Source organism: Perognathus longimembris, chromosome 26, assembly GCF_023159225.1.
Source record: "Perognathus longimembris pacificus isolate PPM17 chromosome 26, ASM2315922v1, whole genome shotgun sequence".
Lineage (NCBI taxonomy): Eukaryota > Metazoa > Chordata > Mammalia > Rodentia > Heteromyidae > Perognathus > Perognathus longimembris.
In genome coordinates, this window is record NC_063186.1 from 6,386,415 (window position 1) to 6,457,278 (window position 70,864).

The 70,864-nt window shown below is 44.7% G+C and overlaps 2 protein-coding genes and 1 pseudogene across 2 annotated transcripts; 1 reads left to right on the forward strand and 2 right to left on the reverse strand.

Moving 5' to 3' along the window:
* Positions 1-6,669: 6,669 nt before the first annotated feature.
* Tcaim (T cell activation inhibitor, mitochondrial) lies at positions 6,670-19,333 on the reverse strand. The gene is made up of 12 exons (XM_048334566.1): positions 19,274-19,333; positions 18,775-18,854; positions 16,600-16,673; positions 14,327-14,462; positions 13,342-13,495; positions 12,017-12,269; positions 10,938-11,060; positions 10,042-10,139; positions 9,429-9,520; positions 7,984-8,216; positions 7,426-7,557; positions 6,670-7,034 (listed from the first exon to the last, which is right to left on the reverse strand). Exons 3-12 carry the CDS (start codon positions 16,626-16,628, stop codon positions 6,794-6,796), a joined length of 1,491 nt encoding a protein of 496 aa, XP_048190523.1. The 5' UTR covers positions 16,629-16,673; positions 18,775-18,854; positions 19,274-19,333; the 3' UTR covers positions 6,670-6,793.
* A 1,923-nt stretch (positions 19,334-21,256) lies between these two features.
* Positions 21,257-53,919, reverse strand: Topaz1 (testis and ovary specific TOPAZ 1). Its single transcript, XM_048334464.1, has 21 exons — positions 53,553-53,919; positions 51,400-52,631; positions 50,165-51,369; positions 45,981-46,042; positions 44,232-44,356; positions 40,061-40,125; positions 38,686-38,825; positions 38,109-38,194; positions 36,828-36,953; positions 35,701-35,764; positions 33,587-33,738; positions 33,032-33,124; positions 32,494-32,609; positions 31,692-31,758; positions 29,470-29,644; positions 28,821-28,921; positions 27,680-27,845; positions 26,582-26,746; positions 23,364-23,567; positions 22,847-23,030; positions 21,257-21,597 (listed from the first exon to the last, which is right to left on the reverse strand). The coding sequence occupies exons 1-21, from the start codon at positions 53,917-53,919 to the stop codon at positions 21,378-21,380; spliced, it is 5,115 nt and encodes a 1,704-aa protein (XP_048190421.1). The 3' UTR covers positions 21,257-21,377.
* A 2,793-nt stretch (positions 53,920-56,712) lies between these two features.
* Positions 56,713-57,150, forward strand: LOC125342538 (annotated as a pseudogene).
* Positions 57,151-70,864: the final 13,714 nt, after the last annotated feature.

A 70,864-nucleotide genomic window follows, 5' to 3' on the forward strand; every position in this document is an offset into this window, starting at 1 on the left:
CTGAACTTTTAACAAGGTAATATGAGAGAGGTTCTTTTCAACTGTTTGCTTAAAATATATCCAAATAAAAATGTTGAAGCATGGGCTCTGACAATCTTGATTCCTTATTCCTCTCAACTGTGCCATTATCCTGCTTAAGGTGACCAGTATCTCTCTCTCTCTCTCTCTCTCTCTCTCTCTCTCTCTCTCTCTCTCTCTCTCTCTCTCCCCCTCTCTCCCTCTCCCTGTCTCCCTCCTGCCCTCCCTCCCTCACCCTCTCTCCCTCTCTCATGGTCATTTTTGGAGCTTGAACTGTCCCTGAGCTTTCCTGCTCAAGGCTAGCCCTCTCCCACTTGAGCCACAGCTCTACTTCTCGTTTTAGAGTTTCCCCCCACCTCCTACTTTTGGAAACTGTTTTCAACCCCTCCCTCACCCTGTTTCAGACCTGAGCAAGCTGATAAACCCAGGCCCTTTCCCCCCTCTCATCTCAGCTCGACTCTTGTCTCCAATGAACCACCAGAAAACCACAAGTGGCACTGTGGCTCAAAGTGGTAGAGCGCTAGCCTGGAGCAAAAGAACTCAGGGACAGCATCCAGTCCCTGAGTTCAAGGCCCACGGCTGGAGTAAAAGTAAAAAGCAACAAAAAAGCCTTCAGTGCTCATGAGATGGCAGAGGTCAACTCCAGACTCCATTCTAGATTGGGAAATCTCTTGTAGGATGACAGACAGGGCCAGAATGAAGTGGAACAGGCACAAACTGGCTGAGACCAGTCTGGAATGCTTACATAATAAAGATCAGGTTGCTAGGATCCCGCTGCCCTCTACCTCTTCCCCTCACTCCTTGTAGTTCTCCCTTCTCAGACTCTTCTGCCGTAGAACCTCCCAACAGGTGAGCTTTCAATTTCTTGTCAGTCATGAGGCCTGAACTCAGGGCCTAGAAGTTGTCATTGAGCCACAGCTCCACTTCTGCTTTTCTGGTGGTTCTTTGGCCTTAAGAGTCTCAGGGACTTTCCTGCCCAAGTTGGCTTTGAACTGCGATCCTCTAGATCTCAGCCTCCTGAGTAAGCTAGCATGACAGGTGTGAGCCACCAGTGCCTGGCTTGAGCTTTAGGTTTTTGATCCCTTTGTCCAGTTCTTAGTCAATGTCTACCTGTTCAACTCTCCTTGTTCCTTTCTAGTCACCTTGATCTTGGGAATGCTGGCTTCTGGAGGGAACTGCAGGAGGTGGTGACAAAGCTTTTCTCTGCTTGAGATGGTCAGAGAATCTATCAGGACCTTGAATGGTACTGCCTGACCTGGGGGACCCACTATGCACTTGACCTTGAAGTTTCTCAAGGGGAAAACAATCACTGTGTCCATTCTAAAGAAGGCAAAGCACACCAAGCACGGGGGCTTAGGCCTCACATCCTAGCTCCTCAGGAAGCTGAGATCTGAGATCACAGTTCAAAGCCAGCCTGGGCAGCAAAGTCTGTGAGACTCTTTATCTCCCATGAACCATCAGGAAATCAGAAGTGGTGGTGCTGTGGCTCAAAGTTGTAGAACACTATTAGCCTTGAGCAAAAAAAAACAACAACACAAAACAACAAAAAGACCCCTCAGGGACAGCCCAGGCACTGAGTTCAAGCCCCAGGACTGGCACATACAAAAAAATACATAAGGTAACAACAACAACAAAAATAAACAACTTGGAGCTCCCCAGTTAGGCTCCTTCTCATTGTGGGGTGATTTGGAGACCTTAAGACTTCCTACTGAATCGTCTCATCTTTTTCTTCTTAAGAGATGTCTAAGAGTCAGTTTGCACAGGGGAAGAAACCTTTTGACACGTTTTTCTGGATCAATGAGGTTACTGGAGAAATCACTTACCCACCAACTCCCTCACCTGCGAAGCCCCAGGAACAATCTGGATCACGGCCCGCCACCCCCGAACAGAAGCCATCCCTGCCTTGCGCTCCCAAGACACCACTGAAAGACCTGGCTTCCAGAAACTTCCTTCTGTCCACACCAGCCCCACGCAAGGCCAAAAATGTAGCAAGGCGTTCTCCTCCGTTCTGGGCCATCCCTGGCCCCCTGTCACCAGCCGTGGGCCATCATCTTCCTCAGGTCGTCCCGGCCCTCCTTCCTCAAAGCCCTTCCTCAGCAAGCTGAAAAGCAACAGTCTCACCCAGAAGAAGCCCGGTTCCTTTGGGACCCTGCGGCCTTTATGTGTCTTCCTCAGCCATCATGGGTCCAGGGAGACGTTTAACACCTGATGCTCTCTCAACCCTAATTAAATGTTGCTTAGATTTGGAGACATGTCTTTTTTTTTTGTTTGTTTGGTGGTGGTAGGATTTGAACTCAGGGTCTGGGGGGGGCGCTGTCCCTAATCGCTCTTGCTCAAGGCTGGCGCTGTACCACTTTGAGCCACGGCGCCACTTTTGGGTTGCTGGTGGTTCTGAGAGCGAGAAAAACCACAGAGGCCCAGCTAAAGGTGGGGAGCGGTTGTATTTACAGAGGGGCTTTAGTTACAACCTCAAACCCAGAACCAGAACAGCCCTCCACCTCCAAATGCTGGCCTGCGGCTACCTCGTCCTGGGCTAATTACCCAGAACCCGGGCCAGCCCTGACCTCCGAACCTCCACTCCTTAACCTCCAACAGCCTCAACCTCCCAACCTCCTCTCTGCAGGCCTCGCCTCCCCTCAGGCCCCAGGCCTCAGGCTTCAAACCTCTCCACAGGCCTCAGGCTCCAGGCTCCTCTGCAGGCCTCAGGCTTCTGACTTTGTTCCGCTTCCCTCCTCAGGCTGGCAGCCAGCTTTCCCTTCTCTGAACCGCCCAACAGGCAGCATATATATACACCGCTGGTGTGGGGGCGGGACTTCCTGGCACGGGGCGGGTCTTCCTGCCCCCCTGGTTATTACAGTTCTTTGGAGGTAATGAGACTCCTGAGACTTTCCTGGGCTTTGAACTGGGATCTTCACATCTCAGCTTCCTTAGGAGCTAGGATGGCAGGCGTGAGCCACCAGTGCCTCTTCTGTTTTACCCTTTGAGATTTTTTTTTTTTTTGCCAGTACTGGGGCTTGAACTCAGGGCCTGAGCACTGTCCCTGGCTTCTTTTTGCTCAAGGCTAGCACTCTGCACTTGGGCCACAGCGCCACTTTTGTCCATTCTCTATATATGTGGTGCTGGGGAATTGAACCCATGGCTTCATGTATGCGAGGCAAGCACTCTTGCCACTAGGCCATATTCCCAGACCCCCTTGAGATAGTTCTTAGAGAGCTGTTTGGGAATCAGGCCCAGCACCTGCTGGTCTGCTCCAGAGGTCTCAGCTCTCATCAGAGCCATGGCTTTGACTGTCCCAGAAGAGGGGGGGACATGGCTCCACAAGTCACCTCAGCATTCCCTAGGGTTCCCAAGAAGAGGAAGGGGTGACACGTCTACTGCCTCACCGTCTCTTCCTATCTGCCTACAAAGTTCTACATCCCTCTCAGATCCACAGAAATAGAGCATGTTGCCATGACGACAGAGGCAGAAATTGGAATACTGTGGCCACAAGCCAAAGGATGCTGGGTGCCAAATGTGTGCAGGTCCCATTCCAGTACTGGCCAAGCCAAAGGACCACTCTCAACTTATCAGAGGCCTGAGTATGTTTTTGTTTTTAATTTTTCTTGGGTGTATTAGTTTCCTTTGGGTGAAATGAACTGAAAACAACAGAAATGGTATTCCTTCCTCTGCCAGGGAACTCAGACATTAGATTCCAAAGGATTTCAAAGGTGAGCTGGCTTTGGGGGAGGACATGGTTTATCTTTCTCCCCCAGGGAGGCTGCCCCGAGGTGGTGGCCTTTAGAAAAGAAGGACTTGGGGAGCCTGGCTATAGGAACAGAAATATCCAGCCCAGGTTGCCTTTGAACTGTGATCCTCCTATTGTAGCTTCCCAAGTAGCTAGAACAATAGGCATCAGCTACTATGATTGGCTCCAATTCTTCTTTTTATTGTGACTCCTGAAGCTTGAACTTTGTGCCTGAGCAATTTGTGCTCAAGGCTAGTGTTCTATCACTTGATTCACACAGTGCCACTTCAGGATTTTTCTGTGATTTAATTGGAGATGAGTCTCATAGATAGCAGGGACTGTGGCTCATGCCTGGAATCCTGGCTGCTCAGAAGGCTGAGATCTGAGGACTAGAGTTAGAAGCCAACAGGGGCAGAAAAGTCCCTGTGAGACTCTTATCTCCAAAAAACTACTCAAAGTCTGTGGCTCAAGTGGTAGAGCACCAGCCTTGAGCATAAAGAGGCTAAGAGACAGTGTCCAGGCCTTGAATTCAAGCCCCAGGGCAGAAAAAAAAAATTATAGACTTTTCTGCCCGGCTGGCTTCAATCCTCAGATCTCAGTCTCCTGAATAGCTAGGATTAAGGATATTGCCACCCGGCTTGCACCAATTTCTTACTACTCTGTAGTAGTTGTAAAAGTACTGTAATTAGATAACAAGGAAAAACAGTTGCCTGGTTAATGTAGATATGATTTATTACGTGGCAGTTGAGACAAAAATTCAATTCAAATCCAATTCAAAAGTCAAGATCCTGGGCTGGGGATATGGCCTAGTGGCAAGAGTGCTCGCCTCGTATACAGGAGGTCCTAGGTTCAATTCCCCAGCACCACATATACAGAAAGTGGCCAGAAGTGGCGCTGTGGCTCAAGTGGCAGAATGCCAGCCTTGAGCAAAAACAAGCCAGGGACAGTGCTCAGGCCCTGAGTCTAAAGCCCAGGACTGGCCAAAAAAAACAAAAACAAAAGTCAAGATCCTATTAGATGATTTTAGAAATGGCACAATCCAAACTTAATTTTCTAGTAAATTTCTCTGTATAATTTTGAGGAATTTTTCCATCCTCATTACTGAAAAATCTTCACAGGCAATAACAGGTATTATAAAAGATAATTTTAAGTATATTAAATTAGTGGCTTACCATGAGTTAAATATGCATGAAGTATAAGAATTACAAATGAATGCTTCTTTGGAACACACATTTGGATTAGAACTTTTAATGCAATAGATATTTTTCCATAAATTCAAAAATACACATCAAGAACTGATTTTTCCATTTTGCTCTACTGTGGGGAAAAAATTCAGGTCTGATTTATTCAATGGGGGAGACCCCCCCAACCCTCTGTCTCAAAGCAGAATTCATCTTGTCCTCTGGAGAAACAAGCAAGAGAGATTTTGGGTCTGGTTGAGAAATCAAGAGGAGGATTTGCAGAGACAGACATAGGACTTGGAGATCTGGTCTACAGCCCTGATGTGAACTTATTTGCCAATACACTTTATTTATTTAAAGTGCTGGGATTGGGCTTAAACTCAAAGCCTGGGTGCTGTCCCTTAGATTTTTCTTTTTCTTTTCATAAAGTTGGCTAGTGCTGTATCACTTCAGCCACAGCTCCAGTTTTGGCTTCTAGGTGGTTGATTAGAGATAAGAGTCTCATGGGCTTTGCTGCCCAGGCTGGCTTTGAACCGTGATCCTCAGATCTCAGTCTCCTGAGTAGCGAGGCTGACAGACGTGAATCACCAGTGCCTGGTTGTTTTTACCCTTAAACTACTTCCCAGAGCTCTTTGGAAAGCAGGAAAAGCTTTTACTGGTTGGAACTGTTCATCAAAACAAAACATATGTAAGTGATTCAAACACATTTCCTTGTCGCTTGCTTATTTATTCTTTTGTGGCCAAGGATGGAATTTAGGGTTTGTCCCTACTAACTAAGCCTGTGTTCTGTCACTTAGCTACAATTCCAGCTCCAATAGTCACAGTGTTTTATGGCATTAAGTTCTCTGGTTGCATCATCAGACTGTTCAGGATAGTATCATTACTCGATTAGACCTTTTTTTTTTCTTTTGCCAGTCCTGGGGCTTGAACTCAGGGCCTGGGCTTCTTTTGCTCAAAGCTAGCACTCTACCACTTGAGCCACAGTGCCACTTGGGGCTTTTTCTGTGTATGTGGTGATGAGGAATGGAACCCAGGGCTTCATGCATGCTAGGCAAGCGCTCTACCACGAAGCCACATTCACAGCCCCATATTTTTGACTCTTATAGAAATTCTCACTATAACTAAAAAAATATGTTCCTGACTGTAACAGCTTTTGGCTTCATCTGGTCAATCAACACTATAAAACTAGAAGTGAAAACCTGTATTTATTTTTACTGGTACAAGGACTTGAACTCAGGTCTTCATGTTCTGTTGTTTTTGTTTTGCTCAAGGCTAGCACTTGAGCCACAACTCCATTTCTCACTTGTTTTTTTCCCCTGGTGGTCAAATTGGAGACAGAGTCTCAACCACTTTCCTGTGTGGGGTGGCTTCAAACCCTGCTTGTCAACTCTCAGCTTCCTCAGTAGCTAGGATTACAGGTGTGAGCCACTAGCACATGGCTAATAAAAGCTTTGTAAAACAAGTTTCTTCACAGAAATTCATGCATAAGAAAATGTCTACTTTTAAGACAGCAATTAGAAACTTTGTTCTTGCAATAGGTTAACAATATTCTATCAAACTGCGCATTAAGTTTTTATCAGTTTTTATATAAGTTTATCAGTTTTCTTTTCTTTCCTGCTTTTTTATTTTATTTTTGCCAGTCCTGGGGCTTGAACTCAGGGCCTGAGCACTGTCCCTGGCTTCTTTTTTGCTCAAGGCTAGCACTCTACCACCTGAGCCACAGAGACACTTCTGGCTTTTTCTATATATGTGGTGCTGAGGAATTGAACCCAGGGCTTCATGCATGCTAGGCAAGCAATCTACTGCTAAACCATATTCCAAGCCCCAGTTTATCAGTTTTCTATTCCTTAAAAAAATAGTCATTTCTCTGTTACTTGGTAGCTTCTCCATTCTTCCAATTCCAAGGAATACAGAGGTCTCCATCCTGCATGACAGAATAAAAGTGTGAGACGCACAGGTGCATTCCCTGAAGATAAGGCAGGGATTGTTCTAGTAGTCTCTTACAACAATCCACCATTTGTATACTAGAAATGCTGGGTTCCTTATATAATTTCTCCAGGGAAAATTTCTTGGTGGAGGCCTGGATCAATTCATGTTCAAGAACTTTTAACCTGTGGCATTGAGAAAAGGAAAAACAAAAGGAAATATTGCCATGAGCTACAACTAAATAAATGATCAGAGCATGTCAACATTTTTTTTCCTGCCAATCCTGGGGCTTGAACTCAGGGCCTGAGCACTGTCCCTGGCTTCTTTTTGCTCAATGCCAGCACTCTGCCACTTAAGCCCCAGCACCACTTCTGGCTTTTTCTGTGTGTGTGGTACTGAGGAATCGAACCTAGGGCTTCATGCATGCTAGGCAGGCTCTCCACCACTAAGCCATATTCCCAACCCCCAATTTTTCTTAATACAGTTTTGATGTCCTGTGTTTATGTGTTTCAAATTCCTGATCCTTTCAAAGTTAGACTGAAGGTTGTGACTTCGCAGAGAGCAGAGAGTACTTACTCTTCCTTTTTCTTCATATTCTCTCTTGCCTGCTGGGCCCTGGTGTGAATAAACCATTGCAGACTCCCTAGGTCACAGAGTGCTGGGATATTAAAATGCCCGAGTCTGTGCAAGCTTGGAGCATATCTGTCACTGAAAGGAAACACACATTAGGATGGAAAAAAAAATCACTTACTTTTCTCATTCTACTGCCACACACAACACAAAAAAAAATGCTTTGATACTCTTGGAGTAGCTAAAGAAATCCCTCAGAAAATTCAATTTAAAAATGGAGCTACTGGGCAGCCTGGGCAGGAAAGTCAATGATACTCTTATCTCTCATGAGCTAACAAGAAGCCAGAAGTGGAGCTGTGGGCTCAAGTGGTAGAGTAGTATCCTAGAGCAAACAAACAAACAAATAATAAGAGCTCAGGGATAGCACCCAGGCCTTGAGTTCAAGGGCCAGGACTGACACACATACAATTGAAAAAAAAAATCTAAGATCTCTATGCTGAGATATGACAATTTAATGGATCACATAGGAGAAGAAATTCAAGTCATCCTCTTTTAGATATTTACCTGTTAAGAATCATTTCTAAGCCACGGAGACTTTGCGGGTGAATAGAGATTCTAGTTTTCAACAGTCTATTGTAAAACACATCAAGGAGAGAATAATATTCTTCCAGGGTTAATACTGGTTGCAATTCTTCAATGTAAATGACTCGAATACTGCCTAGAAGAGAGCTGATTTGGTCTTCCAAAATCATTAGCTTCCTCTGAAGGTCAAAATAACTTGGTAATCTCTCAAAGAGCTACAGCATTAAGAAGAAAATACAAAAACAAAACAAAAAGACATTTAGTTTCATGTTACTAAGAGAATGCAACTTTAGGCTTCCCTAAAGGGAATGGAAAATAATTGTAGAAGGAAAATAACGTAGGAGAAACATTTAATATGATGTTGGCAATGTGAATATTCTGAACAAACGACTATACATCTAGAGATTTTTTTTTTGTTGGTTGTGAGACTTGAACTCAGGGCCTGGATGTTGTCCTTAAGCTTCCCCCCTCCCCCCTCCCCCAACTTTGCTCAAAGCTACAAAGCGTAGCGCTCTGCCACTTTGAGCCACAGCTCCACTTCTGGCTTTTTTGTGTGTGATTAATTACAGATGACAGTCTCATGGACTTTCCTGCCCAGGCTGGCTTCGAACCATGATCCTCAGATTTCAGCCTCCTGAATAGCTAGGATTACAGGTATGAGCCACCAGTGCCTGGCTTATATACGTAATTTATTGAGAGGAAAATCAGAAAATTAGGGGCTAGAAAAGTAGAGAGTAGAATTTGTTTTTCATAAAATGTCATGAAGTAGATTATAAACAATTTGTAGACATTATTTCTGCCGGTCCTGGGGCTTGAACTCAGGGCCTGGGTACTGTCCCTGAGCTTCTTTGTGCTCAAGGCTAGCACTCTGCCACTTGAGCCACAGCGCCACTTCTGGCTTCTTCTGTGTATGTGGTGCTGAGGAATCGAACCCAGGGCTTCACGCATGCTAGACAAGCACTCTACCCTTAAGCCACATTCCCAGCCTTGTAGACTTTTATATTACTATTGCTTTCATTATAGAATTTGTGTGTGTGTGTGTGTGTGTGTGTGTGTGTGTGTGCATGTGCGCACATGCACGCGCACCTTAGTTCTGATGCTTGAACTCCGGGCCTGGGTGCTGTCCCCGAGGTGCTTTTGCTCTAGGCTAGTGCTCTACCACTTGGGCCAGAGTTCTACTTCCAGCTGTTTTTGGCGGGAGTTTATTGGAGAGGAGAATCTCGTGGGACTTTCCCAAGCCCAGGCTGGCTTTGAACTGTGCTCCTTTGATCTCGGCCTCTTGAGTAGCTGGGATGACAGGCGTGAGCCGCCTCAGTCCAGCAGGCTACGTGATATTAAGAAGCTGATCTGGGGGCTAGGATGCAAACCCTCCCTAGCTCACTGACAACACGGGGTGGTGTGAGAGGGAAATCGTGTGGTTTCCTTACCTTGGTCCAGTGATGATGGACGTCCATGGTTCCCAGCATCACATGACCCACGGCGCTCATGCCCGAGCGGTCTGTGAACACGATGGTGCAGCCTGAGGGCAGGACACAAAGCCTTTTGTTATGGCTGGCATAGGAGCCAGTTTTCTCCCTCTGGTTTGTATTTATTTTTTTGATGCTAGTCCTGGGGGCTTGAACTCAGGGCCTGGCATGGCCCTTTAGCTTTTCACTCCAGGATAGCATTCTACCACAGCTCTACTTCTAGTTTTTTGGTAGTTCAATGGAGATTAAGAGTCTCCTGGACTGGGCTGGGAATGTGGCTTCGTGGTAGAGTGCTTATCTAGCAGGCATGAAACCCTGGGTTCAATTCCCCAGCACCACCTATGTAGAAAAAGGCCAGAAGGGGGGCTGTGGCTCAAGTGGTAGAGTGCTAGCCTTGAGCACAAAGAAGCTCAGGGACAGTGCTCTAGAGGGCCCTGAGTTCAAGCTCCAGGACTGACCAAGCTGGCCTCAAACTGGGATTCTCCAAGCTCAGCTTCCCCAGTAGCGAGCTGGATTGTGGTGTGCCCCAGCGCCTGGCCTACATGACATTTTGAAGAGCGTGGAAAATGGTTACCTTTGGCTTTCTGAAGGGTTTCCAAATTCTGCTGTACCAGGCGGCCTAGACTGTGCAGCTGGCTGCAGCGATGGGCGACACCCCAGCCTCTCTGCCACCTGCACCAACAAACACAGGTGCGTTAAGAGCAGTATCGGGCTGGGATGGTGGCTGAGCGGTAGAGCGCTTGCCTAGCATGCAGGCAGCCCCGGGTTCGAGTCCTCAGCACCACATACAAGGAAAAAGGTCAGAAGTGGTGCTGTGGCTCAAGTGGTAGAGTGCTAGCCTTGAGCACAAAGAAGCTCAGAGACAGTGCCCAGGCCCTGAGTTCAAGTCCCAGGAATGGCCAAGAAATAGTTGTTTAAAAGACTTACTAGGGGGGCTGGGGATATGGCGTAGTGGCAAGAGTGCTTGCCTTGTATACATGGGGCCCTGGGTTCAATTCCCGAGCACCACATATACAGAAAGTGGCCAGAAGTGGCACTGTGGCTCAAGTGGCAGAGTGCTAGCCTTGAGCAAAAAGAAGCCAGGGACAGTGCTCAGGCCCTGAGTCCAAGACTCAGGACTGGCCAAAAAAAAAAACTTACTATATAAATAAGGATAACAAATATATTAAGCATACAGAACACACACTAAATATAATTACGTATCTATATGTTAAGTATATATGGAAAAGGATATTTTTATTATATCCTCATTAGTATATAATTATTCAATGCCAGAACAAAAGCTACTTTGTTCCACCTGTTTGAGCCACAGCTCCACTTCCTGTTTTCTGGTGGTTCATTACAGATAAGAGTCTCACAGACTTTCCTGCCTGGGCTGGCTTTGAACCAGGATCCTTAGATGTCAATCTCCTGAGTAGCAAGGAGACAGGCGGAGCCACCAGCACCTGGCTAGGTTCTCTTTTTTATTACCTGATATCTGACAGTTGCAACACATGACAGAGTTCGTCTTTTAAACGATCTAGTTCTTCCCTGAGTGGCAAACTATTGTTCAGCTTTTTAATGGCACTTTTTCCATTGTTATCTAACCAGGATCTAGAAGGAAAAAGAAAACAAAAACAGAGATACATACTTTGCGATGCTAACTATGATGTCACATTTCTTCTGTTAAGAGACCTCCATGAGGGCTGGGAATATGGCCTAGTGGCAAGAATGTTTGCCTTGTATACATGAAGTCCTGGGTTCGATTCCTCAGTACCACACACACAGAAAAAGCCAGAAGTAGCGCTGTGGCTCAAGTGGTAGAGAGCAGCCTTGAGCAAAAAGAAGCCAGGGACAGTGCTCAGGCCCTGAGTTCAAGGACCAGGACTGGCAAAAAAAAAAAGAGACCTCCACGAATCCCAGATCTCAGGAAACCGAGATCTGAGGATCATGGTTCAAAGCCAGCCTGGATAGAAAAGTCTGCGAGACGCGTCTCTCCAATTAACCAGTAAAAAAGCTGGAAGTGGATCTGTGATCCAAGTGGCAGCCTTGCGCAAAAAAGCCTGGGGCAAACATCCAGGCTGAGTGCCAGCCCCAGCACTGACACACACACACACACACACACACACACACACACACTCACACACACACACACACCCCTTCCCTTACAGCAGCTAGCAACTTCAAAGTTAAACCGAGTTCTGAAACTTTGACCTTTTTTTTTTTCCTGTTGGTCATGGAGCTTGAACTCAGGCTTGAGCTCCTGTGCTCAAGCCTAGTGCTCTAACACACTGAGTCCCCACGTCACGTCTGGTTTTCTGTTGGTTTGCTGGAGATAAGAGTCTCACAGACTTTTTTGGCTATGAACCATGATTCTCACATCTCAGCCTCCTGAGTGTAGGATGACAGGCCTGCCCGACTCTGGCAACCTTAAGAAAGAAATCCCAAACTAAACATTGTTCCTCCCATAGTGGTTACTGGATTGACGTACATTAACTAGGGTGACATTTCCTGCAAGTTAAGCTTTGAACTACATGTAACGGTTTAGTTCAATGACACTATTTACATACGTTAGAGTTGTTTCTATTCTGGAGGCGTGTTCAAGTTCCTCCTCTGGGTCCTTGAATCCAGTGAAGGAGTAATATGACTTGTCCCATTTGATGGGCCTGTTGGTTGTCCTTTTAGCCTCTCCGATAGGCTGCGAGTATACATTAGTGTTCGAGCGTTGTATATGTTTGGCAGATAAATTGCAGGAGTTGAGAATATACAATACAGTACTTAGCAGATCTCTGGTATGCAAGGTAAACTGGACGGCTCGAAATCCTAGAATATAATCCCCACCCCAGAAACAATTCATACAGATGGTTATTTGCTTTGCCTTCCAAATAATTTACTTTTCTTTTTTTGCCGGTCCTGAGGCTTGAGCTCTGGGTCAGGGCACTGTCCCTGAGTTCCTTTTGCTCAAGGCTAGTACTCTACCACTTGAGTCACAACTCCACTTCTGGTCTTTCCTGCCCAGGCTGGCTTTGAACTGTGATCCTCAGACCCGAGCTTCCTCAGTAGATAGGATTACAAGTGTGAGCCACTGACGCCTGGCTAACAATTTTCTTTCCATGCACTATGTATAAAGCCAGCATTTTTTTTTGGGGGGGGGGGGCGGGGGGCAGGGGTCCCAGGGCTTTAATTCAGGGCCTGGATGCTGTCCCTGAGCTTTTACCCTCAAACTAACACTCTACCCCTTTAGCCATGGCTACCACTTTCAGCTTTTTGGTGTTTAACTGGAGGTAAGAATCTCAGAGTTTTCTGCCCAGGCTGGCTTTGAACTGCCATCCTCAGATCTCAGCCTCTTTAAGTAGGTAGAATTACAGGCGGTAGCCACTGGTGGTATGTCCTGCAAGACTTGGGTAAGGCAAGGTAACTTCATGACACACACAAAATTGGTCACGACACAGTCTTCCAGCTGTTTCATCTTAACAAGCAAGGACCACAAAGGTCACATGACTTGTCATCAGCAAAGCCGGAGTAGATTCCATGTGAACTTTAGGGACAGAGATGGAAATAATTCAATGTAGTTTCTTTTTCTTTTTCTTTCTTTGGCCAGTCCTGAGCCTTGAACTCAGGGCCTGAGCACTGTCCCTGGCTTCTTTTTGCTCAAGGCTAGCACTCTGCCACTTGAGCCACAGCGCCACCTCTGGCCGTTTATCTATATATGTGGTGCTGGGGAATGGAACCTAGGGCTTTATGTATAGGAAGCAAGCATTCTTGCCACTAGGCCATATTCCCAGACCTCGATGTAGTTTCTTACTGATCAATGCCTCCGTCCAAAGGCATTCCTTAAGGAACTAATTGCACATGGTGCTGGCAAGAGACACATGGTACAAATTGAAAAACGTACCGGAAGTACTGAAGGCTTCTGGGCTATCAGATGGATTCTGGTCTGTTTCTCTCACATAAAAGGTAAGCTGAGTCGGTTTCAAAGACTTGAAACCTGGTTTCTGGAGGTTTTCTAAGTAGACACTTAATCTCTTGAGAGAATTTTCATTGACTTCCTGGGGGGAAAATATATATATTAGGGTATTCACACGCAAAATAGAATGCAGAAATTATATTTGGCAAGCCAGATGTTGGTGGTGTACGCCTGTAATCCCAGCTACTCAGGATACTGAGATCTGAGGATGATGGTTCTTATCTCCCAGTAAGTACCACAGGGCTGGGAATGTGGCTTAGTCGCAGAGTGCTTGCTTGCATGCATGAAGCCCTGGGTTTGATTCCGCAGTACCACAGAAAAAGCTGGAAGTGGTGCTGTGGCTCAAGTAGTAGAGTGCTCTAGCCTTGAGCAAAAGAAGATCAGAAGTCCTAGGACTGGAAAAAAAAAGTAGTTTATTGGAAATGAGAGTCTCACTGACCTTCCTGCTTGGGCTGGCTGGCTTTGAACTGCCATCATCAGATCTCAGCCTCCTGAGTAGCTAGAATTACAAGTGTGAGCCACCAGTGTTCAACTGTATTAGTTTTCTTTTCTTTTTTTTTGTCCAGAAGTCGCCCGATTATGATTCTCTCCCCACTAATCTCCAGAGTTGGGATTATAGATATAAACCACCACATCTGCCTTGTTCTTTGCAATAGGGTCTTGCTAACTCGATGCCCATGCTTGCCTTGAACCTCAACCCTCCTGTGTGTCTGGGATTACAAGTGTGAACCACAGTACTCAGACAGGATTATTTTAAATTTCAAAGGAGTTCAAAGCTAGGGTTATATCACCATAATAGCATAATGTGGATGCAGAGAACTATGTATTTAGTTTGGGTTAAAGGAACATGAACTAAACAGAAATGCAGACAGCAAGGTTTTTTTTTTTTTGTTATTTAAAAAAGATGTCTTACCCTTTCTCTGGGGTGTTTTCCAAAGAAATCTGGGTGGACTGCAAAATACAAAGGCCTCAGGGCATTGACGGCTTCAGCTCCCGACAAAGCTCTGGAGTAATGGAACCAGTGTGGACGTATCCTTTCCACAGAGAGCCTGTCAAAGACACGAGGCCCGGTTACCCCGAGCATGGCTACACATCCCTCACATAGGAAATGTCATTCAAGTTAAAAGTACAGGGGCTGGGAATGTGGCTTAGTGGTAGAGCGCTCGCCTGGCACGCATGAAGACCCGAGTTCCATTCCTCAGCACCTCATACACAGAAAAAGCCCTAAGTGGTGTTGTGGTTCATGTGGTACAGTGCTACCCTTGAGTGAAAAGGCTAAGTGTCAGTGCCTAGGCCCTGTGTTCAAGCCCCCAAACTGTCACACACACACACACACACACACACACACACACACACACACACACTCTACTGGGAGGTTTTGAAATCTATCAGTTTTCTAAAACAGTGGGTATTAATTCCCATGATGCAATACGAGAAATACTAGAAGACAATAAAATTTCCCCTCACAGTCCACTTGAAATATTAACTGGTTCACTACATATGATGACCATTTTCTTTATAATTTTCTTTGGGACAAGAAAACTCTATTTTGGTCAGGCTTAGGTGACTCACCCCTATAATCCTAGCTACTCAGGATGCTGATATCTGAGGATCATAGTTCAAAGCCAGACCAGGTAGGTAGGAAAGTCCATGAGATTCTCCAATGAACCACCAGAAATTCAGAAGTGGTGTTGTGGCTCAAAGTGGTAGAGTGCTAGCCTTGAGGCAAAAGAGCTCAGGGACAGTGTCCAGGACCTCAGTTCAAGCCCTAATAGTCACACACACACACACACACACACACACACACACACACACACACACAGTCTGTTTTGCTTTCCTCTATATCCAGTAGTGAAAAAAAAATTTTTTTTTGAGATGGGGGTCTTGCTTATTCAATCCAGGTTGGTCTTCAATTCTCCTCAGCCTCAGCCCTCTTGACTGCTGGCATTACAGGCCTATACCACTATTCTTGGCTGTAGTGGAAAATATTTTGAGAATCATAATATATAAGAAGAGCAAGAAGATTATAATTGATTTCTTCATTATTAGCACAACAATGTTCTAGTTAGTACTTGACATTCTCATTCTTAAATTTTGGCCCAAGACCTATGGAATATTGTTATAAGTTTATTTTCCCCAATGAAATCAAAATGCAGATTGTGTGTGTATCTGTGTTTGTGTCTGTGTGTCTGTGTCAGGGCCTAGGTGCTGTCCCTAAGGTCTTATTTTTCTTTTTTCCTGAACACTAGTGCTCTACCACTTCAGGCTTTTTCTTTGTATGTGGTACTGAGGAATCAAACCCAGGGCTTCATGCATGCTAGGCAAGCACGCTGTAATAGGGAGGTCAGATCTGGCCAGATCATTAGCTGTGGAGGAACTTCAGGTTGACTCCAGCTCAGATTAGAGCAGAAGCCAACTCCATCTCCACTAAGATCTCCCCCACCCTATCCAGGGAAGTTCCCCTTTGCTGTGATAAGATTGTGTAAACTGCTTGACCACCTGAAGCATGAAAAGTTCAAGGAACGTTGAAGGTCAAGCCTGGGCCCTCCTATGAGTAGGCGTATCTACCTGCATCATGTGAGTCCCGCCAAATCCATGCACCAATTCTAACTAGGATGATAGGCTGGTTCAAATAGATACTGTGAGGCAGACTGTAACTCCAATGGCCACCTGCGTGTGACCTGGCATGCTCTGTAAGTGTTGTAACCTCATTGGCCACCTGCGTGTGGCAGGCTTGACCATGTGGTGTTTGCCTTTATAACCCAACCCTGAGTCAGCTCCCGAGTCTGGGTCGTGACCCTGGCCGGTCAGTATACTTTTTACTTCTCCAATAAATACATCTTTTTACTTGAGACTGTCTCTGAGTGGTGGACTCTTGGAGGGATGAGGGATATCCCCATCCTTGGACCCTGTTACATTGTGAGCCCCTCCCTTGGGGGGGGGTCTCCATTACACACTCTACCACTAAACCATATTCTCAGCCCCATTATCACTTTTGCAATTCCCTGCTTTGAATGGAGTCTTGGAAGATCTAGCTGCTCACATGCATTTTCTTTCCCTTTTTCTAAATTCCTGCCTTTGCTGTAAAGTAAAACACCCTTAGCATTCTAAAAATAACTGATTCAATTTGATGTATGATTGAATCCTCCACCCCCAATACTACACATAGATTGCATCATAGCTTACCTTCTCAAACGCCTCAGGAGGCAAAACATTGCTGAATATATTTATAGATCAATTTCCAGGCATCCATTAATTGCCTAAGAAATTAAGCAAGATACCACATATAAGCAGTACTATACATTTAAAAAACACATTACAATTTATATTACCACCCCACTGCAGTGAAATATTTAGGAATATGGTAAAACATGTACAAAACATATGAAGAAAATTAGAGATCTGACAGAAGAGGGGCTGGGGATATAGCCTAGCGTCAAGAGTGCCTGCCTCGGATACCCGAGGCCCTAGGTTCGATTCCCCAGCACCACATATACAGAAAACGGCCAGAAGCGGCGCTGTGGCTCAAGTGGCAGAGTGCTAGCCTTGAGCGGGAAGAAGCCAGGGACAGTGCTCAGGCCCTGAGTCCAAGCCCCAGGACTGGCCAAAAAAAAAAAAAAAAAAAAGAGAGAGATCTGACAGAAGAGACTACAGATTCAAAGAGGGAGATATCCCTTATTCATAGATAAGGAGACTCAATCTTGTCAAGATGCCATTTCTTTTCTTCCCAACTCAGTCCATAGATTCAATATAATCTTAATCAATTTGCCATAGAGTCACTTTGTGGCTATCAACAAATGGATTATTATCTGTTTTGTGTGCTGGTACTAGAGCTTGAACTCAGGACCTAGGCGCTGTCCCTTAGCTTTTTTGCTCAAAGCTAGTGCTGTTCCACTTGAGCCACAGCTCCATTTCTAACTTTTCGCTTGTTAATTGGATTACAAATATTCTCAAAGACTTTCCTGCAAGGGCTGGCTTCAAACCCTGATCCTCAGGTCTCAGCCTCCTGAGTAGCTACGATTATAGGAATGAGCTACCTACCAGCACCTGGCTTCAACAGATTTTGAAGTGTATATGGAGCTACAAAAGATCGAGGCTGGATACTGGTGGCTCATGCCTGTGCTACATTCCTTGCTCTTATGAGTTTCAATTATAGAACATAGACTGTGTAAAAGATAGTGAGCACAGACTTCAATTAAAAAGAAGGCTAAAGCCAGGTACCAGTGGCTCATACCTATAATTCTAACTACACAGTAGGCTGAGTTCTGCGGACCACAATTCAAAGCCAGCCTAGACAGAGTCTGTGAGACTCTTATCTTCAATTAAGCACCCCCAAACTGGAAATGGAAGGTCGCTCAAAGTGGCAAAGCACTAGCTGACCAAACAAAACAACAAAAAGAAGGCTAAAGCCATGCATGTGCCAGTCGCTTGCATCTGTCATCCTAGCTACTCAGGAGGCTGAGATCGGAGGATTGTCGTTCGAAGTCAGCCTGGGCAGGAAAATTTGTGAGACACTTAGCTCCAATGAACCACCACCAGAAAACTGGAAGTGGCAGGGTAGCTCAAAGTTCTAGAGCATTAGCCTTGAGTGATAAGGCTCAAGGACGGTGCTCAGGACTTAAGTTCAAGCCCCAGGGCAGTACACACACACACACAAAAGCTGTGTTGTTTCAAACCAAAAGGGGTGGGGTGGGGGAGGATTATATCTAAATAAATGACAAATCTAAGGCTGGAAGAGCATAAGAAAAACTTGTTTTGCTTTGCTTAAATTACTTCTGAGAAATCCAGGAATTGTTCTTGACAAGCAGAAGTGCCAAGATTGAGCTCTGGCCTTCTGGCACAATTTTCACTTGAAAGTAACTTATTGGAATCAGACACAATCTCAAGACTGCTTTCCTTTAATCTGTAACTTTCACTTAGTAATTATCTTACATGGTGGTTGTTTTTTAACAATTTGTTCCATTAAAGGGATGAAAGCAGGTATTTTGCAGTGTGTGTGTGTGTGAGTGAGAGAGAGAAGGAGAGAGAGAGATCTGGGTGCTGTCAGCCTTTTCTCTCAAGGCTCTACCACTTGGACCACAGCTCCACTTCCAGCTTTTTGCTGGATAATTGGAGATAAGAATCTCCTGGACTTTCCTGCCATGGGCTGGCTTTGAGCTGTGGTCCTCAGATCTCAGCTTCTCCAGTAGCTGGGATGACACGGTATGAGCCACTTGGAGAGCTTTGCTGATTTTAGATGGATGTCTTTTAGGGTAACAGGTTAAGGGGGAGGGTAGTAACCACCAAAGGAAAAAAAAAACCCCAAAACATCGACAGGTAAACAAAAGGATCAAAGGCAGAAATCGTATTCAGGAGACTCACACAAATCCTGTAGCTTCCTTTTCTTTGTAAATCTCTTGCTGGGATTTGAGTCCCGACAACTTGCTGTCACAGGTCAAAGGCTTTGGGAAAGCAACACAGTTAGAAACAACACACAACTCTACACGTTGTTACGCTGTCTCCCTTCCAAGCCCAAGCTAGGACAGGTGCGGGTGATTCTCAACATCTGGCCGGGCTTCAAAGTTAGTCGGGCAAGAGCCAGGGGTGGCTCTGAAATGTGTGTGTGTGTGTGTGTGTGTGTGTGTGTGTGTGAGGGGGTGCCCCCGGGCCCCTCTGAGGGAGCCCCAAGGCCGTGTGTTTGTGGGGGGGGGGGGAGGGCCCCTCACCCCTCCCACTCCTCCACAGTCCAGGCCTGAGTTCAAGGCCCGACGTCAAGGCTGGGGCCGACCCGTTTCACCTCCCAGCCTTTTCCAGAAGGAAAGGATGGCCGCTACCCGGGCAGGCTGCGGTCACAGGATGACCCGACAGGCCCTCACCTCACCTGACGGAAGGGCACTGACAGGCGCGTGAACCCCCAAAAGGTCTCAGCAATGTCCCCCTCACATCGACCTTCGGCGCCGCGAGCAGACAAGTGTGTGTGTGTGTGTGTGTGTGTGTGTGTGTATATATGTGTGTGTTGGGGGGGGGTGGTGCTCGAGGGGTTGGGAGGCGAGACGGGGGCGGGGCCTAAAGCTCGCACGCCGATTGGCTACAGCGTGCCGGGCCTACCGCCTGGGGCGCCTGCGCGCGCCCCGAGGGGCGGGGCTCCCCGAGGATGATGGTGGTGAGGTGGGGCGGTGCGGTGCGGGAAAAGGGTCGCGCTGACGTCACGTTCGCGCGAACGCGTCCCCCCCCCCACCTCCACCCCCCCCCCAGCCCCGCGAGTTTTTGAAGCTCTCGCCTTCCGGACTGTGAGTGTTTCCTCCCCCCCCCCCCCCGCCCGGCCCCGCCGAGGAGACGCGCCGCCGCGGTGCTGTCGTCGACTCCCGAGGCGAGCGCGTTAAAAGGAGTCGGGAGATGACTAGCTGGCAAGGTTGGCAGAGGCCTCGCTCTCCGTCCTCCCCGCCCTCCCCCCAAAAAAATGATTGACTGGGGTAAGTCGGTGAGAAGAGGACGAGCGAGGAAGGACGGACGGGGCGCCGCGGCGAGCGCGGCCTTGCGCGCATGCGCCGGGCCTGGCGCCTGCGCAGACCCATCCGCAGGCTCCGCCTGGCCCGTCGTTTGCAGACTCGGTGGTCGACCGAATGTCCTCCGTCTGATGCGCTGCCGTTCATTTTCCTCACATATATATAGGTTGGTCTTTTTTTTTTTTTTACTGTTGTGTGATAATTTTTTTTTTTAATTCGTTGGGGCTGGGACAGTGCTCAGGCCCTGAGCTGAGTTCAAGCCCCAGGACTGGCCAAAAACAAAACAAAACAACCCTCCCTCAAAAAACAAACCTATAATAATAGTCTAGGAGGGAAAACAGGAGGCAGTTTTAGTTTTTTTCCCCTTTGGTTCTGCTTTGTGGCGTGCATGTGCATGTGCTGGAGCTTCATTCAGCTCAGGGCCCCGGCGTTGTCCCTTAAGCTGTTTTGGCTTAAGGTGGGTGCTCTACCACACTAGCCACCCTACCACTTCCTTTCCGGGTTTTTGGTGGCTAAGGGTTTCGTGGGTGAGCCAGGCCTCCCCTGCCAGGGCTGGTTTTGAACTGTGAGTCTCAATCTCAGCCTGCTGAGTAATTAGGATCACAGGCATAAACCATTGGTGCCCGGCATTAAACCACACACACACACACACACACACACACACACACTCACTCACACACTCTGGAATTTCAGTACCATCTTCCCAATATTCTTTTAGTATTCTCTATTACTGGAATGAGTAGTCACTAAAACTGTCTCATAGTCTAAATGTTTTTCTGGAAATTCCAGTAATCTGCTAGTATATATTTCCATCTTATCAGCGGCATAGTAGTATATTCAGTGTGTTGAATTTTCCGTTTTAAGCTTAGAATAAGAAGGGGTTTATCAGACTTTGGTTCTCGTACGACCCAGGGCTGGGAATATGGCCTAGTGGCAAGAGCACTTGCCTTGTATACATGAAGCCCAGGGTTCAATTCCCCAGCACTACATATATAGAAAATGGCCAGAAGCGGCGCTGTGGCTCAAGTGGCCAAGTGCCAGCCTTGAGCAAAAAGAAGCCAGGGACAGTGCTCAGGCCCTGAGTCCAAGGCCCAGGACTGGCCAAAAATAAATAAATAAAAATTAAGGCCCAAAGGTAACTAGAAAGATCACTTCACTGTGGATACTCTTACAAATGACATAGATGACATATAACAGTAATTGCTTTTGAGATAAGGTCTCAACTCTATAGCCCAAACTGGCCTTCAAGTTGAGGTCTTCCTGCCTCAGCTTCCCAAGGTGCTGGGATTAGACAATGGGCAATCAACACAGCCAGCTCCAATATATTTTATTATTGCAAAACTACTTGTTACTTCATCAATAAAGAACAAACACTGAGTACTGTGAATGCTCTTTATTTTTATTGCTTTTTATTTTCAACATTGATTATTGGAACTTAAAAAAAATAAAACGAAACCCACAGAACCAACAACTTATTAATTAACTGTTAGTGAAAAGCCATACCTTCCCAGCCCATTTCATATTCTCTTTCAACCACTTCAGGGCCGAACAGTTTTCCAGACTATAAACCTGCTCCTTGTTCACATTGACAGTCATGTGCTTAATGAACAGCTTGGGATCTGATATGCGAGCAGCCATTATTAACCTTTCCACTGCAGCTTGGTAGTCATCCTTGCTTCGAGATTTGTTTTCTTTACATCTGTAAAGTAATATACTTCCCAAAGTCAGAACCTCTTCTTAAAAGGCAGCAAAATAGTTTTTTTCAGAGATTGCTTTGTAGTTACTATTTCCAGAATATTTTGATTCTTTTAGCAGTGTTTTTTTTTTAATTTAACTTACTTTTTTTTTTGCCAGTCCTGGGTCTTGAACTCAGGGCCTGAGCACTGTCCCTGGTTTCTTTTTGCTCAAGGCTAGTACTCTGCCACTTGAGCCACAGCGCCACTTCTGGCCGTTTTCTATATATGTGGTACTGGGGAATCGAACCCAGGGCTTCATGTATAGGAGGCAAGCACTCTTTTTTTTTTTTTGGCCAGTCCTGGGCCTTGGACTCAGGGCCTGAGCACTGTCCCTGGCTTCCTTTTGCTCAAGGCTAGCACTCTGCCACTTGAGCCACAGCGCCACTTCTGGCCGTTTTCTGTATATGTGGTGCTGGGGAATCGAACCCAGGGACTCATGTATATGAGGCAAGCACTCTTGCCACTAGGCCATATTCCCAGCCCCTACTTCTTAATATAAATTTAGTGTTGTTCATATGTACAGAGGGATTACCATTTTATAAGTCAGGTAGGCAGTGTTACCCTTTCTGTGGTTTTTATGCTTGATGTATGTGTACCAGTCCTTGGGCTTGAACTCTGCCCAGGTGCTGTTCCTGTGCTTTTTATGCTCAAGGTCAGTAGTGCTCTACCACTTAAGCCACAGGTTCCGCCCTTCAGACTTTTTTTTGGCAATTGATTTGGGCAATTAATCTCGGGGCCTTTACTGCTCAGGGCAGCTTTGAACCACAATCTTCAGATCTCAGCCTCCTGAGTACTGAGGATTATAGGTATGAGCCTTTAATTAATTAATTAATTTATTTTTTGCCAGTCCTGGGCCTTGGACTCAGGGCTTGAGCACTGTCCCTGGGTTCTTTTTGCTCAAGGCTAGCACTCTACCACTTGAGCCACAGCGCCACTTCTCGTTATTTGGAGATAAAGAGGCTCGGACTTTCCTGCCTGGGCTGGCTTAGAACCACAATCCTCAGATCTCAGCCTCCTGAGTAGCTAGGATTATAGGCATGAGCCACCAACGCCCAGCACCTTTCTCAATTTAAATGGAACAAAGCTTGTAACATATACAAAGTATATATACATATTTACACACACACACACACACACACACAACCTAGGGCCGACATGGGGGGCTGCTGCTCTACCTTCATAGAGTACAATTAAAAGTTATTATCAACCAACCTTTTCAAAACTATCTGCAGGATCTGTGTAGAAGTCCCAGGACTCTGAATACTACTAGCATTAGACACCAGGAAGATTTCGATAGCTAAAAGCATTTCAATTTCAGATAAATAAGATGGAATCAGTAGAAGCTTTCTGTATAAATTTCCCTCTAATGGTGGGTAACATCCTAAAGAAAGAGCACCTGAAAAATAATAGGTGAAACTTTACTAAAACCCCAGTAAGGTATAAACCTAGACTTCCAAAATAGCTACAATGACCATTTGAGTGAAAAAGCTAAGGAACAGTGCTCAAGCCCTGAGTTCAAGGCCCAAGACTGGCACACACACAAAAACACAAAAGATAGTGACTGGAAACAAAAGAGAAATAACGGATTAAAAAAAAAACAAACTCCAGCACAGTTCTATCTATCAACTGTTATTTTTACACATTTAAACATAGCTTTAAAGCTGGATCCTGGGAAATAAAATTTAAAACCAAGATAGCAAATGAAAAAAACATCTGAAATGGAACTTACTTTTGTAGTGGGTTCTAGCTTTGAGCCACAAACAACTCCTTCCTAAAGAAGTAATTAATCTTCTAAGAAAGGAGAAATCAATTGGAATACTCTTGGAAATCATGAATTCTGCCACAGAAGATGACATGCCAAGACTATTGCTTTCTATGCAGGCATCTAGAAGTTTATTAAAAAGAAGGCTGTACTGGGACACCTCCCTTGTTTCTGAAATGAAGAAAAAAAAATATGTTTGGCTTTTTGGTACTGAGGCTTGGACCTGGGCCGGGTTGCTGCATTTGCTGGGCAAATGCTTTGCAACTGAACTACATCCCACCCCCACCCCCAATTATTTTATTTTATTTTTTTTGGTGAAACTAACCTATGTGTGGTCTTTCCAATTTTTTTTATCTTTTTCTTTTCTTTTTCCTTTGGTCTTTTCTTGTGTGCCACAGAAGTTCCAGCCACTAAAATGCAATCATCTTTATGTATTTTCTAAGAAACTCTGACAAAAAGCTCTGACAAAAATCAAGTGTTTTCTTTCCTTTGGAAGGGAGGATGTGAAAAGAAGTTCCTCAGAGATTTCACAAGATGTACTGGTTGGTTGTGTCGAAGTGCAAATACATATCTGCCTGTCTTGAATGATTTCATGTTGTTTTCAGTCACTTCAGCTCAGACCTCAGCCTTGGATTTTCCCATGACTACAATTAAATCAAGTCTTTAAAAATCTCTCAATGACTATTCCTTTAATTACTCTTCTTTTTTTGTAGGTCCTAGGACTTGAACTCAGGGCCTGGGCACTGCCCCTGAGCCTCTTTGTGCTCAAGGCTAGCGCTCTACCACTTTGAGCCACAGGGCCACTTTTGGCTTTTTCTGAGTATTTTATTGACAGTAAAGAGTCTCACAGTCTTCCTGCCCCATACCCCCAGCCCTACATCCAACTTTCTTACTCCCTTTCTTCAGCTGGGTATAGATGACTAAGGTTCTAGGTCTTCATTATTACAGGATGTCTCAGTGATCCAGACCTTATTGAGAAATTCTCCCATTGGAGGAATTCTGCTAACACCACAACTTTGTTAGTTTACTCTTTATGAGTAGTCCCAAGTATACACAAAGACAATTTCTTATTTAGGGTCTTCCAAAATCTGGCATGTCTGCATGGGTCTGATCTGGTCTGTCTATGTAGTAGTCTTCAGATGTTGCCTCGGTGCTAGTGGCTCACACCTATAATCCTAAAAACTACTTAGGAAGCTGAAATATAAGAATTTCAGTTTGAAGCCAACATAGCCTGGCATCCTAAAACTCTTATCTGCAGTCAATTAGCAAAAAAGCCCAAAGTGGAGCTTTGTGGCTCAAGTGATAGAGCACTAGCCTTGAACAAAAAAGCTAAGCTGGGCCTTGAGTTCAAGCCCTGTTACTATCGCATGCGCATTTTAGGATGGTACTGCTGTTTCATTATTAATGAAGTCATTTATTAAGGTCCTACTGTGTCAAGATTAAAAATAAAACTACCGTGAAGGAACTCTATATGGAGAAGTATGCTAACCATAGTAACAGAGTCTCTATAGAAGAGGAAAGTGGAGATTTATATAGGCTATGATAGTCTTCTGACGAACATTTCCATTGTCCTACAGCCAGTTCCTGACCTGAATTTTACTCCCCATTTATGACATAAGCCTTCACCTTCAAGGCACTACACTACCACAGCCCATGGTGGTGCTCCTGCCTTTGATCCTGTCTCTCTTATTTTTCCCATGGGTTCCAAGTTCTATTGATGAATGAATAGGAGAAAACTTAGCTTCATTCTCTTAATACAATGAGTTCTTTAAGTTCTTGCTGGGACCTCCTAAGCATATCTTGAGCTGCCGATTTGCAGAGGTAGGCAAAGGAAATAAGGGAAAATGTTGACCAACAAACTGGAAGATAAAAGCATCTCTGATTTGGAAGCCATTTTGATTCAGAGAAATGCCTTCATTAAAAAAAAAAAAAAAAGCCAGGTGCTGGTGGCTCACACCTGTAATCCTAGCTACTCAGGAGGCTGAGATCTGAGAATTGCAGTTCAAAGCCAGGCCTGGCAGTGAAGTCCTGGAAGCCTTCTATTTCCAGTGAACCACCAGAAAACCAGAAGTAGCACTGTGGCTCAAGTGGTAGAGCCCAAGCCTTGAGCAAAAGAAGCTCAGGGACAGTGCCCAGGTCCAGAGTTCAAGCCCCACAACCAAAAAAAAAAAAAAAATGCTGTAGTATATAGAAAACCCAAACCAAACAGGTACAGAACCATATTCTTTTTTGTTGTTGTTTTTTTCAGAAAAACAAAGGGAAGGGGCTGGGGATATGGCCTAGTGGCAAGAGTACTTGCCTTGTATACATGAGGCCCTGGGTTCGATTCCCCAGCACCACATATACAGAAAACGGCCAGAAGTGGTGCTGTGGCTCAAGTGGCAGAGTGCTAGCCTTGAGCAAGAAGAAGCCAGGGACAGTGCTCAGGCCCTGAGTCCAAGGCCCAGGACTGGCCAAAAAAAAAATAAAATAAATAAAGTAAAATGGCAAAAAAAAAAAAAAAAAAACAAAGGGAAGGTTTATTGGCAGCAGGGGGCTCCGTTCCTCTCCTCAGGCCAAGCTAGGGCTCTCCTGTCCCCAGGCCTGGGCTCCGTCTGTCCTGTCCCCAGGCCCGGGCTCCGGCTCTTCTATTCCCAGGCCCGGGCTCAGCCTCTGTGCCCAGGCCGGGGCTCCTCCCTTGCTCCTGAAATAGCTTCATGCCACACCCCTTCCTATGTCCGAGGCCACGACACAGCAGGTTCCAGAATTTCCCTGCCTGGCCGGTTATGACAGTTCCATTGTGACGTTTTTATGCATGTATATAATAGACTTGCATTGTATCACTCATCTCTTGCCCTTCATCTCTCTTTCTCTTTCTTTCCCCTCCCAGGCAAGTACTGGAGCTTGAACTCCAGTCCTGGATGTTGTCCCTTAACTTTTTCCTTCAAGGCTAACACTGTAGCACTTGAAGCACAACTCCATTCCTGGCTTTTTGGTGGTTCATTGGAGATGAGAGTGTCAGGAACTTTGCTGCTTGGGCTGGCTTGAACTGTAATTCTCAGCCTCCAGGGTAGCTAGGATTACAGATGTGAGCCACCAAGGCCTGATAGAGTTCAGCTTTCTTTTTTTTTTTTTCTTTTCATATTCTTCTTAATAAATACCAGATGAGTAAGAAAAAAGATAATCTAGGCTTTTGAAAAACATACCTTGAGAGTTCTGAAAGCCTGGCAGGTTCTGCAAAACCTCAAATGTCTGCCTGTAAAGGCTCTTGGCTAAGATTTCATGTGCAATTGTGCAGAGCAGGTTATGTCGATTAAGCACATCTAATCTGTCACAAGGCCAGAGGGGTGTATTGATTATCCATTCTGATTCTTCGAAAAGAAAAAAAATGCTTTATACCTTGAATATTACAGTATAATTGTAACTCATGTCTTGGAAGTATCTTTGGGATAAGGGGGCAAAGCTTAAATGTGGGTCCTCAGAGAAACTATTAGTTGCTTTGCTATACTTTTGGCTTTCTTTTTTTTTTTTTTTTTTGGTTGCTCATAGGGCTTGAACTCAGGGCCTGGGTGCTGTTCCTGAGCTTTTTTTTTTTGCTCAAGGCTTAGCACCCTACCACTTTGAGCCACAGTTCTACTTCTGGTTTTCTGGTGGTTATGTTGGAGAGACTCACAGCCTTCCCCTTCCCTGCCCTGGCTGGCTTCAAACCTCTGAGTAGCTAGGATGACAGGTGTGAGCCACCGGCACTGGGCTAAGAGCCATTCCTTATCCACTTACTTTGCAACGTAGGCACATTCAGCCATTATTTGTACAGACTTTTTTTTTTTGCCTGTCTTGGGGCTTAAACTCAGGGCCTGGGCACTGTCCTTGAGCCTCTTTGTGCTTAAGGCTAGCACTCTACCACTTGAGCCACAGCACCACTTCTGGCTTTTTCTCAGTGGGTTTACTGGAGATAAGAGTCTCTAGTGCCTGATGCTGAGGCTCACGCCCATAATCCTAGCTACTCAGGAGGCTGAGATCTGAAGATTGCGGTTCAAAGCCAGCCCCAGGAAAGTCCATGAGACTCATCTCCAATTATCTACCAGAAAGCTGGAAGTGGCACTGTGGCTCAAATGGTAGAGCACCAGCCTTGAGCTGAAGATTTCAGGGACAGCACCCAGGCCCTGAGTTCAAGCCCCACGACCCCCCCAAAAAAAGCATTAAGTCTGTTATTTCAGAGTTCAACATGCACTCAAAGTGACTGCACAGATAAGGATTTCTAACAAGTTTTAACACATTTGATGCTTGCATATATCAGAACTTACCTCTCAGTACCCAAAGGGCACCGTCCAGGCTCCCAGTTTTTAGAAAAATCTCTGCTGCAATGTTCACAATTTGACATCTTGGTGCTAACTTTGCAGGTCCTGTAACTCCTTTTAAACTTGTAAAGTGTATTTTTAATTCATACAGTTTATCTAAGACCTTTCTTCCCTAGAGTAAAAAAATAGGAAGAGAAGCTGAGCAGCAGTCATTCGCCATATTAGAAACAAGAGTTGACAACTGGCACGCAGAGGGGCATCTTTCAGTCAGCATCATCAGCCCTATGCTTCTGCTGTGTCATGAAGATGGGAAGGAAGTGGGGGTTTAGTAACCATAGTAACCAGTGACTGGCGAATTTTTTTTAATTCATGTATTCTGTATATGTACAAGTGACCATGTACTTATGTTACTGTACCCAACTGTGAAATGACTTCCTTATAGAAATGAGCAGTAGTTCTAGCAGTGAACATTGACACGTTCCTGATTATTAACACTGCAATTCTGTTTCTATGTTGGATTTCCCTGCCCTCTCTCTGAATTTAATTACCGAGTCTATAACTCAGCTTACCACCTCAAGGAGATCTAAAGAACAGAAATATGGTGTGATCTGAGTTACTACCAGACCACTTTCATGATGAGCTAAATAAAAGTTACACATCAAGATACAAGGATAGCTGGGCACTGGTGGCTCACGCCTGTAATCCTAGCTATTCAGGAGGCTGAGTTCTGAGGATCATGGTTTGAAGCCAGCCCAAGCAGGAAAGTCCATGAGATTCTTATCTCCAATCTCAGAAAAAGCCAGAAGTGGCACTGTGGCTCATATGGTAGAGCGCTAGCCTGGAGAACAAAGAGGCTCAGGCATAGCACCCAGGCCCCGAGTTTAAGCCCTATAACTAACAAAAAGTAAAAATGAAAAAGACACAAGGATATTCTATCCTAGAGGTGATTCTACAGGAGTTTTGTTGATTAATCATCCTGAATTAATCTAAGACCTATATTCTATTCACAGTATTTAAGCTAACACTTTATGCCAATCCAAACATAAAATTTAACTTTTTTGGGGGGAGCTGGGGGGGTTACTGGGGATTGAACCCAGGATGTTGCACTTACTAGGGAAGTGCTTTGCCACTGAGCTATAGAACATACCTTGCACCACTGCAACAGCTGGTGGTAGAAGTACACAGCACTGATTCCAATTCTTCCCAGCAAAGTTCTGTCTACTTCACTATGCTGTGGGTCTTTGCTAACTGCAACACAATGCAGGAATATTCACATCAGTGAAAGTCACTTCAGATGATGGGAAAAACTAACATGGGACAACAACAATAAAGTCTGACACACTATGGCTTACTGGCCAAATCTAGTCTGTGGCTTGCTTTTCAAATATAGACTGTGAGCTAACTGGTTTATATCTTGAGAAAATTACTTAAAAAGTAAAGAGAAGGGCTGGGAATGTGGCTTAGTGGTGGAGTGCTTGCCTAGCATGCATGAAGCCCTGGGTTCGATTCCTCAGTACCAAATACCAGAAGGGGCGCTGTGGCTCAAGTGGTAGAGTGCTAGCCTTGAGCAAGAGAAGCTCAGGGACAGTGGCCAGGTCTTGAGCTCAAGCCCCAGGACTTGCACAGATGAAAATCTGCCCCAGTATAATTATAGTCTAAGCTAATCATAAGTAGGTAGAAAAATTCATCATGCAACCTAAACCCTCAGCAGGGAAACTGTGAAGAACTTTATACTCCTGTTAGAATAGTGCCCCTGCCAAACCAACAATACACACACCAAGACAGTGACATTTTACCTGTCTCAGCAAATTCACAAAAAGGAACATCTGATCTTTCTTCAGTATAGTCTTTTGTGAGTGTCTCGGCAATACAAGTACAAAATCTCTGGAAGTCTATGAACTTTTCACAGCTCATTTTGATGTTAAGGTATAGGTTTCCCAATTTGGTCCAGTCACCTTTTTCCTTACAATCCTATCAAAATTATTTTTGGGGGAGGGAGGAGGAAAGAAAAAAAAAGGAAGAAAGGGGAAAGCTGTCACTTCTGTCACACAGGCTCTAGGTGAGGCACATGGAGGGGTTAGCTAAGTCGACATGAAGAAAACGTGTCTAGAACAGTCTTATAAACTTTTGGACAAGCACAACACCGACAGTATAGTAATAGATATGGTAATATCTGTAATAACTTTTCCAACTAGCAAATATCTATGAACCAATATTTTTTCGGGGGGTGGGGTGGGTATCCTGGAGCTTGAACTTAGGATCTGAGCATTGTCCCTGAGCTTTTTTTTTCCTCCTACAAGGCTAGCATTTTACCACTGTGCCACAGCTCTATTTCCAGCTTTTTGGTGGTTAGAGATAAGACTCTCATGGGCTTTTTTTTTTTTTGCCCGGGTTGGCTTCAAATTGTGATCCTCAGATCTCAGCCTCCTAAGTAGCCGGGTTACAGGTGTGAGCCACCAGGGCCCAGCCAACCTTTTAGTTCCTAGGGTTCTTAATGACATTACTGATAAACCGGAACTGGACAGGACAGATGGATTTCATGGGAGACAGATGGTGAGCAGCATAATGTGAGTCTGAGTCTACCAATATATTGTCTGCCACAATATATTGTTTGATTACTTTCATACCTTGTTTTATTACTTTTAGGGCTTACATTTTACTCTTATTTGGCCATTTATGATTGGGGGGGGGAGTCAACTTATCATTTGAGGCATTACATCTCTAGAAAATGAACCACAAAGAAAATTTCAGTAAACATTTTCTCTCCTTACTACCTCCTATTTTAAATTAAGATGTAATTTTCTATAACAAAAAAAAAAGTTGTTTCAAGGACATAAAACATCCTAGTTCAGAGCAAACCAACTGTTAAACCTGAAAGGCCGCAGTTCCTTATTTCTGCCAGGAGAGGGCAGCACAGCCCGGGTTTTGTCATAGTCTCACATACCCAAGATCTACCTACATGGACAAAGCTAGCAGCCCTTTTGTGCCCAGCCACGGAATTAAAGATTCATACTAGGCTCTGTCCCTGAGTTCAAGACCCACGACGACAACCACCACCACTACCACCACCACCAAAACAACATTCATCTTGGATTCTCATTATTTTACCTTAAGTGAAATTTGAAACTTTGAACTCAGGGCTTGGGCACTGTCCCTGAACTTCTTTTGTTCAAGGCTAGTGCTCTATCACCTGAGCCACAACTCAACTCCACTTCCTGCCTTTTCTGATTAGTTTACTAGAAATGAGAGTCTTATGGATTTTTCCTGCCTGGGCTGGCTTTGAACCATAACCGTCAGAGATCAGCCTCCTGAGTAGGTAGGATTATAGGCGTGAGCCATTGACACCCAGTGGCAAACAATTATTGAATAATTTTACTTTTTTTTTTTGTAGTTCTTGGGTTTGAACTCAAGGCCTTGTGCTTGCTAGGTGGGCAATCCTCTGCTGAGCCGAGCCGTTCCATCAACCTTTAGTATTAATTTTAGACTAATGTATAACCCTAGATTTGTTTCTTGTGGTGCTGGAGATTACATTCAGGGCCTCAGACTTGCTAAATAAGTAATCAACCACCGAGCTTCATTCCCAACTCACAACTCTAGAAATTAAAATGCTTCCATTTTGAAATATGAATTCTTTTGTGCAAGTCCTGGGGCTTGAACTCAGGGTCTGTGAGCCATCCCTGAGCTTTTGTGCTCAAGGCTAGCGCTCTACTACTTGAGACCACTTGTGATTTTAATTTTTGATGGTTAACTGGAGTCTCACAGACTTTGCTGTCTGTGCTGGTTTTGAACCGCAATTCTCACATCTCTGCCTCCTGAGTACCTAGGATTACAACAGGTTGTAAGCCACTGGCACTTGGCCAAAATACTGTGATTAAAAAAAAAAATTCCTTGAAGCATTTTTTATAGTAGCCACATTTCTAAATTTTTTTCCTCAAGTGTGATTATTATTCACATCTTTTTTTGTTGTTACTCATCTTCACAAGTCCCATTGATTTATTAAAAAAAAATAATGCCATACCTCTACTTCATTCAAGGCTGACTCTAAATCATTCTTCCAGCTCATTTTAAATTGCCTCATCTGTAACCTTTAATGACAGAAAAGGGTTAATTATGTTTATTCTTTCTTCACCTCCCCCTGATCCCAGAAGTCATCAATGCTTTGAGTCAATTTGTTCTACAGTTTATACCTGAGACTTGAGAAAATTGAATGCAGAATGCCCCCAAACGTCTTAGATTTAAGGAAAATGGCAACTGTATAGGTGTTTTGCCTACACTATTTCCTCCCAACTCACCGACAGTGATAGAAGGAAGAAACTAATTCCTCAGGAAATCCTACTTCAAAATGAGCACGTACAGGGCAACGTACCACTCCCCCCTCCCTCCCACAGCCTTCCTTGTTCTACAAAGATCTGTGTGAACAAAGTCTAAATCAAAACAAGGCAAGAGGTCCAACAAGGGAGGCAACTCAAGAGGATCACTAGGAGAACCTGATAGCGATTATAAAACAAAACACTGACTTGAAGATTAAATCCACACTTAAGAAAGACTTTAAAAAATTAAGGCTGGGAGGCTGGGGATATGGCTTAGTGGTAGAGTGCTTGCCTCGAATACATGAAGCCCTGGGTTCGATTCCTCAGCACTATATAAATGGAAAAAAAGCCAGAAGTGGCACTGTGGCTGGTGCTTTACCACTTTGAGCCACAGCGCCACTTCCGGTTTCCTGGTGGTTCAATGGAGATGAGAAGGTGCTTTGTCCTCATCCTTTCTAGATCCCGGTCAAAATACATGTATTTAACCTTACTTAGAATGCTTTTTCTCACCTGGCTTTGATTTCCAGAATGGCAGTTATTTCTTGTTTGGTAGCCTGGGTTTGGTATAAAAGCTCAATAATATAGTTCAAGTGTTCTGGGTCTTGCATCATTCCAGTTTCAACAAACTAACAGAAGAGAAATTAAAAGAAAAAAGTCATTCCTATAAAAATGTGAGAGTAAGTAGGGTGTTGGTGGCTCATGCCTATAATCCAAGAGGCTAAGTTCTGATGATTGTGGTTCAAAGTTAAGTCTGGGCGGCAAAGTCCATCAGAGTCTTATCTCCAGTTAGCAAGTAAAAAGCAGAAAATGGGGCCGGAAAGGTGGCTTAGTGGTAGAGTGCTTGCCTAGCATGCGTGAAGCCCTGGGTTCGATTCCTTAGCACCACATAACATAGAAAAAAAGCCAGAAGTGGTGCTGTGGCTCAAGTTGGCAGAGTGCTAAGCCTTGAGCAAAAAGAAGCCAGGGACAGTGCTCAGGCTCTGAGTTCAAGCCCCAGGAGTGGCAGGAAACAAAAACCAAACAAGAATAAAAGAGACTAAAACCATACCTTGCAGAAGATATCAATTACAGCAGGCATAGCTTTCCTTAATTTCAAAGTTGCCACATGCTCAAATATTTTCAGTATTATACACGGGGCAGGCTGGATAAAACAAAACAAAAAAGTGACACTCATTTTTAGGTCTTTCTTGCAGTATATCTTAAGTTTCTTAAGTTCCTTTATGCTGAAAAACACAAGTGTTCACTAGGAAATGTTTAATAAGTACAGGGATTCAACTGCTAACTTCAAACAAATATTTACAACAAAACTCTTCACTTAAAAGTATTAAAAAATGTTTTCTTGCTGGGTCCTGGTGGCTCACACCTATTATGCTAGCTATTCAGGAGGCTGAGACCAAAGGATCCCAGTTCAAAGCCAGCCTAGGCAGGAAAGTCCATGAGACGCTTATCTCCAATGAACTAGCAAAAAAACAAAAGTGGTGTTGTGGTTCAAGTGGTTAGCTCTCTAGCTAACCTTGAGCAAAAGAGTTCAGGGACAGTGCTCAGGCCCTGAGTTCAAGCCCCAGGACTGACCAAAAAAAAAAAAAGTTTTCTTGTCACTTACCGGCATTTTAACCATTATGCTGAGGTTCACTACCTGAAATACTTCTTTCAATAAACAATGCTTGAGTAAAGACATTAGGAGTTCATTTAAGACTTGTAAATCAAAGTGTATACCCGGAGGAAAATTGCTGTAGTATTCCATAAATAAGTTTACTGAAAGTGAAAACATACAGTCATTGTGTTTACAGTATACATGTTTCCCAAATTACATGATTTTTCTATAGTCCAAGAAAAATGAATATAAATTCACCTGTTGAAAAGCTACCAGGAATATCAGGTCACTTATCAGTAATATTTGATGAAAATTAAGGCTAAAGTCAAAATGGCAGATGTTGGAAGTCAACCGAGCAAGAGTTCACTATTCACAAAAAGTAATAAAATAGGGGCTGGGGATATGGCCTAGTGGCAAGAGTGCTTGCCTTGTATACATGAAGCCCTCGGTTCGATTCCCCAATACCACATATACAGAAAATGGCCAGAAGTGGCGCTGTGGCTCAAGTGGCAGAGTGCTAGCCTTGAGCAAAAAGAAGCCAGGGACAGTGCTCAGGCCCTGAGTCCAAGGCCCAGGACTGGCAGCAAAAAAAAAAAAAAAAAAAAAAAAAGAACAAAAAGTAATAAAATAAAAAAGATCTGCCGGATGCCAGTGGCCCATAATCCTAGCTACTCAGGATGCTGAGATCTGAAGATCACTGTTTGAGGCCAGCAGGGACAGAAAGGGACCCAGGAGACTCTTACCTCCAAAACAAGCCGGGTGTGAAGGGCCATGCCTATAATCCCACCCACGTGGGAAACCTGGGTAGGCAAATCACTGTCCAAGCCTGCCTGTGCTACATTAGTTCCAGATCCTATTTGAAAACCAATAAAGCAAGTGGTAGACTGCTTGGCTTAGCAACCAGGAGGTCCCGAGTTCAAACTCCATATTGCAAAAAATACCAATTTTTCAGCAATAATATTCAACTTGATTATAAAGCTGTCTTATATACAGTATTTGTTTTCCTTGGGTACATACAGATAAATTCTTGCTGCCATGTTTTTTCTTCTTCAGTATTTATACATAGTTGCCTATTACAAAGCCGATCACGGGGGCCGTGAATATGGCTTAGCGGTCGAGTGCTTGCCTAGCACGCATGAAACCCTGGGTTCGATTCCTCAGAACCACAGACACAGAAAAAGCTGTAAGTGGTTGGAAGTGGTGCTATGGCTCTAACCTTGAGCAAAAGAAGCTCAGGTGACAGTGCCCAGGCCCTGAGTTCAAGCCCCAGGACTGGCAAAAAAGGCACTTACACCATACAGAGTATAGTTTGGCATTCATTGTTGGCTCACTCCTGTCATCTTAGCTACTCAGCAGGCTGAGATCTGAGGATTGTGGTGCAAATCCAGCCCAGACAGAAAAAAAGCCCATGAGACTCTTATCTCCATCTACCTCTTGAGCCATACCTCCACCCTCATTTTTTGCTAGTTAATTTGAGATGGAGTCTTCTGGACTTTTCTGCCCAAGCTGGCTTTGAATTGTGATCCTTTGATCTCAGCAGACAACACACACGAGCCAACCAGGGCCAAGTTACCCTCAGACAGATTGAAAGATGAATTAAAAATTTCTATTCTTTTCTGTTGTGGGGCTTGAACTCAGGGCCTGGGCGCTGTCTCTGAGCCTCTTTGTTTACAAAGCTGGTGCTCTACCACTTGAGCCACAGCACCACCCCTGGCTTTTGAGTGGTTCATTGGAGATAAGAGTCTCATGGGGATTTTTCTGCCCAGGCTGGCTTCAACCCTGGATCCTCAGATCTCAGTCTCCTGAGTAGTTGGGATTATAGGTGTGAGCTACCGGCACCTAGCTATCTTTTTCTTTATGTGAGGTATGTAAATAAAAATTTAAACTCATGAAATATCAGTACATAAGTGAGTTATAGCATTGGGAACATAGTAATTTTTAAAACTGATTAAGACAGCATGCTTATGTTTACTCCCTTTTAAGGCCAAGAAAGCCAATCTTAGGTAAGATACTAGTCTTGTATTTTAAAAGCATTGGATTTATTTTTAGATTATACATACATCAACACATTATGAAAACACTCATATTGATAAACTAGAAATAATCATTCAATGGTTTCATACCTGCACGTTGCAGCAAGCAAATCTCATTGATGCTTATATATTTCTTAAAAACATCCATGCAAACCTATGAAAATCATGAGAGTATTAAATCATTTTTTTCAGACTTTTTTTTGTCACTTGTGGGGCTTGAACTCAGGGCCTGGGAGCTGTCCCTGAGCCTGTTTGTGCTCAAGGCTAGTGCTTTACCACTTGAGCTACAGCATTGCTTTCGGTTTCTGAGTGGTTAAATGGATATGAATCTCACGGAGACTTTTCTGCCTGGACTGGCTTTGAACTTCAATCCTCAGATCACAGCCTCCTGAGTAGGTGGGATTACAGGTATGAGCTACTGGTGCCCGGCCTTTTCAGACTTTTAAACTGAGCTTAAGGCACTGGGGCAAAAAAGTCAATATTCAGATAGCTCAGCAGTTTGAAATGTGTGCTGAATCATTATAAATCTTCCTCTAGGTTATTTAAAAAAGATCTCTCTCTCTTCCTCTCCATCCCCTCTCTTTTCTCGCTCCCATCCCCCTACTTGGGAATTAAACCCAAGACACTGGGTACTGCTGTCCCTTTGCTTTATCACTCAAGACTAGCACCCTACCAACTGAGCCATACCTGCACTTCTGCCTTTTTGGCAGTTAATTGGAGATTAAAGTCTCATGAACTTTTCTTCCCAGGGTGGTTTCAAATCATGGCCTGCAGATCTCAGCCTCTTGAGTAGCTATCTCAGTATCTAAATATGGATCTCACCCACTCACCCAAATGCTCATCAAACAGCAATATTTAGCCACAAAATTAATTTTGAGGGCTGGGAATGTGACTTAGTGTTAGAGTGCTTGCTTAGCATGCATGAAGTCTGGGTTCAATTCCTCAGTACCAAATACACAGGAAAAGCCAGAAGTGGTGCTGTGGCTCAAGTGGTAGAGTGCTAAGCAACTCTGGGACAGCACCCAGGCCTTGAGTTCAAGTCCTAGGACCAGAAAAAAAAAAAAGCCAGACCCAAAAGCATACATATTGTAAAATTCCACTTATATAACACACAAAACTGGGCAAAATTTATCTATGCTATCAGAAGAAAATGAAAATGAATATGCCTGATTGAGACAGTCAAACAACCTATACTTAGAAGGTTTTATATGGCTTACCTTTTCATCCTCTTGTTCAGGCACATGAGCAAACTTACATTGTGATCGCTCACAACCACGCAATGTGTTAAAATGAAATTTGCAATATCTGTGAGGCATCATCAACCCTAGGGGTTTCTGGAACACCTGGAAAATTAGAAAAACTTTCTATGTTAATTGGGAAACACAGTCAAGTAAGAAAGCATTTGAATTATACACACACATATGTTTGAAATATATACTAACATAAATATATGCAATTAATATGTATTATACATTATATAATGTTATAAAAGCTTACATACTGGGGCTGGGGATATGGCCTAGTGGCAAGAGTGCCTGCCTCATATACATGAGGCCCTGGGTTTGATTCCCCAGCACCACATATACAGAAAATGGCCAGAAGTGGCGCTGTGGCTCAAGTGGCTGAGTGCTAGCCTTGAGCAAAAAGAAGCCAGGGACAGTGCTCAGGCCCTGAGTCCAAGACCCAGGACTGGCAAAAAAAAAAAAAAGGCTTACATACTCACCCTTTCCTGCTTTTGACTCAACTTTAATGAAAAATTAATTTGATTATAATATACATCATAGTTCACATACATTTTATTATTCAAATTTTTTAGCCTTTGCGATTAATGGGAAAAGGCACTATATATTATGGAATAAGCTTTTCCATACACTGGTTTATCCTGCCAGCTGTCTTTTCAGCAGAGGAAATTATGCATCCTATATTTTCTCTTCTGGATGTTGTTTTCAAGTCCTTAGGTTATTTGTGAATATTACTGAATATTTTTTTGCCTCCTACCAATAATCTCCATTTAAAAATCATTATGTCTGGAACTACTTAAAAAAAATGGTCAAGAATCTAGGAATTGGAGGCTCTTGCCTGTAATCCTTATCTTCTTAGGAGGCTGGGATCTGAGGTTTGAAGTTCAAAACCAACCCAAGAAGGAAAGTCTGTGAAACTCTTATCTCTAACCACCAGCATGCCACAAGTGGAGGTGTGGCTCAAATGGTAGTCAGTCTAGGTGCTGAGTTCAAGTCCCAGTATCAGTGTATACACACACAAATGGAGAAACATACTCAGAAGGACCCTAAAGTAAGGGTCATAAATTGACCCTCCCATTTGAGCTACTCCCAGCCCTTTGATTTATATTTTTTGTTTCTCACTTAGGGTCTCCCTAACTTTGCCCAGGCTGGCTCCATAGACCCAGATCCTCTTGCCTCTGGCTTCCGAGTATACTGGACTACAGGCATGTACCCCGCGGCTCAGCTCAGATAATTTCTTGTGTTGGGAGAACTTACCCCCATATTTTTTTCTCTCTTAAAGATTTCACATGCGTCAGGACTCTGTAGCTGTGGGACAGGATGTCTTCCTGGAAATCTGAAATCTGGAAGTGATTTAAAATGCATGCCATTACATACCAGTGTATTCCTACTTTCTTCCTTCCTAACAATCTGTTTTAAAGTTTCACGGTGGAATTCATATTCAATGTACAGTCTGTGTGGCCATGTGTGTTACTGTGAAACAGAATGATTTACATCTTGGACACCTGTAAACATTTCTAGCTCTGAGCTTAAATTTTTAAATTCACTCTAAACTGAAGATAACCTTCTGAAAAGTCTTACAGAGTAGAAATGCACTCAAACAATACAGCTCTAAGTTAGCCAAATACTGTAAACAATCTTTATTTTTTAATTTATTTTGGGGGGCCAGTCTGAGGGCTTGAACTCTGCACCTGGGCACTGTCTCTGAGCTTTTGTGCTAAAGGCTAATGCTCTAAACTTGCTACTCCTCTACTTCTGACTCTTTGGTAGTTAGTTGAAGTTAAGTGTCTCATGGACTTCCTGCACAGGCTAGCTTTGAACTGTGATCCATTACCATTCATCCAGAGCTTTGGAACTTTATCTTCCGGATGCCCACTGGAAGTTGGAGGCAGCACTGGTAAACACAGAGGCCTGGGGCCCACAAGGGCTAACTGACCTTCCGCCATCACCATCTCTGCATTTCTAGGATCTTTGCTATATGAACAGGAAAAAAAAAATCAAAGAGTTTACAATTTTGAGAATATTGCCCTGAGTTCAAGCCTCATGACTGACAAAAATAAATAATAAAAATTTAAAAAGATGAAAGTCATATGAGACACAATACTAGGCAGACACCATCTGGTAGAGTATACCATATACTTTATGAAACTGCTGTATTTCCAATAGAATGATCCTGTCTTCTGAACAGAAGACCAATGTTTATGAAGTGGTTGGTGGGGTGGAGCTATGAATGGGGTAGTATGGTTAAAACGACAGCCATCTTAGCAGTAGGGAGGCAGGGTTGAATTGCAGGCCAGTCGAGGCTACATGGCAAGCCCTTGTCTAAAAAAAAAAAAAGCACCAATACTAGAACAGAAATGTAAGTGGAGTTTCTTGCTATGTTGTCCAGGTTGGCCTTGAACGCCCGGGCTCAGATTAAGCTTTGTGGGGCATGCCAGTCACCATGCCCAAGTTCAAATGTGTGTGATCATCCAGACAGAAGGTTCCATGAAGAACAAGGCTTGAGTAACACCAGGACAGATGATCTAATGCCGGAAGTGGCCACTGAGTGGCCAACTTTATGGGAGATGAACTGAGCAGGGAAATTCACATGCCATTCAGGATGGAGCAGGACAGGGGAAGAGTTCGCTACACTATTCACAACAGCATGCCATATAAAACTTCAAAGAAGCTGGGCCCTGGGGGCTCATGCCTGTATTCCTAGCTACTTAGCCGGCTGCTGTTTTTGTTTTCTTTCCTTTTTGTACTGTTTGTTGGCTTGTATGTCTTTGTGAGTGTAAGAGGCACAAAAGTGGAGGAACAGAGGGGGAACAAATGCTGCCGCAGTACTCACGAGACACTATGTGGAAAGTGAATTATACAACTTGTGGGTGGGGAGGGAAGGGAAAAACTGGGAGAGAGCGAAACAACAAAACAAATATAACAAACCAAATGTCCACTACCTGACTTATGTAACTACAACCCCTCTTCACATCACCTTTACAATAACAATAAAAAATTAAGAAAATAGACTTACTGGTAGCTTTAAAGCAACTTATACTATACTCTTTATGTCTAGGTAGAGTCTGGCATGTTAATTAAACCATACCCATTAAGGGTTATGGAATAGTAGCCTACGTATGCATATATAAAACAGAAAATGAAAAACATTCAAAATACAAGTTCCATAAGTGGCTACTTTAAAGCGATATGTTTAGAAAGTAACAGACCTTTTGCAAACTTCATAATCATTTTCTTTTTCTTCTTTAAACTCTGAAACTTCTGAAACGCTACACTGTGAAGAGATTACCATGAAGTAAGTAGAAGTGCCTGTCTCTGTGTCACATTTTAAACTATGAGGTTAATCCGATCTATTAAAATGTCGCAGGATTATGGCCAACTCCAGAAATAATTCTACTCTATGTAATTTTAAATAACTTAAAATTTTTCATGGCTGAGGACAAAGACTAATGTCAACTAATATGCACCCCAGCTTTGATATATTTTAAATAAGTTATTTATTATAAACAGACTTATTTCTTTTTATTCAGAAAAATAATCGAGTCATTTTTATTTTATTTTTTAATTTTTTTTTGCCAGTCCTGGGGCTTGAACTCAGGGCCTCAGCACTGTCCCAGAGCTTCTTTTAGCTCAAGGCTAGCACTCTATCACTTCAGCCACAGTGTCACTTTTGGCTTTTTCTGTGCATGTGGTGCTGAGGAATTGAACCCAGGGCTTCATGTATGCAAGGCAAGCACTTTTACCACTAGGCCATATTCTCAGCCCTCATTTTTTTTTTTTTTTTTTTGGCCAGTCCTGGGCCTTGGACTCAGGGCCTGAGCACTGTCCCTGGCTTCTTCCCGCTCAAGGCTAGCACTCTGCCACTTGAGCCACAGTGCCGCTTCTGGCCGTTTTCTGTATATGTGGTGCTGGGGAATCGAACCTAGGGCCTCGTGTATCCGAGGCAGGCACTCTTGCCACTAGGCTATATCCCCAGCCCCAACCAGCCCTCATTTTTTTATTTGTTTTGTTTTTGTTGCCAGCCCTGGGGCATGGACTCAGTGCCTGAGCACTGTCCCTGGCTTCTTTTTGCTCAAGGCTGGCACTTTACCTCCTGAGCCACAGCACCACTTCTGGCTTTTTTCTACACATGTGGTGCTGAGGAATCGAACCCAGGGCTTCAGGTATAGGAAGCGAGCTCTTTACCACTAGGCCATATTCCCAGTCCCCTCATTTTTATTTTTATAGAAGCGCGAACAGAATAAAATTTTTATTAGGAAACTTAAATGTTTTTAAGCATAGTTATGACTGAAATATTTATAGACATATAAAATAGAAATATAAAATTAAAACTAAAAGTAATCTGCAAAAATCAGCAAAGACAATCACTTGGTGAGTCTGGGTAGAAAATGGCATCTCACCAATTTTGCGAGTGTAAATGAAATCAATCTCTTTATAAAGGGCAATTTGACAATTCTAGGAATTAATCCAAAGATTTTTGCACATATGCAAAATGCCTTATGCTCAGGGACATATGTAATACAGCAATATTTAAACAGCAAAAAAAAAAAGTTACAACAAACCAAATGTCCATCTATAGTGGAACTTACTAAACAAAGTTTACATATCATCACAGTAGATATTTATACAACTATAAAAACATGACATCATTACAGACATTGAAAAGAAAAAACTCATCATATAGGGCTGGGGATATAGCCTAGTGGCAAGAGCGCTTGCCTCATATACATGAAGCCCTGGGTTCGATTCCCCAGCAGCACATATACAGAAAATGGCCAGAAGTGGCGCTGTGACTCAAGTGGCAGAGTGCTAGCCTTGAGCAAAAAGAAGCCAGGGACAGTGCTCAGGCCCTGAGTCCAAGGCCCAGGAATGGCAAAAAAAACCCAAAAAACAAAACTCATCATATAGTTGGTTAAGAAAAAAAAAGGGCTTGCTACCATTTAAAATTAAACGAGTGGACAGTAATTTCACTGTGAGGAATAGGAGAGTATCTCATATTAATGTTTCTATAGAAAACAGCTGTAAATCTCAGATTAAATAAATAAAAGCCTATCTGAAAACTATAAAGAGAGATAAAAAGCAGGCAGAACTTGGAGAGACATCTACATTAGGGTTGGTTTTATGGCTTTATCCTCAAAGGTAAGCTCTAGTTAAAGCCATTTTGGGAGGACAAAATTCAACACACACACACACACACACCAGATAACAACAAAACAATACAGAGTTTGGGGTAATATAATCTGGCTTGTCCCTGAATTATGTATCTCTTTTTTTTTTTTTTTTGTGGGGGAGAAGGGCAGAATGTTGGTCATGGGACTTAACTCAGGGCCTGGGCACTGTCTCTGAGCTTCTTTGCTCAAGGCTAATGCCGTACCACTTGAGCCACAGTGCCAGTGTGCTTAACTGGAGATAAGAGTCTCACCAATTTTCTTGCCTAGGGCTGGCTTTGAACCGTGATCCTCAGATCTCAGCCTCCTGAGTAGCTAGGACGACAGGCATGAACCACTGGTACCTAGCCCTGAGTTCTATCTATATAAGGAAAACTTTAAACTCATCTCAGACTTGAATTCGAAGAGTACAGATAACCTAGACTTGCTAAGCTCATCCTTCATCACTGAACCTGAGGTATGTAATGGAATTTTCTTTGGCATTAAAGGCTTGGCCCTTTAGCCTCCTAGGAACAGGGCAAACACTAAGCCCCTGGGCCATCTTGCCTGGTAAGGATGTCATTGTTCACTTGGTGGAGTAAGACCATGCCAGACAGTCTGTGCTAACAATGTGATTTGAGGGGCCTCGGGCCAAATGGTTGGCGTTGGCTAGGCCTCTGATGGGATTGGAAGACGGAATGCACAAGGTCAGCTGTCTTCACACAGCCTCCAATGGAAACTACAGGCCAGCGCTTGGGGGAGCCCTCCAGGACTCCATGGTCTCCACCTGTGTTTCTACACACCATTTCTGGGAGAAGGGAACTTTCTGGGTAACTCTAGAAGAGGAGGAAAACAAGAAGCTTGCATCTGCTTGTCTCCTGGACTCTGCCTAAGTCCCTTGATGAGTTCCGCTGACACACTAGGAAATCTGGGAGTGGCCTCAGAGACTTCCAAGCACTCCATTATGTCACAGGAATATAATGGGATAAGGAACGCTAGGCATTCAACAGTGGCTGGCTGGCATATGATAAAGGCTCAATACAGGTGTCTTGTTATCATCATCAAACCATTAAGCAAGAACTCTGTGAGGTGTTGGTTTTTTGTTTTTTTTTTTGTATGTGTGCCAGTCCTGGGACTTGAACTCTGGGCCTGGGTGCCGTCCCTGAGCTTTTGTGCTCAAGATTAGTGCTTTACTACTTGAGCTACAACTCCACTCCTGGCTTCTGGTGGTTAAACAGAGATAAAAGTCTCGTGCATTTTCCTGCCCAAGCTAGCTTTGAAATGTGTTCCTCAGATGTTAGCTTTCCAAGTAGCTAGGATTACAGGCATGAGCTACTGGCACTGGTTGAGATTTTTATCTTTTATGTTACAGGACACTTCTAGTACTATTATTCTCTAAGACTATGATCAACTGAGATTCATATTCCTTACTATTTCAACAGTTACTTTTCATTACTCAGTATCAACCACTGCTATGAGAGCTAGAGATTTAGGAGTAAAACAAGATGAACAAAAATCTTGTATTTATAGAGTTCTATTGTAACAGGAGGAGAAAGGCTGAGTGGGAAAGAAAAAAGTTTAAAATAGTTGCTCAGGTATCAGTTATGAAAAATTGCAGATAATCATACACATTATTACCTAGAAGAAATTTGAGAAAACAACTCAATATAGAAAAGGTCCCCCCCTCCCCATCATACATCCATGGTATATTCCAGCACCAAGTTAGGTTTAGCTCTAATTCCAATGCACTCTGTACCTGTGGCTGAATAAGTGATGCTCACCTTCGAAACTGGGAGGGTGGCTGAGTGGTTGAGTGCCTGCCTAGCATGCATGAAGCCCTGAGTTTGATTCCTCAGTACCACATAATGAAATATTTTTAAAAGACAGTAAAACTTCAGGCAAGGTCAAATAATATTCAGCATTTCATGTTTAATGAGGCAGGGAAAAATGCATAACGTTTTCTTTAAGAAGATTTACAGAGGTTTAGCATGAATTTCAAGATGCTGAAAAGCTAAAGATATAATCCCATAGTACATCATGTTTCTTCCAGTTTAGGGAAACACTGTGTTTATGCAAAATGCCAAGAGATACATCCCCTGCCCAGAGTGATGGGATTCTTTTATTCAATAATAAGCAGTTACGTTTGCCACCTGACAGCGCTGTGGACATGAATTCCTGCACTGCTACTATTTAAGACCAAGAAATAAGAAAATGCAAAAAGATCTCCTAGTACCTTTTCGTCCATATTTGAGCCTTTCATCTGTTCACTGAGGTCTCCCAATTTGTCATTCTCAACTGCCTCATGAATCCCTTCCACGGGAATGCTTGTGCCTTTGGAGCCACATTTCATCTCATTTGCTGAAAAGACATAATATTCAACCAGAGAATCTTTTTTTTTTTTTTGACAGTCCTGGGGCTTGAACTCAGGGCCTGGACACTGTCCCTGAGCTCCTTTTGCTCAAGGCTAACACACTACCATGTGAGCACAGCACCACTTTTGACTTTTTCTGTGTATGTGTTGCTGAAGAATGGAAGCCAGGGCTTCATGCATGCTAGGCAAGCGCTCTGCCACTAAAAGTCACATTCCCAGCTCTTCAACTCGAGAATCTTTATGCAAAATAAGCAAGTGATTAAAAAACTGTTCTAAAAGTTGAACCTACAGGATTCCAGTAAATTACACAGTATTTTTCCTCACTACCAAAGTAACACTGCTACATAGTATAAAAAGAATTGATAGCCAGGCACAAGTGGCTCACCCATATAATCTTAGCTACTCAAGAGGACTGAGATCTGAGCATCACGGTTCAAAGCCAGCCTAGACAGGAATGTCTGTGAGACTCTTACCTTCAATTAACTACAAAAAAAGCCAGAAGTGGAGCTGTGGCTCAAGTAGCACAGTGCCAGCCTTGAGCACAAAAGTTTAAGGATAGCACCCAGGCCCTGAATTTAAGCGCTAGCGCGCATGCATACACACACACCTGATAGATATTTAAGAATCTTATGTCCATGGGCTGGGAGCATAACCTAGTGGCAAGAGTGCTTGACTTGCATACATGAAGCCCTGGGTTCAATTCCCCAGCACCACATATATAGAAAATAGCCAGAGGTGGCACTGTGGCTCAAGTGGCAGAGTGCTAGCCTTGAGCAAAAAGAAGCCAGGGACAGTGCTCAGGCCCTGAGTCCAAGGCCCAGGACTGGCAAAAAAATTTTTTAAAAAAAGAGAAGGATCTTACGTCCAGCTATTAAAATACATATATTGTCGGTTGTGGGGCTTGAACTCAGTGCCTGGGCAGTATCACTAAGCTCTTTTTGCTCAAGGCTAGTGTTCTACCACTTTAAGCCATGGCTCCATTTGCAGTTTTCTGGTGGTTCACTGGAGTTAAGAGCCTCACAGGCTTTCCTGCCTGGGCTGGGTTTGAACTATGATCCTCAGGGCCTGGGTGCTGTCCCTGAGCTTTTTTGCTCAAGGCTAACACTGAAGCCAAAGCTCCACTTTTGGCTTTTTTGGATACTTAACTGGGATACAAGTCTCTTGTACTTTCCTGCCCTGGCTGGCTTTGAACCATGATCCTCAGATTTCAGCTTTCTGAGTAGCTAGGATTACAGGTGTGAGCCACCAATGCCCAGCTCTTACACATTTTTCATGACTCAGACTTAAAATGTGCTAAAACTGAAACACATTTCAATTTCAAGACTGTAAAAATTGAGGAGGTCATTACCTATCTTGTTTAGATTAAAGCATACAAAGTTTTTTATTAATTAAACAAATGGAATTTTTCTCAAAATCAAATCGGTAAAAATGGATAAATAGCGAATAGGGTGAATAAATATGGTAAATTGCCTATGAGGTAAATGGACTTTAAATGAAAAGCTTTATATTCTAATGAATTCATTTTCATGAGGCCAGAATGGGGATATATAGATACTTCACTACTGCTTATTCTGAAAACATCCATTTTGCATGTTTGAAAATAAACATTACCTTTTGACAGAGCAACACAGGTCTCTGACTTCATCAATCCAGGGTCCAATACAGGAAGTTCTCTGTCAGGAAGCAAACACAGCTCAAACATTGTAACAGACTCTGAAAACAATATTTCTCTTTCAGTCTTATCCAACATTAGCTTTTTTATTTTTGGCTGGTGCTGGGGCTTGAACTCAGGGCCTGGATGCTGTCCTTGAGCTCCTTTTGCTCAAGGCTAGTGCTCTACCACTTGAGCCACAGTGGCTACTTCTGGCTTCTTCTGTGACTCACTGGAGAGAGTCTCCTGGGGGCTGGAAATATGGCCTAGTGGCAAGAGTGCTTGCCTCGTATACATGAAGCCCTGGGTTTGATTCCCCAGAACCACATATATAGAAAATGGTCAGAAGTGGCACTGTGGCTCAAGTGGTAGAGTGCTAGTGTTGAGCAAAAAGAAGCCAGGGACAGTGCTCAGGCCCTGAGTCCAAGGCCCAGGACTGGCAAAAAAAAAAAAAAAAAAATGTCTCCTGGACTTTCCCACACGGGCTGGCCTTGAACCATGATCCTCCAATCTCAGCCTCCTGAGAAGCTGGGATGACAACCATGAGCCACCAGCACTGGGCTTCCAACACTAGCTTTTGCAGTTGATGACATGATCATTTCCTCCAGGATGGTGTTAATGTGCTGGGACCCAGAATCTAGCTCCTCTGCAGATCACACCCTTGGTGTTTTGTTTTTGTTTTTGTTTTTTGCCAGTCCTGGGGCTTGAACTCTGGGCCTGAGCACTGTCCCTGGCTTCTTTTTGCTCAAGTCTAGCACTCTGCCACTTGAGCCACAGCGCCACTTCCGGCTTTTCCTATGTATGTGGAATCGAACCCAGGGCTTCATGTATACAACATGAGCACTTTACTACTAGGCCATCTTCACAGCCGCACCCTTGGTTTTTAACCATGTCACTGGGGGCCGTGAAGTGCTGCCTCTCCAACTTTGTCACTCTGAAAGGATGTGACACGATGTGCCAAAAGTAAGCATTCCACTGACAACAGCATTCTAACTTCGGCTCTCAAACGTGTATGTATGTCTTCCTGGCAAAGTAAAAGGAAGACAGACTGGAAACAGTTTGTGTTTATTTTTTTGTTGGTTTTCTTGTTATTGTGTGGTCTCCAAAGACAGCGTATAATCTAACAGTTAAGGTAGCTGGGTATGCTTGGCTTATGCCTGTAATCCTAGATACTCAGGAGGCTGAGATCTGAAGATCGCAGTTCGAAGCCAGCTCGGGCAAAAAGTCCTGTAATACTCTTATCTCGAATGAACCACTCATAAGCTGAAAGTGGCGCTAGGGCTCAAGTGGTAGAGCACTAGCCTTAAGCACAAAGAGGCTCAGGGACAGCACCTAAGTCCTGAGTTCAAGCCCCACAACCAAAAAAAAAAAAGTTAAGGTAACGGAGATCACAGAGTTAGACCAACCTGGATTCAAACACTGTTCTACCACTTTACTATGTCAACTGGGGCAATACGATTCAACTTCTTTGTTTAGCCATATCTGTAAAGTAAGACTTAAAGTAAGACCTACTCATAAGGTTGTAAGGATTAAATGTTCTTACATCTAACAGGCTCAACAAATGAAAACTACAATATGGGAGAAACGCAAATATAAATGATGATACACCATTCCATTTTTACAAACTTAGCAATTCTAGCTACTCAGGAGGCTGAGATCCAAGGATTGTGGTTCAAAACCAGCCTGGGAAGGAAAGTCTGTGAGACTTTTATCTCTAATCAATCACCAAAAAGCTGGAAATGGAGCTGTGGCTCATGTGGTAGAGCACCAGCCTTAAGTGAACATGCTAAGGCACAGCACTCTGGCCCTGTGTTCAGTCCCAGTACTAGCACATGAGTGCATACATTCGTGCACACACACAAATGCAGTATTTGTTCTAATTTTCTCTTGTATTCCAAAGGAAACTGTGTACGTGCACCAGCCCTGAAGCTTGAACTCAGGGCCTGAATGCTGTCTCTTGAGTTTTGGGTTTTTTTTTTGTTTTTGTTTTGGCTCAAGGCATTAATAATGCTCCACAGCTCCACTTCTGGCTTTTTGTTGGGTAACTAGAGATAAGCGTCTCATGGACTTCCTGCCTTGGATGGCTTCAAACCACTATCCTAAGATCTCAGCCTCCTGAGTAGGCAGAAACATGTTTTTAAAACCTTCAATAATGTCTTTTCTTTTTCGAGGGTGAGGTGGGGGGTTAACTGGGTTTAAACTCAGGGCCTCCTGCTTAGTAGGTAGGTGTCTACCACCTGAGGCATACTCTCAGCTTTAATAAATTACCTTATGGTTTGACAGGAAGTGTCTGACACAAAGGCTCAGGTTTTGACACCTTGGTCCTCAGCTGGTAGAGCCAATCACTGAGAGGTGATTAGAGTATGAGAGCTTGGATCAAATTCATGAATGAATCCATCGGTGAATTCATAATTGGATGTCATTATGGAGAGGGGTGTGGGAAATTAGGAAGTGAGCCTGGCTGGTGGAAGTAGGTCACTTGATAGACCTATCTTTGTCCCAGGCCCCGTTCCCGTTTTTCTCTCTCTGCTTCCTGGCTGTGATGAAGTGAGCAGCCTCCTCTGTCACAGGAATATGTTACCTTATTTTGCCTTGCCCCAGGCCTCAAGTAGTAGAGCCAGCTGATTTTGGAATGACTTCTCTGAAACTGTGCCTCAAAATAAATCTTTCTTCCTTTAATCAACAGTTTTCTTAGGTAACCATCACAGAGATTAAAACCAAAACAAAACCTGGCTGATACAAGCCCTCACTACTTCTCCTGTGCTATAACTCTTTTCAACTACCATTTGATTTAATCCTCACAATTCTGAGGGATATACTTCTTCTGCTCACAGATAAGGTAAAATAATTTGCCTAAAGCAAATTGTATAGCAAGCTGGGCTACCTACTCAGGAGGCTGAGATCTGAGGATTTCAGTTGAAAGTTAGCCCAGACAGGAAAGTCTGTAAGACTCTTATTCCAATGGACCATCAGAAAACTGGAAGTGGGGCTGTGGCTCAAAGTGGTAGAGCACCAGCCTTGAGTGAAAAAGCTCAAGGACAGTGTCCAGGGCTGGGATGTAGCTCAGTGGCAAAGCGCTTGCCTAGCAAGTGCAACGTCCTGGGTTCGATCCCCAGTACCAAAAAAGAAAAAAAAAAAACACAAAAAAATACAGTTAAAAAAAAAAAAGGACAGTGTCCAGTGTCCAGAGTTCAAGCCTCACAGGCAATATTTAAAAAAAAAAAAGGAAAAAAAGAAAATGAGTTGAACTACACAGCAATCTTCATAACTTGGCTAAAAGTTTATCTGCATGTTTATAATAGTGAACTTGATAACAATAACCCCAAATGACATTTGAAAAAAGCAGTCTCTAATTTTAAAAGGCATTCTACAAGTCAACTGTGTTTTGAAAGCTATTTTTTGTTCTATTATATACACACATATATACGTATATAAATGCATATATACACCCATGAATGTACATATGTATATTTGTATATATCCCTTGACTCTTAAGTTTTGAGCTTAGTTCTGGTTTTAGCAATATGTTTGCTATGTAAATATATGTAATAAATAACTAGATTAAAAAATAACAAAGCTCGGGGCTGGGGATATGGCCTAGTGGCTATAGTGCCTGCCTCGTATTCATGAGGCCCTGGGTTCAATTCCCCAGCACCACATATACAGAAAATGGCCAGAAGTGGTGCTGTGGCTCAAGTGGCAGAGTGCTAGCCTTGAGCAAAAAGAAGCCAGGGACAGTGCTCAGGCCCTGAGTCCAAGCCCCAGGACTGGCCAAAAAAAACAAAACAAAATAACAAATCTCCAATAATAGCTGGATAAATGAGTGATTTTTGTTTGTTTTCCCAGCCCTAAATGAGTGACTTTTTTTTTTTTTTTTGGCCAGTCCTGGGCTTGGACTCAGGGCCTGAGCACTGTCCCTGGCTTCTTCTTGCTCAAGGCTAGCACTCTGCCACTTGAGCCACAGCGACACTTCTGGCCATTTTCTGTATATGTGGTGCTGGGGAATTGAACCCAGGGCCTCATGTATACGAGGCAAGCACTTTTGCCACTAGGCCATATCCCCAGCCCTAAATGAGTGATTTTTAACAAGGCTATAGTGATTTTGAAACTCCCAACAATCATGTGCTCCAAAAGGCATGCATACCTCAGATCACTTGGTTTTCTCTCTGAGAGTTCCACATGCCTGGAATCTGATGGTTGGTGTTCTTCAGCAACTTTGGGTTCCTGGCTTATTTTGGGGACCTCGGAAGCAAATGAGAGATCTCCTTCATTGGAGACTCCAAAGAGGTCTGGGTCATCTTGAATGACATCAATTAAGAGGACATCATCTTCATACGCTTTCAGAATATCTGGAACTCCTACTTTGTCTGAAATGCTCTTAGTCATCTTCCTACCACTGACTTTAGCAGCTATTGGCTCGAAGGTCACTTGTTTCTTAGAGCAGAACGAACTAGCTTCTCTACACCCAGGATCACAAGAAAAAGTATTCTTTTCCAGTGTGAGAGAAACAGGCTCCTTCGGAGGAGCAATACTGCCTGCTTCAGGGATGTGCTTAGAAGGTTTATGATGATCACCTTTCTTTGAAAAGCTTGAAGGAATACTACAAGAATTCTTATTGTAGAACAAGTTAGAACAAGCTGGCCCTGGAGCAACATTCGTTTGTGTGCTCAAAGACTGAGGCCCTGAAGTGGCTGTGGAGGCATTGTCTTTATTCCTTGTCTGTCTTGTCTCTGCTCCAGATAGATTGTCCAGCAGGTCAAGGGCACTGTAAGCCTCTCTCTCTGATGTATTGGCATTGACTTTTTTTCTTTTTCCTCTTTTATTCTTCAGTAAAGGAATTTTAAAATTGGCTAGCCGTCCTGTGTTCAGTATTTTCGCCAGATCCGGGATCACAAGTGCTTGCTTGGCAACACAGGCTTTTCCATGCAAATTTTTGCTGGTAGAATGACTGCTGTCCTGGCCCTCCTGGGAAGCACCAGTCACGGTGGGTTTTGTTAAGTTTCCTCTCTCCTTTTTCTTATTTCCTGTGGAGCTCTGGGTCCCATTAGTTACCTGGGAGTCTTCAGTTGTACTAGAAACCGCCTCTGACCCATTTCTGCCACTGGGTTCCTCGGACTTGATCTTCTGATCACTAATCACAGGGGCCTTGGTAACTGCCAGAGCAGGTTCTACCGCCGCTGGAATAGCAGGAAGCACTGGAACCCAAGGCAAGCAATTCAAATGAGAATCCGGTTTTCCTTTACTTGAGGACTGCTTGTCGTGTTCTGTTGAGGAACTTTCTGCCAAGGACTTGGAGTCAGTGGAGGGAGACTGGTTTATGTGTTTAAGAAAATCATCTTGCCTACCACTCTCCACAAACTCAGGAAGGGAATAATCCACGTCTGTGAATGAAGCTGTTTTCCAACAATAGGCGGATGTTCTGGCACAAGAATAACAAGGCCAAATTCTCTTGCCAGCCACGGGGACGGTTCGTTGACAGCTTGTCTTTGATTCTTCGGCTTCGTATTTCTTATCTTCCCAGGAAGGTCTCTTTTCAGTGCGATGCTGGTCAGTAAGTAATTTCACCACAGAGCTTGTCCCTGATTTCAAATACACTTCTGGCTCCATTTTTTTACTTCCTAAGGAATCTGAAGTGTGTTTGTTTACTTCTTTTGAAGAAAGGGGCTCAAGGGTTCCCTGAAATACGGTGGTTATGGGATGTCTGGGACTTTTGGTTTTTTTTTCTCCTGGTTCTGGGAGACTCAGTAAATGACTCCCTGGAGAGTATGTGTTATGGTTTATTTTTTTCAAAACTTTGCAAGAAGCCTTTTTCGATTCTGTGGTGGTCTCTGCTTCTTTCCTCTCCATACTGAGATTTTCTTGTAAGGCCAACTCAGTCTTGTTATACACCTTAGAGACATTCATGTCAAGAGCTGTTTGTTCTTTTTCAGACACCTTCATCTTTTTCCTGGGTCTTTTCCCAACACTGTTCTCCTCTATTGCATGTTTAATTTTTTCACTTTGAAGGCAGGAAAGTAAGCCATTATTTTTACTTTGGTACAAATCACTTTCTTCAAGCAGTAACTTATTTACCCCTGTTAGATTCTCTGTGGTTTGTGAGAGCTTAGGAATACTATCTGTGGCATTCTTTTCTGTTTGACTCCTAAGATTTTCTTTCTTTAACTTGGAGGAATTTTTTGCTACATGTACATATCCGCCGTCAGATTTATATGCAAGGGCATTTTCATTATGATGGGGGAAACTATTGAAATCATGTAGCTTTAAAACAGAACTATTTTCTATTCCTGGTGACAAGCTGTTACAAGAATATTTTGCAGTATTCATGTACAGATCATCTTGGATTCCAACCTTCGTATTTTGTGTGGACTCATTTTCAATTATTGTGAGAGGTGGGTTTTCTAAACTTTTACTTTTTTTTATTCGAATTTTTCTTTTAATTCCTTCTATCAAACCATCCTTAGCCACAGGTTCGAAGAGAGTCACACCTCCCAATTCACTGCACTCCACTGTTTGTGAAGATTCGGAACTGGTTAATGGTTCGCTTTTGACCAGGTCTACTCCTGCCTGTGGATCATCGCTCGATGTCTCCATAACTTTTGCTTTTCCCTTGGCTGAATCAAACAACAAAATATACCAGAAATCATTTTATTTGGGGGAGAAAAACAACAATAAACCATTTAAAATTTAAAAGAAAAAAAATTATGAAGACATCTATTTTCGTTTCCCTTAGTAACTATATAGGGAAACAAACTTTTTGAACTAAAAGAAGATGTCATTTGTAGGAAGGAACATAAATTCTAAAAAAGGTGAAAAACCCTTAGTGCCACTATTATTTCACACTAGTTGAAAGGGGCTAGTAGGGAGAACTTAGAGGAGGAAAAGAGAAAGGGAGAGGGATTTGAAAGGGAAAGGGTACAGAGGGAAGAAGGGGGAAAGGGGAGGGGAGGGGGAGGGAGAGAGGAGAGGGAGAGGGGATGGAAGGAGATAGGGAGTGTGGAGGGAGGGAGAATGGAGAAGCAAAGGGGGAAAGGGAAAAGGATGGGGATGGGGAAGAGATAGAGGAGAGGATGGCAGAGGGAGGGAGAGAGGAGAGAGTGGGAAGGGAGGAAGGGAGGGAAAGGGTACAGAGGGAAGAAGGGGGAAGGGGGGAAGGGAGGAGGGAAAGAGAGAAGGAGAGGGAGAGGGAATGGAGGCAGAGATGTCTGGAAATTGGCAGGCTCTAGCTTCACAGCCCAAGCTGCCTCGGGAATCAGAGCTCCTCCTGCCACAGCTTCTCAAGCGGCCGGGATTACAGGAGTGCCCCCAAAGTACTTAATCACTCCTAAATGAGCGAGCAGCTTTTAAAAACGAAATCCCTTCCACCCCGCCTCTCCCAATCAGGCAGGTGCACTGGATTCACAATGCACACGCGAGATGGGGGCATTCGGGGAAGGTGAGAGGTGGACAGGAGGAGGAGGGGACAGGAGCCGGAAGGGGGAGGTGGAAGGGAGGTTTGGAGGACAGGGTCCCCCCCCCCACACCTCCCTCCTTACCACCGTGTCTTCCAGGCTCCGCATCCTTCGACCCCTCTACGGAGCCTCCGGGGGCCGACAGCCCCACGGGGTCCCCGGGTCCCTCGGCAGCTCGTCGGGCCGCCTCCCCCGGCTGGCGGTGATCACTGTCCACCTCCTTCCCCGCACAGGTCCAGGCCCCCATCCTCTTCCTGGCCTTGCTCCACTCGCCGCGTGCCCGGGCCTCGGGGCTGCCCGCCCCGCCGCCGCCACCGCCGCCACCGCCGCCACCGCCGCGGCCGCCGGGCCCCGAAGCCAGCTTCCGGCCACCACCGCGCTTCCGTGCGCCTCGGGCCTCCCCTTCACGCCCAGGGGCGGTGGCGGGGCCCGGAGGTGGCAGCGGCCGCATCCGCGGCAGTCTCGCCGGTCCGCAGGTGCCCACCGCACTGCCCTGCTCCGCACCGCACCCTGCTCCCGCGGCCCCGGCCCCGCCCACAGCCGGAAGCGGAAATGGCCAGAGTGCGGCCGGAAGGGGCATGACAGGAAGTCCCGCCCTCGACACCGGAAGGCCTACAGCCACGTGAGAGGACCGTCCTGGCCTGCGCCTTTCTGAAAAGAGGCTATGGCGGTCTGACCCCCCCCGTGGACCTGCGTCATGAATGACACTAGGCCAGAACTTCTAGAAGCTTCTAGGCACCTTCTCCCAGGTAGTGTTCCTTGCAAAGACCCCTGTCATCCATTGGCTTCTTAGAGCTTGCCTGAGGCTGCAGTGTGTGTGTGTGTGTGTGTGTGTGTGTGTGTGTGTGTGTGTGGTATGTGTGTGTGTAGGTGCCGGTCCTGGGGTTTGAACTCAGGGCTCTGAGGTCTTGCCTTGGCTTGTTCACTCAAGGCCCAACGCTCTACATAAGAGTCTCATGGACTTTTCTGTCAGAGCTGGCACCACTTCTTGCTTTTATGAGTAACAAAAGTGTTATTCATAAAACAAAGCAAGCTAGATGAGGATACTTATTCCTAATAAAAATGTTATTCATAGAGAGGACAAACTATCCAGGGGGACATTAAGGGGCAATCGGGACCCCAGTTACCTAGGGGAAGCATGAGCTTCTTGGAGCCCAACAACTCATGACATAGTGAAATGCCCAAATTGCAAGAAGACCACCAAGAGCCAGACATTCCGAAATGCAAAAGCAAGGCTTTATTCAGGCGGGCTGTGGTTCGAGCATCGTCCTACACACCGTCGCAGCGGGAGGTTAGGAAGAACCCCCCCCCCCCAGCTGAAATTTCACAGGCTTTATAAAGGCAAAAATCACAAAGTTCAGGTGTTTGAACAAAACGATATGGCAAATCTGATAAAAATCACAAAGTTCAGGTGTTTGAACAAAACGATATGGCAAATCTGATTGTCTCAGGGCTAGAGACATTCCAGGGCGGTTAGAGCTAGCAGGGGGCTTCCTGACCATTTGGATCCTGATAAGCTGTTCTGCTAGCTGTGACTGAAGGCATAGGTATCGGCCAACCCAGAGGACCATGTGGAGATAATCACAGACAGGAGAAGAAGGTTCATAAGGAGGTTTATTAGTGGGGCCATATCTCCCACAGGAGAGGGAGCACCATGGCATCTGCACCTTATCCAGGTGGCAGCTTCTCTCTCTGGGGGTAAAGGGGAAGTAGGTAGGTAGTGAGTAGGAGTGGCTCATTAGGTATGGGTGGATCTGGGGGCTAGTGGGAGGAGCTGAGGACCTGAGGCTAGGGAAATGCTAACAGTGACAATTGGTGGTCTGGGGGCTTCCTGACCAGTTGGGTCCTGATAAGCCGCTCTGCTAGCTGGGACAATTGTCTCACAGGGCCTGCTTATCTCAGGCTAGCGTAGTCATCTCCTAGAATCTATGGGAATCCAAGTCAGCTATAGTACAAAGTGGAGCCTGATTTCAAAATGGCTTTGTTCAAGTAATTTATGGTGTAGCAGTTTTAGTACAAACAGTTTAGCAGATTCAGCACAAACAAGTCAGTTCCTGGAATTGGGGGGGGGGGCAGAATCTGGGTTACTTATAGTTTAAACAATCAACAAATGGGGGCTGCCTGAAAATGGAGTCAATCCAAAGAATGTCCTCTAGAGTTCTCAGAAAACCCCCTTCTACTAATTTCTATCAAGATGGTGTTACTTAGATCCAGCACGCACGCACACACACAGAGTATGGTAGAGAAACAGCACATGGCTTAGATTTACCCTGGTAAAGACATTTTATCCCACCTCTGCCATCTTGGGCCAACTTCATTGGAGTCTGGCCTGTTTTAAATACTGAGAATTGGATGGCTTTCTAATTGGTGAGTCTCCTTTCTGTCTTTTGTAGGACCCAATCCTTATATTCCTTGTTCTTTTGTAGCCTTTGCCCCCATTCAGTTGTCAGATTTTTGTTTATCAGCTAATCCTGCAATCTACAAGTTTTATAGCCACAATTTCTTTTTTTTTTTTTTTTGGCCAGTCCTGGGCCTTGGACTCAGGGCCTGAGCACTGTCCCTGGCTTGTTCCCGCTCAAGGCTAGCACTCTGCCACTTGAGCCACAGCGCCGCTTCTGGCCGTTTTCTGTATATGTGGTGCTGGGGAATCGAACCTAGGGCCTCGTGTATCCGAGGCAGGCACTCTTGCCACTAGGCTATATCCCCAGCCCTCAATTTCTTGATGGGCTGATTTTCTACTAAATTGCATCATTGGACCTTAGGCAGTCTCTGGCTTTGGGCCTCCTGTCAGGGAAGACATTCTTCCCGTTTTTCCAGCTTGAGGTTTTGTTTTGTTTCCTTAGCGTGGATGTTTAACTAGTTGTTTTCTTGCCACTACAGGGGAAAGTGTAACTTTAATGGAAAACTGCATATGGCTGAGTTTTCTAATTGTCCCTTTCTGATTCTATGAGAGCTATTTGGACAACTCTGTAGGTGGTAGGAGTGATAGAAATGCAAAAGAATGCCCTATACACATGCAAATTATGTCATGTAGAAATGTAATTGACCTCCTGCCTCTACTCAAGAAAAACCCTCTAGCTGTGGCTCAAGTGTTAAGAGCACAACCTTGAGCCTAAAGAGAACACTAGGGCCAGAGTTCCTGCCCCAGTACCTGCACCAAAACCCAAACAAAACAATTTGACTCTTAAAAACTTGGATTTAAAAGTTAGTATCTGGCCTCTGGCAGTCGCTGCAGTCCCCAGCCATGGTCCTCACCATGCGGGTTGTGTACTGTGGTGCTTGAGGCTACAAGCCCAAGTTATCTCCAGCTTAAGAAGAAACTGGAAGATGAGTCCCCTGGGTGCCTGGACATCTGTGGCGAGGGCACACCGCAGGTCACTGGCTTCTTCGAGGTCATGGTAGCCGCGAAGTTGGTTCACTCCAAGAACGGAGGTGATGGCTACGTGGACACCGAGGTGAAGTTTCTGAGGCCGGTGGCTGCCATCAAAGCTGCCTTGGCCCAGGACTAGGGTGTCCTGAAGGCAGAGCTCAGGGCCCTCGGCCCTGCCCCTCCCCACACGCTTGATGACAGGAAGGACTGAAATGTCCACAGACCCCTGGCCCTTCCTCGATGTTCTTGCGGTCTCCAGGTGGGGGCAGAGATGGATGTTCCTGGGCTTTGCTACTGCGTGGGAGAGTGAGGACCCTGTTAGGTTTTTAAAGTAGGTAGCCGGTAAAGGAGAACACCACGCGGTATTCAGGCAGGAGAGAAAGCTTATTACCAAACTGCTGGCCTGTGGCCGAGATGATCCATGGCCGGAGAGAAGGGAGAGAGAGAACGACCCCCCCCCCCCCAGCCCTGCCTTATATCTAGGGCAGGGGCAAGGGGTGTGGCCAGGTGGATTAGGAGGTGACCTCAGGGAAAGGGGAGGTAACTGCCTCCAGGTCTGCAGGTTACCCAGGTAACTGGGTGGAGACTTAATGAGGTGAGAGCAGCTACATGGAGCCCTCAGGGAGAGGACCTAACAGTATCTGTATCTTTGGGGGAAATAATTGCATACCTTCAAACTTCAGTATATCAGTATAGAAATAAAATTTTAATTATATACACACACACACACACATATAGGTTGGTCCTGGGAAAGAAACAGCCAGCTCTTTGGCTCCAGGAGTATTTAGAGGGTTAGGTAAAGAGGGATTTGGCTCCAAAGTTAAGCAAAGATGGGTGTTTTGTCTTTGTTCTAACCACACTTGGAGTTACTTTCTGAGTTTCCAGGTAAGAATGCATCCTTGGGCTGGGAATATGGCCTAGTGGCAAGAGTGCTTGTCTCGTATACATGAAGCCCTGGGTTCAATTCCCCAGCACCACATATACAGAAAATGGCCAGAAGTGGCGCTGTGGCTCAAGTGGCAGAGTGCTAGCCTTGAGCGGGAAGAAGCCAGGGACAGTGCTCAGGCCCTGAGTCCAAGCCCAGGACTGGCCAAAAAAAAAAAAAAAAAAGAATGCATCCTGCCACCCAAAAAGCCCCATATCCTTATCTGTGAAATAAGAAAGGGGGCCCTGCTGTCTGCATTTTTGGCAGGAGTTTGCTTAAGTCTGGGGAAAGCAATTTTCTCAGGAAGGCATACATACTGTCACATGAGTATTATTATTTTTTTGCCAGTCCTGGGGTTGGTTTGAACTCAGGGCCTGAGCTCTGTCCCTGGCTTCTTTTTTGCTCAAGGCTAGCACTCTACCACTTGAGCCACAGCTCCACTTCTGGCCTTTTCTATATATGTGGTACTTTATGTATGCGAGGCAAACACTTTACCACTATGTCATATTCCCAGCCCTATGAGTGTCAATTCTTGGGGTGAGGAATGCATCCTGTTGTTTCTCTTTGGAGCAAAGACGGTGCTTCTTTTTCAAAATACCATGTTTTTGAGTTGTCTTTGCCAGGCCTCATTTTTGAAAGGATATGTCCCAGCCATCCCAGGGAACCATGCGGAGATAGTTACGGACAGGAGAAGGCTTATTAGTGGGGCCATATCTTTCACGGGAGAGGGAGCAACATGGTGGCTGCATCTTATCCAGGTGGCAGCTTCTCTGGGGCTAAAGGGGATGTAGGTAGGTCTTAATGGTGAGCGGGAGTGGTCCATTATATTATAGTTCTAGGCAGGCAGTTTAGGTATGGGTGGATCTGGGGGCTAATGGGAGGAGCTGAGGACCTAAGGCGAGGGAAATGCTAGCAATTTTTCCTCACGTTATCCGGCTTTGTTTTCAGATAAATAAACAAGTAATTCTAAGTACAGAATCATAAACTCAGACCTTTTGAAATATGTCAGGACAACCTATTACATGGAAAGCTGCCAAGATATGATTGATCTAAGGTAGACAAACGAGGGTCATCAAATGCAAGTTCTACCTGCACAAAAAAGTAAAATGAGAATTTCCCTACTTCAGTATACTTAATGATGCAGGTATAAGAGGCAGGAAAAACAGGTAATCAGTTTGAGGAAATGAGTTCGAAGAGTGATGGCAGTATCCTTTGTGTAGGATGCATTCAGCTTGGTGAGGCTGACATAGCTTTTCATATTTCCAGCAAATCATTAGAACCCCCTTCACACAAAGCAACACACCAACATGGTGCTTCTTGCTTTTAAACACTCAAGACCGTGTCTTCCATACCTACTTTAACCTCCCTCAAATAACCTGTTTACTTAAAAGTTCAAGTTGGGTGCCCATAGCTTATTCCTATCATCCTAGCTACTCAGTGTCATGGAGTCACCCCCCCTCCCCAAAGGGAGGGGATTCCTGGTTCCTCCTAGAGTCCATCACTCAGTCTCCAGAAAAAAGATGATAGAAGGATGGATTTATTGGGGAAGTAAAAAGCAAACCGACCAGCCAGGGTTGCAGCCCAGACTCGGGAGCTGAAACTGTGACCACGTGGGGCCTTCCAGGCCTGGTTATAAAGGCAAACATCACATGGTTAAGCCTGCCACATGCAGGTGGCCAATGAGCTTATACAACACTTACAGAGAATGCCAGGTCGCATGCAGATGGCCATTGGAGTGACAGTCTGCCTCACAGTATCTGTTTGAACCAACCTATCATTCTAGTTAGAATTGGCACATGGGTTTGGTGGAGCTCACATGATGCAGGTAGATATGCCTACTCATGGGAGGGCACAGGTTTAACTTTGAACATTCCTTGGACCTTCCATGCCTCAGGTGGTCAAGCCGTTTACACAATCTCATCATAGTGAAGGGGAACTTCCCTGGGTTCTGAGCAGACAGGGCACACTCCCAACCCTGAGGCTCAGGGGCAGGGGAAAGTTTAGTGAAGATGGAGGCAGCTTCTGCTCTCTTTCACTGAGATGGAGTCAATCTGGCACCCCTCTGTTAGGTTTTTTAAGTAGGTAGCCGGTAAAGGAGAACACCATGTGGTATTCAAGCAGGAGAGAAAGTTTATTACCGAACTGCTGGCCTGTGGCCAAGATGATCCATGGCCGGAGAGAAGGGGGAGGGAGAGAGGGAGAGAGGGAGAGAGAGAGGGAGAGAGAGAGAGAGAGAGAGAGAGCGACCCCCACCCAGCCCTGCCTTATATCTAGGGCAGGGGCAAGGGGTGTGGCCAGGTAGATTAGGATGTGACCTCAGGGAAAGGGGAGGTAACTTCCTCCAGGTCTGCAGGTTACCCAGGTAACTGGGTGGAGACTTAATGAGGTGGGGGCATCTACATGGAGCCCTCAGGGAGAGGACCTAACATTCCAGCCTTTTAATAGTTATGAAAAAGGGCAAAGACTCTCTCTGGCTGCTTCCTGCTGGCAAGGGGCGTCGGCATTAGGAGTAAAAGGCAGAAATGTGGCCCCTCCTGGAGAAGGTGAGCAGCAGGGTCCCTTGGTGGTAGATGCCAGTCCTTGAATGAAGCCTGGAAGAAGTCTCATGAGGCAGGGGCTGGACAAAAAAAAATATTAAGGCAAAAGGAAGGGCTTAGGGCACAAAATTAAAAATTGGGTGACTTGGCTAGTTCTTATACTCAGGTATGGACATTAGATGGACAAGCTACTATCTCTTGATCCCCCGGCTTTGATTAATTTTGAAAGGGCGAGACAAAGTGACTCCATTTAGGATGTGACATAATTCTCCTCTTACTCCTCTCCATGATCCTTGTTCCCTGAACTGGCTGAGTCCCAGGGGTCTAAGTGCTTGTTGCTGGGATGGCTTGCCCCCATTGGCATTCATGGGGTTTGAACTCAGGGCCTGGGCACTGTCCCTGAGCACTTCTGCTCGAGGCTAGTACTCTACCACTTGAGCCACAGCTCCACTTCCAGCATTAGAGATCGGTCTCTTCAGCCATGCTTCCAGCCTGGCTCTTCACTGGTTAGTTGGGAGATGGAGTTTGAGAGATATTTTCTGCCCGTGTTGGCTTTGAACTGCAATCCAAGGCATCTTTGTCACAAAAGCCCTTTTTTATTTCCAATTAAATCAACAAGGAGACCAAGGGGACTAGAGCTTACCTGTACCTTGTCAAGAACTGACCAAATACTTGCCAGAATTCTGCAATGACAAAACTCAGTAGATGTGATGAGTTTTAGCACAGATATATAGCTAGATGGACATTCTAACAAATGACATTTACACAGACATACACTGTGCACATAGGTTTTACAGCATACAAAAATGAATTTCAGCAGTAGACTCTTTCGGAATTCCAATAGTAAATGACATTTTTTTTGTCCAATATTTTAGAACCACGTGGTCGGTTAGAAAAACAATTTTGCTAGCAAACAACAATTTTCAGATTATAAAATGGAGAAACCATATTTTGATAAATTCCAGTGGGATGCCATGTTGAGGGGGGTGGCAGGAGGACACAAACACACTGAGGACACGTGACATGGCACAATGGCACCTGAGCTGGTGCCTGTTAAACCCAACATCCACCATGTGGTCAACGCTAGAGAAAATAACTTTTAGATATCTTTGCTGACAAAGCACATTGGTGGTCAAGCCTCAGTTTCGGAGGTCTGTGAAGAGGCAGCTTTGTGAGCAAGACACACAGGATGGTATGACTTGGGAATTTTATACAGTAAGCAAGTAAGCAGGAAGATGAGAGAGAGAGGGAGAAAAAGGAAGAGAAAGAGAGGAAAAGAGAGAGAGAGCCTGAATATAAGTGACTTCTGACCATTTACCATTGCAGTGGCAAAAACTGTATCTGAGCGAGTATTTCGAGCAGGCCTCATTGCACTGTCAAGAGGCGTGCTAGCAGTGTCTTGGCTCGGGTGTGACTGTGATGCAAAACCCAAAAAGCACGGGAGGGAGGCGCCTGGTGACTGAATGAGCTTACCGGGCAGAAGCGGCAGGCAGAAGCGGCAGAAGCGGCGGACGGAGTGGCAGAGAACCCGAGCAGCAGCAGTTTCACTCACCAGGGCAGACAAGTGGTGTGGAGGTGGAGGTGGGTGTGGAGGCCAGCAATGGTTTTAGTGAAAAGTGCCGCATGGCAACTCGCAGCAGTTTGGTTCGCGGAAAAAGGGCCGTCAGGACTGGGGATACTCCCAGAAAAAAGAGAAAAATAGATGGGAATTCCACCTGTCCTGACTCTTAAGCGCCATCTGAGTCACGGCACCATATATGTTAGGTTTTTAAAGTAGGTAGCCGGTAAAGGAGAACGCCACGCAGTATTCAGGCAAGAGAGAAAGTTTATTACCGAACCGCTGGCCTGTGGCCAAGATGATCCATGGCCGGAGAGAAGGGAGAGAAGGGAGAGAGAGAGAGCGACCCCCACCCAGCCCTGCCTTATATCTAGGGCAGGGGCAAGGGGTGTGGCCAGGTGGATTAGGATGTGACCTCAGGGAAAGGGGAGGTAACTGCCTCCAGGTCTGCAGGTTACCCAGGTAACTGGGTGGAGACTTAATGAGGTGGGGGCATCTACATGGAGCCCTCAGGAAGAGGACCTAACACCCTCAAACAGCCAATGATGGTGCTGGCCAGATCTGACCTCCATATTACACTCAGGAGGCTGAGATCTGAGGACTCTTTGAAGCCAGCACAGGCAGAAAAGTCCATGAGACTCTTATGTGGTAGAGCACCAACCTCGAGTAAAGAAAGCCAAGTGCGAATGTGTCCTGGGGCTTAAACTCAGGGCCTTGGGCACTGTCCCTAAACTTCTTTTGCTCAAGGCTAGGCACTCTACCACTTGAGCCACAGCACCACTTCTGACTTTTTCTGTTTGTGGGGTACTGAAGAATCAAACCCAGGGCTTTATAGATGCTAGACAAGCACTTTACCACTAAGCCACACTCCCAGCCCTATTAGGGACATTTCCAAAAGGCAGTTGGCCTTGGGGTCATTATAACCTGTGCAGTCTACCTGGGATGATGGCATTAGACAAGAAACTGAGCTGCTAATATATTTCATGGATCAGACCAGGCTTCAGTTCAGTGAGCTACAGAAGTTTGAAATTGACCCATAATGATCCTCGCAAAGGAATTAAGAACAGAGTCATGTAAAGCTCAGCTGGGCCTGCCCTTCCTTGTTTCTCTCATCAAAAGACATGGTAGGCTGCAGTGGTAATTGGATCACCATAGCAACACCACCCAGTGATTTAAATTATACTTGTCGCCTATGTGAAGGCCAGAGGAATGCTATTTTAGCTAGAATGTAGTCCTGGGATTTGATTTTCTGTGTGTGTGTGTGTGTGTGTGTGTGTGTATGTGTGTGAATGTGAATGTGTGTGAACTCAGGGCTTGAACTCAGGGCCTGGGCCTGTCCCGGAGGGTTTTTTGTGTTTTTTTTTTTTGCCCAAGGTTCTACCACTCACTTTGAGCCACAGCTCACTTTTGCCTTTGTGTGTGTGTGTGTGTGTGTGTGTGTGTGTGTGTGTGTGTGTGTGTCCATTAGAGATAAGGGTCTCACTGACTTTCCTGCCCAGGTGGGCTTTGAACCATGATCTTTAGATCTCAGCCTCCTGAGTTGTTAGGATGACAGGTGTGAGCCACCAGTGCCTGGCCTGGGTTTTTTTTTTTTTTGCCTCACTTCAAGTAGTAAGTCTTCATTCTGTTTCATGGCCATAATTTGTCTAGGGACAAGCTAGAGTTGGAGTATGGCAAATGTATGAATTTCTTTTTTTTTTTTTTTGCCAGTCCTGGGGCTTGAACTCAGGACCTGGGCACTGTCCCTGGGCTTCTTGTGTGTGTGTGTGTGTGTGTGTGTGTGTGTGTGAATCCTGGGGTTTAAACTCAGGGCTTGAGCTCTGTCCCTTAGCTTATTTTGCTCCAGGCTGGTGCTATTACAGTTCTACTTCCAGCTTTGTGCTTGATTCATTGGAGATGAGCCACAGACTTTCCTACTTGGGGTGGCTTTGAACCATGATCCTTAGCTCTCAGTTTCCTGAGTAGCTAGGATTACAGACATCATCACTGGCATTTGGTTGACTGGGGCTCTTTTAATGTCAGTGTCTTTCAGCCTGTGCTTGTAGTTTTCATAGTTCTGAAGGGTGGCCTTTAAGCATCTTTTCTCAGCTTGGAGGAAGGAGCATGGCTCTGTCAACCTTCCTCTGAGCAATGTGCTTAGTTGTGTATGGATTATGGCATAAGCAGGCTGAATTGGAGGTGAGGAGCAATAAAATATCGCTAAACTTTACTGTGGACACTGGTGGCTCACACCTGTCATCCCAGCTACTCAGAAAGCTGAGATCTGAGGATGGCGGTTCAGACAGTCCATGAGATTACCATCTTCAATGAACCACCAAAAAAAAAAAAAAAACATCCAGAAGTGGTGCTGTGGCTCAAGTGGTAGAGTACTGGCAAAAAACTAAGGGACAACACTCCAGTTGAGTTCAAGCTCCAGGATCAGCACCAAAAAAAAAATAAGGACTTGGCATGTTATAAACTCTCCTCATCGAGTTTTTGAGGACAAGAGAGTCCAGTGTCTCTTTTAGAGTTTTCATTTCCTTGTTCACCAATAGATGGCGATATGCCAAAGGCTATGCCTTCCCAGGCTGCTAACTGCCAAGAGAGAAATGCATCTCCTAGGGCGCTCCAGGGGGTACCAGCTTGTCAAAGAGTTATACAGATGGGGGCTGGAAATGGGGCTTCATGGCTGAGTGTTGTTGCCTAGCATGCACGAAGCCCTGGGTTCGAATCCTCAGTGCCATATACACAGAAAAAGCCAGAAGTGGAGCTGTGGCTCAAGTGGTACATTGCTAGCCTTGAGCAAAAAAGAAGTCAGGGACAGTGTTCAGGCCCTGAGTTCAAGCCCCAGGACTGGCAAAAAAAAGTTGTTGAGATGAACCTCCCCTCCACACAACACAAACCTTTCCTAATCCCCGCTTCCTTACCAGAAAAATTCATAATAAAATGCTGCGCAGTTCAGGTTCATAGGAGCAGCTCTTAACATCCTTCCTTGTTTCTGTGCCTTATTTATTTATTTATTTATTTTAATTTGTAGAGTACCTGCAATGCAGCATGACTATCTTCAGCACATCATCACAGTTCTGCAGTCAAGGTAGGACATTTCATCCTAGTGATTTTTGTTCTTGTTGTTGTTTATTTGCTTGTAGCAGTTTTTGTGACCCAGTTTATACTGCATGACAATCTTGAGAGAGACAGAAGTAATAGAGACCACATTTTATTGCTGAAATTGGTGATAAATCAACAATTTTATTGTGGGCTGGGGAATGTGGCCTAGTGGTTGAGTGCTTGCCTAGCACGCAGGAAGCCCTGGGTTTGAATCCTCAGTGCCACATACATAGAAAAAGCAGCCAGTGGCTCAAGTGGTAGAGCGCTAGCCTTGAGCAAAAGAAGCTCAAGGACAGTGCCCAGGCCCCGAGTTCAAGCCCCAGGACTGGCAAAAAACAATATTAAATAATGTTATAGAAGGGGTTCAATTCAACACGTCAGCCTGAGTCAGATGCATCTTGGTGGCTCTCCCCCATTTCTCCTGGCCCCACCCCTCCCCTCAAGTGAGCTGGGTCAATTTTCACATATGGATATTAAATATTAGACTGCCTTCAGCCACTATTCTTCTTCATTTGTCTGACTCCCTCTCCCTTTGACCTTCACATATTTCAGCTTTCTGAGGTTCTTTCCCCGCCCCCCCCCTTCAAATCATTGGTGGGGCTTGAACGCTGGGCCTGAGCCCTGTCCCTGAGCTTTTGTGCTCAAAGCCAGCCCTCTACCACTTGGAGCCACTGCCTCACTTCTGATATTTGGGTGGTTCATCAGAGATAAGAGTCTTACAGTGGAGCTGGGAATATGGCCTAGTGGCAAGAGTGCTTGCCTCATATACATGAAGCCCTGGGTTCGATTCCTCGGCACCACATATATAGAAAATGGCCAGAAGTGGCGCTGTGGCTCAAGTGGCAGAGTGCTAGCCTTGAGCAAAAGGAAGCCAGGGACAGTGCTCAGGCCCTGAGTCCAAGGCCCAGGACTGGCAAAAAAAAAAAAAAAGAGTCTCACAGACTTTTCAGGGCAGGCTTTGAACCATGATCCTCAGATCTTAGTCTCCTGAGTCGCTAGGATTGTAGGTGTGAGCCGCTGGCACCTGGCTCTGGTATTCATTTTATTAAAACTGTAGGTTGTGCGAGGTGCCAGCAGCTCACACCCATGATCCAGCTACTCAGAAGACTAGGGTATGGGGTATCATAGTTCAAAGCCAGCCCAGGCAGCAAAGTCCATGAGTCTCTTATCTCCAGTGAACCACCAGAAAGCTGGAAGTGGAGATGCGACTCAAAGTGGTAGAGCACTAGTCTTGAATACAAAGAGGCTCAAGGGCAGCACCCAAGCCCTTAGTTAAAACCTCAGGACCAGCAAAAAACAAAACTATAAATTGTTCAAAGGAATTACACCATTGCAGCCTCCCCTGCATATATCATACTGTAGCCAATGTTTATATATATATATATATATATATATATATATATGTGTGTGTGTGTGTGTGTGTGAGACTCTGTGTTTTTAGATTTATAATTGACATCTAACTTCCACATGCCAGAGAAAACAGCATCCTTTGTGTCTTTGAGCCTAACTTTACTTAACTTCTTTTTTTTTTTTTTGGCCAGTCCTGGGCCTTGGACTCAGGGCCTGAGCACTGTCCCTGGCTTCTTCCCGCTCAAGGCTAGCACTCTGCCACTTGAGCCACAGCGCCGCTTCTGGCCGTTTTCTGTATATGTGGTGCTGGGGAATCGAACCTAGGGCCTCGTGTATCCGAGGCAGGCACTCTTGCCACTAGGCTATATCCCCAGCCCTTTACTTAACTTCTTACCAGTACTAACTCACTTAACTTGTTCCTTTGTAGCTGGTACTCTACTATTGAGCCATGCCTCCTGTCTAGCTTTTCTTTTTGCCAGTCCTGGGTCTTGAACTCAGGGTCTGGGCGCTGTCCCTGATCCTCTCTGTGCTCAAGGCTAGCACTCTATTACTTGAGCCGCAGCGCCGCTTCTGGGCCTTTTCTGTGTATGTGGTCCTGAGGAATCAAACCCAGGGCTAGGCATGCTAGGCAAGCACTCTACCACTAAGCCACCTTCCCAGCCCCTGTCTAGCTTTTTGACTAGTTTGAAATAGAGCCTCTGAAACTCTTTTGCCTGAGCTGGCTTTGAACATCATTCCTCTAGCTCTCAGCTTCCTGAATAGCTCAGATTACAGGTATGAATCGCTAATGCCTGGCTTTGCCTCCTCTTCAATGAAATTCTGTTTGGGTTTTCTCTGCTGTTATCAGTAGTTTTCAGATACCTTCTGAAATGTGGGAAAAGAGTAGAAATATTTTTGCATCACTAAGTCATACTTAAAAAAATTTGTATCATACTTTAAAAAAATTTTTATGCCGGTCCTGGGGCTTGAACTCAGGGCTTGGGTGCTCTCCCTGAGCCTTTTTTTGCTCAAAGATAGTGCTCTACCACTTGAGCCACAGCACCATGTCTGGGTTTTTCTGAGTGGATTATTGGAGATAAGAGTCTCATGGACTTTTCTGCCTGGGCCAGCTTTAAACAGTGATCCTCAGATCTCAGCCTCCTGAGTAGCTAGGATTACAGGTGTGATCCACCAGCACCCAACTGAGATTTTTGGTTTTTTTTTTTTTTTGAAACTGTATATGAATGGGCTATAGTCTACTTTATAATTTTGTTTGCTATAGATCCTGTTACCTGCCACCATCCACTATCAAATGGGAAAAGCCAAGAATAAAAACTAAATAAGTTTTTAAAATGGCTTTGTTACAACATATCGTAACTTTTGTTACCATTGATCTTTTTTACCATGCTTAATTTATAAATGGGTTTATAGGTTATACATGCATGTATTTGTGACTTGGTACAATGTGAGATTTCAGGCATCTAGGAGTGTTCCCTGAGGATCAGGAAAGAACTGTCTCCAATGATACCCCATGTAATCTCATTCAATTATGAGTTTTTCTTTAATCAGTAGTACAACCCTAATGGCTGTTGCTATTTCTGTATGCTTGTAAATGTATTTTTATTGCACCCTTCCTGACAGTTAGACACTAAAGATGAGTCTCCCGTCTGAAGAGCTTCTCTTAATCATATATAATTCACATACTAAATAGCTACCATGGAGCAGTGCCTCTTTTCTCTTACATAGGAATTTAAAGTATGATCAGATTTATTTTTAAGTGATTGGATCTTTTTGCTTTTCATATATGCCCCAATAAAAAGGTTCACGCCAGGCACCAGTGGCTCACACCTGCAATGTTAGCTACTCAGGAGTCTGAGATCTGAAGATCCTGGTTCAAAGCCAACCACAGGCAAGAAAGTCCATAAGACTCTTTATCTCCAATTAACGACCAAAACACCAGAAATGGAACTGTGGCTTAGGTGGTAGAACACTAGCATTGAGCAAAATCAGCTCAGGAGCAATGCCTAGGCTCTGAGTTTAAGCCCTGTGACCTACGTAGAAAACAAATAGCGCTCCAGTCCTGAAGTGGATAATTAAAGATAGGTATGAGTCATTGCATTTAATGCAGGTTCAGGGCTGTTTGTAATTCTTTTACCGACCTGTAACAAGGAGTTTTTATTTGAATGGAAAATAGTTCACGTTGAAACTGATCTGTAAGTTCTTGTTAGTGGTGATCTTTTATTTTTATTTTATTTTGTGGTGCCATTCCTGGGGCTTGAACAGAGGGCCTGAGCACTGTCCCTGAGCTTCTTTTGTTCAAGGCTAGCACTCTACCACTTGAGCCATAGCACCACTTCTGGCTTTTTCTGTGTATGTGGTGCTGAAGAATCAAACCCAGGGCTTATGTATGTCTTGGGGCTTGAACTCAAGCCCTGGGTACTGTCCCTTAGCTTTTTTGCTAAAAGCTGGCACTCTACCCCTTGGGCCAGACCTCTATTTCTAGCTTTTTGCTGCCGATACCTTGCCCTAGGTAAAAACAAAGAGTCTTCAGAGTAGAGAGTCTGAGAAATCTTTTGAGAAGGCCTGTGGTTGGGAATGTGGCTCAGTGGTAGAGAGTGCTTGCCTAGCATGCATGAAACCCTGGGTTCAATTCTTTTGCACCACGTAACTAGAAAAAGCTCGAAATGGCACTGTGGCTCAAGTGGTAGAGTGCCAGCCTTGAGCAAAAGAAGCTTAGGAGCAGTGCCTAGTCCCTGAATTCAAGCCCAGGACTAGCAAAGAGAGAGAGAGAGAGAGAGAGAGAGAGAGAGAGAGAGAGAGAGAGAGAGAGAGAGAGCTTGTCACAGTGCCCCACCCCTGAGTTGTTTTTGCTCAAGGCTCTAATACTCTACCACTTAAGCCACAGCTCCACTTCTGGCATTTTTTTGGTAGTTTATTGGAGATAAGAGTCTCAGAGACTTTCTTGCCTGGGCTGGATATATATATAATATATTAATATGTAATATTTGCTTATGTATTTTATATATTATATACTTATGTATATGTTATTATACTTGTATATACTTGTACATAAGTATAACATAAACATAACACATACAAATATTTATGTAAATGTTTTATATAGTATACATAAGTATACAAATATAAATATTTTTTATTTGGCTTGCCTCTCATTATGCAAATGATAACATGTTCACTGAAGAAGGTTTAGGAGATAGAGCCAGAAGAATCTATACCCAAACAGAATTACAGTTAATATTTGTTTTTTACCAGTCCTGGGGTTTGGACTCAGGGCCTGAGCACTGTCCCTGGCTTCTTTTTACTCAAGGCTAGCACTCTGCCAACTTGAGCCACAGCTCCACTTCTGGCTTTTTCTGTTTATAAGGTGTTGAGGAATCGAACCCAGGGCTTCATGCATGCTAGGCAAGCACTCTACCACTAGGCCACTTTCCCAGCTACAGTTAATATTTTGCTCTGTGTGTGTGTGTGTGTGTGTGTGTGTGTGTGTGTGCGCGTGTGTATGTGGCTTGAACTCAGAGCCTGTGTACTGTCCCTGAGCTTTATTTTTTTTTTATCAAGAATGGTGCTCTACCACTTGAGCCATAGCTCCACTTCTGGATTTTTGTCATTTATTGTAGATGAGAATCTCATAGACTTTTCTGCCTGGGCTGGCTTCAAACCACGATTCTTAGATCTCAGCCTCCAGAGTAGCTAGGATGACAGTTGTGAGCTGTTGGCATCTGGCGAGGACTCAGGTGTTAAAAGAGAGGCCATGAGAAATCACGGGATGTCTCCCGCTGACAAAAGGGTGTATATAGGACAACACTTAGGTCCTGCAAGAGCGGCCGTGGGAAAAAATCTCTCCAGAGAGGACAGGCTGGATGAGAGGCTTTCCCAGCCCAGCGTATCTCTTGGGTTTCTAGGGTCTCTTCAATAACATTAGACAAGTAGGGACAAAGCACTGGGCTAACCCGCGTTTAGTGCTTCAGCACTTAAGGATCTCCATCTCAACTGGAGTGAGGAGGATGCAAGTTAAGTGATGAATGGTGACTTTGAAAGTCAGCACGCACTGTAATAATCCAATTCCCACATGACAAGGGGGCAGATGCTAAGGCTCTGAGAGCGTGCACACACACACACAGAGCCAGCAAATGTTCTCCTTCTGCATTAAAAAAAAAAAAAAGACAGAATGTGGGAGGAAAGTGAAGTGACTTGCAGAGATTCGCTGCTCTTGAAAATCAGTTGTTACCTTAAATCACCCAGCTCGATTGCCTGTGATTTTTGTGCCCCAACCTTTTTTGGGACTTGAGATTAGCTCTGCAACACTTAAGCTTCTCAGTTGCTAGATTCCATGGAGGCTGACTTCCCTTTCTGGTGTGCTGTTCTAGATGCAGAGTCTGATCTCAAAGGGGCCAGAGATGCCTGCTATAGGGCATGGCTCAACTTTGGTTCCTAACCCCATGCACCCAAATCTCATGTGATGAGAACCACTTGACCCTCTCCCCCCCAAAAAAAACAGAGCCGGACCATGGCTCTTTGGTCTAAACAGTCATCTGATGTCCTAGGTTACTGTATTCTCTTCATCTGTTA

Coding starts and splice junctions, on each gene's coding strand:
- Tcaim (XM_048334566.1), bottom strand. CDS start 16,628: ATGTTTTGCCTCCTGAGGCGTTTGAGAAG. Junction 12,270..13,341: donor AGAAGCCTTCAGTACTTCCG/GTACGTTTTTCA, acceptor ATTATATTCTAG/GATTTCGAGCCGTCCAGTTT. Junction 10,140..10,937: donor TTGCAACTGTCAGATATCAG/GTAATAAAAAAG, acceptor TTGTTGGTGCAG/GTGGCAGAGAGGCTGGGGTG.
- Topaz1 (XM_048334464.1), bottom strand. CDS start 53,919: ATGCGGCCGCTGCCACCTCCGGGCCCCGCCACCGCCCCTGGGCGTGAA. Junction 36,954..38,108: donor AGAGAGAAAAAAATATGGGG/GTAAGTTCTCCC, acceptor CTAATTTTCCAG/GTGTTCCAGAAACCCCTAGG. Junction 23,031..23,363: donor AGCTAGAACCCACTACAAAA/GTAAGTTCCATT, acceptor ATTATTTTTCAG/GTGCTCTTTCTTTAGGATGT.